This window comes from Cryptomeria japonica, chromosome 8 (assembly GCF_030272615.1).
Source record: "Cryptomeria japonica chromosome 8, Sugi_1.0, whole genome shotgun sequence".
NCBI lineage: Eukaryota > Viridiplantae > Streptophyta > Pinopsida > Cupressales > Cupressaceae > Cryptomeria > Cryptomeria japonica.
In genome coordinates this window covers 384,469,382-384,541,470 of record NC_081412.1, presented here as the reverse complement: position 1 = coordinate 384,541,470, position 72,089 = coordinate 384,469,382, and positions in this window count along the sequence as shown.

Genomic DNA, 72,089 nt, shown 5'->3' with positions numbered 1-72,089 from the left:
CCATTGCGTAGGTTCCTTTTAATCTAACGACGTATGTGAATTTGCAATTCAAAGATGCCTATGAGTTACTGTTCATGAAATGGCAAAAGGCGGAAGTGGGTCCAGCATTTAGGTTTTAACTAAGGTAAAGAACGATCAAGTTATTTTTGATCGGATGGCTTGTGCTATTTCGCAAGACAAAGGTGCACGGGTTTTAGGCTTCGCAAAATGATGAAAAGGAAACTTGATCCACGAGGTAGTAATGATTGAAGGTAAAGGCCGATCAAGTTCCTTTTGATCAGACGGTCAGCACTATTTCACGAGCCTAAGGTGATTGAGAGTTAACCTTCATGAAATAGCAAAGTGACATGGTAGCCACTTGGTTGGTGTCATGGCATAATAGATGGATCAGACTGCAGATGAAGAGGCAACCTGTCAAATGCACATGGTAGTCCTGAAGTGGATCCTATGGAATTTTTTCAGCAAAGAGGTGATTGCCACATCGATTTCCTTTACTGGTCGATTGTTGGCATTTTTGATGTTTATGTTGTGATTGTTATTGATGGACACACACTTGCATTGAGATCCCCTTTATATGTATGAGCTAGAGCTCAACCGGTATCTGTTCCAACCAGTATGTTGCATTCTAGTCTTTAGACTATTAGTGATCTTGCAGAATGTGTTTTCTAGTCTGAAGTGGCATGTCGACCTCAAGCAGTTCGTAGATCTTGAGCGGTACGAGCCACAAAAGTGGCATAACACATTCTTACCAGTCTTCATTTTTGTCAAACTGACAACCGGTATTTTGTATGAACTGGTAATATTCTATGATGAGTTACCAACCGACATTTTGTGATGAGTTACCAATCCACTGATTGTTTGATGGTGCCGACACACTAGCGTTGCTTCTTGTTTCATGTTGCTGAGTATGTCTAGATTCATTGAACCTAGAAAATTGAAATGTAATCCTATTGGACTGACATGAAATCAGACTCCTTTAAAAGGACATCATGTCTAGGGTTTTAGGTTGTTGCAAAAAGGGTTTATGTTGTGAGTAGGGTTTAAGGTGGTTGATGAGTTGTTGTAAGAGTGACCTTATCTGAGAAGATCAAGTTGTAACTAAGTGAGAGATAGAGAAGACTAAATTAATGCTCGAATGCATTAGTTGTGAGCTATACTAGATCTAACCAAGCAATCTATGCTATTAGATAGATCAAACACTTGTTAATTACTCACATCTTTGACAAGTCTATAGCGCTTAACCGGGTAGGCCCAAAAGCCTTTTGTAAAATCCTCTAACAAGGTGGTTCACCTCTGTGAATCTAAAATCCTCTAGCAAGGTAGTCTTTAATTAGACTTATCTCCTAAGAGAGATTGAGATACCTAACAGGATCTGTTCTAGTGAAGAACACTATAATACCTTAACCGGTCTGGTTTCTATTCTACAGATAGTGACTTGTGAGTTCCATCTCATCGTGGTTTTTCCCATTTTGGGTTTCCACATCAAATATCTTGTGTTATGGTTGTATTACTTTTATGGGTGAATGCTTTATTTGCATTTTGGTTTGCATGTGTGATAACCGGTCTATTTGTTAAACTATTTTACCGGTTTATCTTTAGACTATTTAAGTGTTTTAGTGCAGTGATTTTTGGCATACTAATTCACCCTCCCCTCTTAGTATTCATCAATTGGTATCAGAGCCAACCTTTCTATAAGTTTGACCACTTGGAAAGAGATATGGGGGAATACACCTTGAGGGAACTTACTCAATAGCTCACTCAGTCTAAGCAAGCCTATGATGATCTTATGGTCAAATACAAGGCATCTCAAGCAAAAAGGAGAGAACATGTAGAAAAGTTGATGGAGCTATTTGAAAATAGTTCTACAGATGAAGTAGATATGGAAGCCATGATAGTAGAAGTAAATAAGCTGAGTGATTCAAACTCCAATCTGAGAAAGGAGTTGGAAGGACTGACTATTTGGTTTAGTCAAGAGCTTGAAAACTGGAGGAAAGCTGAAGATCTACTAAAGGACAAAGATCATGAGATCTCCAAGTTGAAACAAGAGATTAGTGCACTAACTGCTCTCCTTCATGAGAGTAGAATGGAAAAAGAAGGAGTACAAGATGAACTGAACATAGCCATCTCTGAAAATGCAAGCCTAATGGAGACAAATATTACTATTTCCAAAGAACTCTTTGAGTCAAAGGAAATACTTGCTAAGTTTAGCAAAAGTACTGTTAAGCTAGAGCAAAAGCTTGAGTCAGCTAGACTAGTAAAGAATACCAATGGACTTGGTTTCTCTGGACATGAGGAAGGAGAATCCTTAGGAACAAATGCTGAAGCATCAAAGAAGCAACCAACATTCAAAGGAAAAAGGTAAGCAAAAATTCAAACCTATTTGCTTTAACTGTCTTAAAGGACACACTGCCAATGTATGTAGGAGAAAAGCCTACAATAATTTTCCTTACTTTATTAACAATATACCTAGATCCAATAAGTTCAATGGTCATTGTTATGCATGCAACAAGTTTGGGCATAGAGCATTTGAATGTAGGTCTGTGATGAATAACACTGGAAGATATCCTCAAAGGACCCAAGGAATTGGTCCTAAACCTTTTGTAAACTGGAACCACAACTGGTTTAATGTCTTCAATCATCAGCCAAGAAGCAGTGGCCATCAAGTGGCAACTAGATGGAGAGCAAATTGTATGATCTATCATGGTCATGGTCACATTGCTGCAACATGCAGAAGGAAGAATGTAAACATGAACAATGGACCTTGGAGAGCACCTGGATTGGTTTGCTATCACTGCAACAAACTGGGTCACATTGCAAGATTTTGCAGAAGCAGAAAGAGTATATCTGATGATATACCGGTCACTCCAGAAGGAGAGATTGATGTTAAAATAGTTCAAGCGGACTTGAACAAAACCTGGAGGAAGAAACCAACAATGTTGGAAGAGGAACTAGTTTCTACACTTAGTGTGGAAATATCGGAACCGGCAAACTAAGCTTCAAAAGGCTTAGGGGGAGCAAATGGCGAAATGTTTTCAAACCCCCAGTTTACATCGATAAAAGACCTTAACTAGTATGTGATACCTATCACTTGGAAGAAGACCGAAAATGGTAAAAAGGAAAATTAGGGTTTATGCCCTAATAGAGGAGCATTAATAGTGGTAGGTGAGAGACATGTATAAAAGCATTTTTCAAATCATTTCTCACTATCTATTTTCGAGCGAAGAAAAGGCGATTTGAGCTGAGATTTCAAGAAATTGACAAATCATGAAGGAGTTTCAAATTCAAATTGCAAACGGTCAAGTGGAGAAAACAAAGTGGTGATTCAGCAAACCAATGGAGTGTGGAGTGAAGGAGAATCAAAAAGCCCTAAATTCGCGTTTTAAAGGTATTTTTTGAGTTCTTAAAATATTCTACAATGGCTTCTACATCTCATACCAGTTCTAGTACATCCATTGAGTCTAAAAGTTTCATTCAAAGGAAGTCAAAGTATAATTCCCTATCAGAAGTTCTAGCTAGAGTGATAGTAGAAGAGGGAATTTATGACTATATTGATTGCAAGATAGAAGACCTAGGGTCTCTAGCCATCCACTCTCAACTAGGTCTATTTTGTGGAAAGGACAAGAAAATCAAACCGGAACATAGTATCTTAGAAAAGAAGAAACTCCATAATGTCATATACTTTCTGGAAGACTTTACAGAGGATCATATTAGGATCATTTTAAGTAGAGTCCATGGTGATAAGATGTACTTGGAGAGGACGCATGATATCATGCCATAGGAAATTCATGCAGTCACCAGTTTCTGCAACATAGGGGAAGTGCTAGCCCTAAGAACAGTAAGCAAAATTGAAATGGACAAGCTCACTAGTTCAACAAGTGACTCATGAGACATGACAGTTAATCCTATCAAGGATGATCTAGTGAAGTATGCATGTATGGTGATTGGATACCAGACATTCTCAACCAGTAGGATTAACTCTATATCTACTACAGTGATAAATGTCGCTTACCAGCTGATTAAAGAGGATGCATCATTTGACTTGTGCACCAGTATGCAGAGGCAACTCCTGTCTAATCTGAAGTTGATCAAATAGGATAATGCACTGAGATTCAAGTTTGGACAACTATTGGTTGGGTTGTTCTTCTATTTCCAAGGCTACTTTCCCAAAGTAGGAGATGTCCAGTGGTCTCCTGACCAACCGGTAACCAAGAAGATCAAGGAAAGAATTCAAGCAATCAGAACCAGTTACCCTGATGTGATGAACAAGTATTTTGATGAGTTTAGACAGAAAATGAGTCAAAGGATGAGGATCTTAGGTGATATCATCAAGAAATATGAAGATGACATCTATTTCACCATCCAGGTGGACAAATGCTTAATGGAGGCTATTGAGCCTAGAATGGAAGAAGTGGAGCCAATGGGCTATGAGGTGATGTACGATATGCTGGAAGGGTATGCCTCAACCCTTATTGCCTCACCTCTTGATCCCAAGGCAAAGAGGACCGGAACCTATCTGGAAAGGATTGCACCAGTCAAGGAACCCTTTGTTAAGAAAGGAAAAGAACTGGCAGCAAAAAAGGTAAAGGCAGTACCTACAACATTGGTACCAGCTACTACTGTAACTCCAAGAGTGACCAAGTAGTCAGCTACAAAGAAGAAACCAAAAGTAGCACCAGCAAAAGTCTTTGAAAGAAAAAGGAAGACTAAGTCAAATGAATTGGACTCTAAAGAGACTGAGTCTAAGGAGATGCCAAAGAAGGCCAGATAGATGAAGAAGATGAAGAAGAATGAACCGATAGTGTCTACATTAGTAAATATTGATATCTCCTCATATAAACCTTTGACACATTGTCAAAGAACAATAAAGAACTTTAGGAGAAAATTACTCCATGACTTAGTAGATTATTATGATGATTTTAGTGATGAGGAGAAAGAAGAAGTACTATAGGAGATTATTATTTATTTGTGTAAAAATGATCTGTCGCCATCAGAGATTAAATCTCAGACATTGGATTCATTATATAAGATATTAGATAATAAATGGTGCATTGCCATAGAAAAAGAACAGGAGATTAGGGAGAAAGTCTTTGCACAGTACTTTCCTGACCTCTCAAACTCAGAATTATTTGATGTTTTGGACCAAAATAAAAGATTCTTCTTCACAAGGAAAAGAAGACTCTGGCTGTTAGAGGGAAGAGTTGATGATGTTGAAAAAGACACTCATCAACATATGAATCATGCTATCCATGCTCACAAAGCACATATGGCCAACCTGCAAGCGGAGAAAGAACTGGTTATACCCAAACTGGATGAAGTTTTTGATGAAGAAGGAAACCCGATTGAAGAACCAATCGATACTATTGATGTTGATGCCCTGGCTATAGAAGATATCACTTAGGACATACCTTCTGAGGGAACAGGACAAGTGCAATAGGCCGAATAGGGTAGTGAGCAAGTTGAGGATAGACAAGAAGTGGCTAAGTTACAGGAAGAGAAGAAGAAGAGGGATGAAGATGAGAAAAAGAAAAAAGAGGAAGATAAGAGAAAAGAGGAAGAGGAGAAAAGAAAAGATGAAGAGAAAAAGAAGCAAGAAGATGAGAGGAAAAAGAAAGAAGAAAAGGATAAGGAAGAAAAGAAGAAGAAGGAAGAGGAAAAGAACAAGAAGGAAGAGGAGGATAAAGAAAAGGAAAAGTGGAAGGAAGAAGAAAAGAAGAAGAAGGAAGAGGAAGAGAAAGAAGAGGAGAAGAGGGAGGAAGCTGGGAGGAAAAAGAAAGAAGAGAAAGACAAGGAACAAGAAAAGAAGAAGGAAGCAGAGAAAAAGAAGAAGGAAGAAGAAGACAAGACAGTGGAGAAAAGCAAAGCAAACAAGGCAGCAGAAGCAGTGAAGAGCACATAGATGGAGACTCCGAAGGAAACTAGGAGTCAAGCCAAACCGGCAGATATCTCCAGTCCTATCAACGTCTAGTCTACAAGTGAATCAGAGCTAATGCAGAGAATCAAGGTTGCTCAAGCGCACCTTGAAATCATTTGAAGGAAAAAGGAGCAAGATATAATTCAAGCGGTTGTAGACACCCTTACTGGTTTGATCCCCAGTACCAATCTTCCCAACACTGAATCATCACTAGCATAGCTTAAGCTACTTTTTACTATAGTGGATGATCAGGTGCAGAGCTTGGAAGAAGCAGCTAAGGCAAATGTCAACAAAGAGCACCAAAAGGCTCTTAACATTGCTCTAGCGAAGAAGTTGAATGAACTCCAGTCAGAACTGCTAAAAGACCAAAAGGATATAAGGGATGCTTTGGATGAGAGAAATTTGCTACCAAGCAAAATCTGTCAACCCCATCTATTCTACGATGATGTGCTAGCCTAGAAGCAAAAAATTCAAATGGACTTACAGTCTTACTTAAGCACATTTAAGCCCCCTTATGATTCCTTTGCAACTTATGGGCAAACCATTCACCGATTTCAGATCCAGTCAGCCAAAATGGAGCAAGAGATTAGTACACGGTCTAGAGATTTGTAGGAGCTACAACTGGTTTTACTTCCACATCCGCAAATTCTTCAAAAGTGTTATCTAAACTTGGATGCCTTGATAGTTACACAGGAAATGAGCATAGTTGATGCCATGGAAGAATAGATCTGCCAGATGCAAATAGAGAAAGAAGTGGCCACCTCCCTACTTGAGTCCTGGTCTCTATCAATGAAACAATTTTTGTAGGACTATAAATCAATTTTTGACAAGTATTATTCCTTGTTGTCATAAACTTTTATTATTTTAATATCAAATGGAAATAGGGTTGTTCAACGGTACTTTGTCATTGTTGGCAAAGGGGGAGAAGTACTCTATCTATTCTAGAGAAGTATAGGGAGAAGTATCTAGTTTTAAAATTTTTCTATATGCTTTGATATATGCTATATGCTTTGATATCTCAATGTTTATGCTTTGTATGCAAAATTGCTATACATTGTATTGATTAAGGGATAGTGTATATGCTTAGGGGGAGAAATTTTGTTAATGGCATGTTTTTGTTGTAAAACACTTAGATGTCAAAATTTTATTTTCCTAAGTGTTGCCATCAATGCCAAAGGGGGAGATTGTTGGCATTTTTTATGTTTATGTTGTGATTTTCATTGATGGACACACACTTGCATTGAGATCCCCTTTATATGTATGAGCTAGAGCTCAACCGGTATCTGTTCCAACTGGTATGTTGCATTCTAGTCTTTAGACTATTGGTGATCTTGCAAAATGTGTTTCCCAATCTGAAGCAGCATGTCGACCTCAAGTAGTTCATAGATCTCAAGCGATACGAGAGAGCAAAGTGGCATAACACATTCTTACTAGTCTTCATTTTTGTCAAACTGGCAATCGGTATTTTGTATGAACTGGTAATACTCTGTGATGAGTTACCAATTGACATTTTGTAATGAGTTACCAATCCACTGATTATTTGACAGTGTGGACACACTGGTGGTGCTTCTTGTGTCGTGTTACTGAGTATGTCTAGATTCATTGAACCTAGGAAATTGAAATGTAATCCTATTGGACCAACATGAAATTAGACTCCTTTAAAAGGACATCATGTCTAGGGTTTTAGGTTGTTGCAAAAAGGGTTTATGTTGTGACTAGGGTTAAAGGTGGTTGATGAGTTGTTGTAAGAGTGACCTTGTCTGAGAAGATCAGGTTGTAACTGAGTGAGAGATAGAGAAGACTAAAGTAATGCTGGAATGCATTAGCTATGAGCTATACTGGATCTAACCAAGCAATCTGTGCTATTAGATAGATCAAACACTTGTTGATTACTCACATCTTTGACAAGTCTAACAAGGTGGTTTACCTCTGTGAATCTAAAATCCTCTAGCAAGGTAGCCTTTAATCAGACTTATCTCCTAATAGAGATTGAGATTCCTAACAGGATCTGTTCTGGTGAAGAACACTATAATACCTTAACCGGTCTGGTTTCTATTCTGCAGATAGTGACTTGTGAGTTCCATCTCATCGTGGTTTTTCCCATTTGGGTTTCCACATCAAATATCTTGTGTTATGGTTGTATTACTTTTGTGGGTGAATGCTTTATTTGCATTTTGGTTTGCATGTGTGATAACCGGTCTATTTGTTAAACTATTTTACCGGTTTATCTTTAGACTATTTAAGTGTTTTAGTGCAGTGATTTTTGGCATACTAATTCACCCCCCCTCTTAGTATTCATCATCAATTGCTAGGTTGGATAGTACTGAGTCAAAGGGCCCACCTCCACTAGGTTAGGTTTATTAAAAGGTGGGTATCTCAAGGAGGATCCAACGGTGGGTGCCATTTCACAGACCGAAGATGCAGGGTAATTACCGTTCGCGAAACAGAAAAAATAGTTAGCCTTAAACACTTGGTGCATGGTTAGTGGGGTAAATTGTTAGTCATAGGAAAGGATAAAGACCAATCAAGTTCTTTTTTATTGGATGGCTCACGTGGTTTCACTGGATGAATGTGCACGATGTTTAGCTTTCACAAAATAGCGAAAGAGATATGAGCCCGTCGCCAAATGAAGAGCAGTCAACAAAGTAAAAGCTATGCAAGTTCCACTTGATCTGATGGTTGGTGTGATTTTTCTTGATAAAGATGCATGAATTTTAGGCTTTGTGAAAAGGTGAAACAACAAAGTGATAGAAACACTCAAACATTTTATGATCTGTTGGAGCCAATTTTTTGAATTCATTTGTGAATTCAATTATGAGCTGATGGTCATAGCATGTGGTGTTAATGTCATAGTTAAGAGCCTGATTGCCATATATACACTCACATCAATTGAATGTAGATATCATTTTGATGAGTTGTTCCAAAAAAGCTGGTGCAGAGTAGAGTTCTTCAGGCCAAAAATAGGTTTTCTTGTGTTTTGCTTACCAGTTACTTGAAAAATTGATGAACTGTGGTTTTGTTCTATTAAAGATTTGCTTTGATTAATAATTGAAATACTTGCATATCATTAAGATGGCACCTAGAAGGGATTTCAAAGGGAAGGTTAATTACCAGGAGAGAGCAATTAGTTAATGAATTAGTGCCCAAGGCTCCTTGTCTGAGAATAGGAGAAGGATTGTATGACAAGGGAAATTGGTTGAGAGATCCATAGATAGGGTTGTTTGGTTTAGGTCTATTCAAGGTTGGTTTTGGTATGAGAGACTCCCCTGCCCCAATGAACAATATTTGGGAGTTGGATGTAGGTAAATTGGTGGTCCCTGGAGTTTTTATGGATGTGGATCTCCTAACTTAGATTGCACACAACTATGACCCTCTCAACAAAAGTGTTATGGATGTAAATGTAAAAATCCTCATTGAATTCAACAATGATGAATTCAGAAATGCATTTGGGCTCAGTGAGGTGTCCAATTATTTGGAGCCCAATAATTTTGAATCATTTCCTCAAGTCTACATTGCATAGAGGAATCATCTTAGAAATGGGCCTCTTAAAGAATTTTTTGTCAAAATAAGGGAATTGACCATTTTAGGACCTAATACCATGGAGACTTTCTCCCTAAATTGGTTCACTCTTAGAGCCAAAGGATTATACTAGTCACTCTGCTAGATTTTTGGAGCGGATGCTAAAGTGAACATGCCAACCCATTTTATGTTAATGATAGCACAAATTTTAAATCCCTCTCTGGCAGTAACATTTGACTATGCCCCCTACATCACAGATGCAATCTGTGAAGGCTTGATAGGGATAAAGAATGGTAAGGTGGATAGGCCTTTTGGATGGTACTCCCTTCTCATGCATTTTTTCTATTCAAGGGTGGTGACTACTTTGCCAATGAAATGGATTTAGTGAAAGAAAAGGATGGGGAGAAAATGCTAGTTCAACTATGGAGCATAGTGTTGTCATGGGACAGGGAGGATGCTAGCTACTTAAAGTTTGATAAGTGCTTTGCATCCAAAATCAGAATTCTCTTATGCTTAGAGAATCCAAGGATCCCTAAAGAACTTTATGAGTTTCTTAGGCCTAAGGAGTTCACTGAAGAAATCAAAATTGTCCACAATTGGGGTGACATATACTTGTACCCTCTTTCCATAGTTTTCAGAGTGTACGGCTTCAGAGGCACTCCATTTTTGTTACCTTATCAGGTCCTACTAAAAATAGGAATTGCAAAGGTCCTAAGGTAGATTGGAGGTGTACAAGAGGTGGAGCTATCCAATAGAGGAAAAGGGACCATTTTCCCAATAGTAATAGTAGCACATCAATTTGTAATTACTAAAGGTGGGTGGAAGTGCTTTGAGGAGTTCTTCCAACCATACCGGCTATCCACTACAGTGTCAACGTTTTCTGACCCTGAGGATTTCTTTAATGATATGTTTAGCAAAGGGGTAGTATGCAAAGGTAGACCTCACCAATTCCAATTCCCTATAGACCTCATTAGAAATCAGTTTGATTTGGATGAGTAGGAGTTGAGGAAAGAGAAATGGGTGGCCTATAAGAAGGCTTTTGAATTTGTACACCAATTCGACAACAACTATGACCCTTTATCCAGTTTTCACCCCTTTGAGGAAAAGGCAAAATTCCTAATTCTTTTCTTTGAGGATGTAATTCAAACAATAAAGGAGAAGAGGGAAGCAGTGATTAAAAACAACCCTGAGAAGGCAAGACTAGTTCTAGCTAGGTCTTTATCTACTAAAGCAATCCCTCCTGGTGATTATGTGCTACACAGAAAATCCAAGTACAGTGTGTTGGTGCCAACAACACAGGAGCCTTCTACTTCAAGAGGGAAGAGGAAAATACAAGATGTCATTGACATTAAGGATTCCCCAAAAAGGCAAAGGGTGGGAAAGGAAGTGCAAACTAATGAGCCCCTGTATTCCCCATCTCAATCCCCCATTCATATAGGAGATGAGTAGGCAGTAGCTGAACAATTGTTGCAGTTAGGGAGTCTCGGGGTGATCACCTATACATATGTTGAAGTGGAAGATTGAATGCCTAAGTTGCTAGAAGATGTTGAGATGGACATAACCACCAATGAGTTCAAAGGCAAGGAACTGGATCCTACTATTAAACAAGCTAGTGAGGAATTCCTAGCTGATAGCAACTTTGTTACCTTAGGAGCTTTCATGCAATTTGTGTGGAAGCAGAATATTGATAAGTTCAATGCTAGATGTGAGAAGAGGAAGAATGAGTAGCCCCACAAGGATGTAGTTGTCATGGAGGAAGAAATAAAACAAGAAATGGTCATTGATTTTAAGACCATCACTCCTGAGCAAGGAAGAGAAATGGTAGCAAAGGCTGGTGTTCTCATCCTCCCTAAATGGGATATAGCAGATGCCTTGGTTTTAGAGGCAGTCATGAAATAGACCAAGCCTATGGAAGGGGTAAGCTTCAACAAGGATGATGTTGCCCTAGTCATGTGGTCTTGGAAAAGAGATGAAACTAAAAAGAGAAAGGATACCCCAGAGTCTAGCTACCATGGAGGTATGATAGTAAAGAGGGTACAAAATATTATAGTAGTGGAGGCTACTAGCATAGTATTGGAAACTACAAAATTCAATGTTGTAGTGGCAGAGAAAGAAGAAAAGCAAAGGGAAAATCTCCAAGATAAGTTAGAGATAGTTTTAAAAGCTTATAATGATGCCAAAGGAGAGGTAATAAGCTGAGACAACATTATTGCTAAATTGAAAGGCTAATTGGTAGGACAATACCATCAAGGTGAGTCCTCAACCTTAATGATTGCTTTTTCTCCTACACAACCTCCATCTACTAGCCCTATCATTGAATTCCCACCTTCTCCCGCACATTCTAGTTCCCAAGTAGTTGAGATCATTCACCAGGAGTTGGAAAAGCTAAAACAAGCTCAAACCCTATTTGAAAATAAGTATGAAGAGAGAGTGAGGGCCACAATTTTGAGTTTTGCTGACACCATAGGATCCTCATTAGTGTATAACAACATGAGTAAAGTTTTGGATATATGGAATGAGCTCAATGGAGATAGGGCTATTCTAATGCCCATTTTGGACAAGTGGATGCCTAGGGAGGTGGACTTACGACTTATATGTGTATCTTATGATGAGGCAGGGGCTGACCCTACTATTAAGTCCACCTGTGACATGACAAAGGATCTGGCAAAGCTAGCAGAAGGAATAGATAATGTAGAGAGGAAGATTAATTTGTATAAAAAGGAATATACTGAATAGGAATTTGAATTATTTCTCGGGGTTTTTACCAGTCTAGCTCAAATGAAGAACAAACAAGTATGGCTTAATGATTTAGGGGCCAACCTATCATTAAGGATAAAGGGACTCATTAGCACAAATGATACTTCCCTATTTCTCAGAACAATTGAGGAGATAGAGAAAATAAAATCACACTATGGCTTTCTAAACTCAAAGGTCAATAAAATGAGAAACTCTTGGAAGAGATTGGCCAAGATAAGAGGGAAATTTATTAACTTCTCATGGCCTACTGATCACGTGTATGAAGAGTGGACAAGAAAATATACGGTGTTGGATGCAGAGGTTCAAGAAGAAGCTACATAGTGACAAAGTGCAAAAAGAGGCCGTTAGAAGATGAAAAGGACTTGTAACTTCTTGTTGAAACAACATGATTGTTGTAACAAATGTTTTTTGGAAAAGGTCCGAAGCTTGTATGCATCCATACTATTATAAATGTATACCAGGACTATAGAGATAAGGGATCACAAGAATTTTGTAAAGAAACTCTGCAGAAATTTATCTAGGTCTTTCTAGTTATTATAGAGAATATTTTGAGTTATGTAAGATTTTTCAAAATGAATATCAATATACAGATCAGAAACTTTTGAACCTAAATTTGTGTTGTCCTCTGGTGTGCTTTCAATAATTTTCTGGTTTCATTTGGGTAATCTAGGGTTATTCAATTGAACATGGATTGTAATGTAGTCTTTATAGATATGTTTCTTAGCTTTCCTCTTTAGGAGGGGAATTAAACATGCAAGAAACATCTCTGTTAGTAGGTTATTTTGTTGGAAACCTTGAATTTGATAAACACTATTTAGTTAACAAGGAAGGACTCTTATATATGTCAGGCATGTATGGGGTTAATAGAAGCCAAAGTGATGAGATGCATGGGGATGTTTAATTGTGAAACCCTTACTTAATTTAGATGACTCTATAGCCTGGATAAGGCATTGGTATCAGTTGTAGTTCTCTTTCTACATATCTTGAGGATCAATACTAAAAATGAGCATAAGTTTTCTTTTATTATTTCAGTTTATGTTAAGGTGATAAGATCCACTGGTTTTTGGACATTGGTTTACTATGGATCTTGTTTAAAAGTGTGAAACTATTCCCAAAAGGTATACCTGCCTGAACTTTGGATAAGTTAAAAGTGTAGAAGGTTCTTGAAACCTTGTCATATGTTGCTCTAAGTTTCTTTTTCCTTGATCTCTTCATCAGAAGGTAGAGTTATTATTTTTCTTACATGGGATAAGAGGGGAATCAGAATTTGAGAACAACAAAAGTAGCGACTTTGCTGGGGAGAGTCACAGTGTGTATCATTGTTGACCGACTGGTGCTTGAATTACCTCAGAATGTTGTTTGGATGTCTATGTTGAAAATATTTGCCTTACCTTTGATTTGTGTTGTTCCTCTCTCTCTCTAAAAATCTTCATGATTTTGGTTTTAAAGATCTGCAAATATTCTATTTAAAGCCTGTTTTCATATTTTGCACAGTCTTTGTGGGTGGCAACTCTGATAATCTTAACCAGTCCTTTTTATATAAGTGAAATTTTTAAGAAAACAAGCATAATGCAAGGAGGAAAAAACACCAGGTCTTTCATGAAGAAGCATCCTTGTGAGACGTTGCGGGAGGGATTACCTGAATAGTCATGTAGATGTAAAAAAAGATGTGGTACATGAGCCATCCAATGCTGGTTGGGTGCAGAAAAGCACCAATACAGGTAAGAAATCTAAGAGACCTATCTATTTAAAATCAAATTCTTCTTCCTATGAATCTGAGCATGATGTTTTAGGTTTCCATTCTAGTTTATTTGGGAATGTAGAAGATGTCCATTTTTCAAATCAAGGGATATCCCATGTAAGTTTCTCTAGGAAAGACATAAGTAGTTCAAACATAGTAAGAGATTTTGTACCTAGGACAATTGAGGGAAACATCAATTTGATTGATATTGACCAATTCAATATATCAGACTCTAAAGAAATATTCCCTAATGAAGATAAAGTATCCCAAGAAATAGAGGACCTGAATAGAACAGTCCATCATTTGATTTCCTTAAGAGTACAAAAGGAAGCAGATAAAGAGAGGGAAATAAAGGCCAAATTGATGGAGAGAGACAAGCTCCTAAGATAAATTGTTGACCTTGAGTTACTTGCCTAAGAAAAGGCCAAGAGTGAGGATGAAGGTCCTATGATTAGGGAAATTTTAGTTCCCAAGACCAAACCAGCATACAAGTCAGTAATGCAACCAAGTAGGGAAGTTCTTAGTGACCCACAACCTATTAGAAATGATGTTGACAAAGGAAAGCAGAAATGCATGGAAGGTGGGTCTGGATCTAAGACTACAGTGGAGATCTCTCACATGCTATTAGCACATGAAAGAGAGATGGAAAGAATAAGGAAAGAGAAGGAAGATTTGCAAATGGAGTTAGAAAAGGTTGAATTAGAAGTAGCTAATCAAGAAGTTAAAAGAAATATTAGCTATCTGAAAGTACCTCCTATCATATTTCCCTCAGTAAATCAAAATAAATCTGCTCCTTAGCAAGCTTCATTCCCTCCTATTAAAATTCAGCCAACTCTGCCTATTAGCACTACCATAGCCAATAAAGCCCCTATTACTAACCAAATTAATCAGATCTCTATGAATCAAAGCCCCAATGTCAGAATGAACATGGGAAATAACCATGCTGCCAACCAATTCCAAAGAAGACCTATTAACCTAGAACTTTATAGGCAGCTCTTTTTTGATGGAATCCCGGGATACCCCAATCATGTTCCTACCAAATTGAGGGATAGACTTCACAAATTTGCTAGGAATAATGCAATCAGTGCAGAAGAACACTTGAAGTCTTTTGGTGACCTAATAAATGATTATGAAATTGTAAATGAAGATGTCATCATGAAATTATTTGTACTGTCCTTAGTAGATGATGCAAGGGACTAGTATAGAGGTCTTCCTATGAATAGCAATGAGTCTTGGGAAGATTTTTAAAATTATTTTCAGGAACAGTATGGTGACAAGACAAATGTGAGCTTCATGCTCAATGAGTTCAACAATATCAGAAAGTCTGACAATGAAATTGTCACAGATTTTAATGCCAGATTTCAGAAAGCAATGCATAGATTATATCAGGTAATGAGGTTAGATGACAACATGTGCCTAAATACTTATTACAATGTCTTTGATTCTAAAATGGCCTATATTCTAAGGGATAAAAATATACATAGCCTGAGAGAAGCATTTAGAATTTCCATCAATGTAGAGAGCAATAGAAAAGCATACGGGAAACTAGGGAGAAGAATTGATGGTAGGCTGTGGCAAGAATCAAAACAACAACCTAATAAAGTTGCTAAAGAAGAAGACAAAATAGAAAAATTAGTGATTGCCATGAAGGATTTAACCGCCATGGTAAGTAAAAATGATAAACCTCATTATAACTAGCAAGACGAACCTCCTAGGTTGCATGGCATGCCTTACAACACTACTTGGAAGGATGGTAAGCCTCAAAATGAGAAGCCAAAAAATACTCAAAGCCAAGAGACCCTAATCCTTTAAAAGGAAAAATATTAATAACATAGAGAATACTCCTTGGTATATAGCTTGTGATGGGCCACATTCTCCTCATCAATGTGTTGTAGCTCAATCCCTTGAGGAATCCATGAGACAAGAAGCTGAGCATGATATAACTATGTTTGAAACTATCATAGAGAGTGATGATGAGTCTTTGCAAAGTGAATTTAGTGAATGTGATGAGCTAAATACTAAGAGGTCTTACCAAGGACAACTAACACTTGATTGGCATCCCACTTTGAATGTGGTAACAATTGAAGATGAAAAAGTTCATCTCAGGAGGCCTAGTGATGAAGAAGTAAAAAATCTCACTAAAGCTGCCATAGCCAAAGCCAAGCATAATTACAATTTGAGGAGTACCAAGAGGGATAGTGATCAAGGTGAACCTGGTTCCATGTTTATAAAAGAAGTATCCCAGAAGAAAGCAACAAATAGTGCTACCCTGCCTCAAGTTGGTCAAGAAAATAAAAATCAAGTAAAAGAAATACCCAAGGGTACAGATGATAAAGCTGCTGGTGATATACAAGGAATTGCTGCAAATAAAAAGGCAAGTCAGCCTAAAATAGAGAAAGCTAAAGCTAGTACTAAGTTGATTAATAATTCCACATTTGATATGACTCAAGCTCTCACCCAGATGAAGGTTACTATCCCATTGATAGAATTATTGAAAATAAAGGAACATGGAGAGGTTGCTCTATCTTTGTTTTCTAGAATACCTGACAGTAACACATCTTTACCTTCCGATTCAATTAAGGATGAAAAGGATCATGAGCTGCAAACCCTAGAAGTATATGTTGGAACAACTATTACACAAGAACCCTCACAGGTTGATCCTTTATATGTTACTTTATTAGTAAATAACCGTTTAATTAAAAATTGTATGATAGATTCTGGTGCAGCTGCAAATGTAATGCCCTATGGTGTTATGAAAGAATTAGGATTATCAGTGAGTACAGTGTATGGGAAATTTTATGCTATGGATAATAGAGAAGTGTCGGTAATAGGTACAATGAAAGATGTGGGAGTAAAGATAGCAGCATTCCCTGAAGCAACATACAAGATGGATGTCATTGTAACTGACACTAAACCTCACTATGGCATGTTGTTGTCTAGGAAGTCGGCTGCAACAATGGGTGGAAATGTTCAGCTGGATCTATCATATGCCACTATCCTAGTTAATGGGAACCAAGTCAAATTTTATAGAGAACCATGTGCCCCTAAGGTGATTGAGAAAGTAAACCCTAGTATGCTGAATTGTACGATTGATGTGGATCTAAACAATTTTAGAATACAACCAATTTTACCTCAATTGAAGAATATTGACTCTATTGTGACTGAATTGGAATCTCAATAGCAGGGTTTGTGGCAAATGTATTTTCATGGAGCCTGCTCTAAAGAAGGATCTAGGGCAGGAGTTCTCTTTGTATCCCCATTAGGTATAACTTTCAAGTATTCCTTCTTGTTAGCCTTTTAGTGTACAAATAATACTACTGAATATGAAGCCTTGCTATTGGGGCTTGAAGTTGCAAAAAGGCATGGGATTTAGTTGCTAAAAGTGTTGGGAGACTCAGAATTGGTTGTTTCTAAAGTTAGAGCTAAGTATGCATCTAAGAATGATAGATTGAAAAGATACAAGCATGCAGTATGGGATGTCATTGAGCATTTTAGTGCATTCTCTATAAATTGCATAGAAAGGTCTAAAAATATCATGGCAGACTTCTTAGCAAGTGTTTCATTAAAGAATGATGATGCAACACTAACTAATATATCTACAATTGAAGTGAAATCTAGGCCTGCCATTCCTAACAATGTATATAATTGGCAAGTTTTTTCTGATGATGAAGATATTCTCAGGTTAATATAGTGCATTGATGACTATGATGGGCAAAAAATTGATTGCAATGCCTTAATGGAAGTGGTTAAAAATAGAGAAACTGTGTTTGGAAATGACTTAGTTTAGTTAGACACTAATGAAATACCTAAAGGGTTGGTAGAGCTGGAAGGTATGTTTAGTTACAGTGACTGTCATCTACACCAGCAATCAACCACTAAGTTAGAGGAACTAGAGGAAGTAAACTTAGGGACAAAATCATCCCCTAAGTTGGTATATATTGGAAAAAAATTTGCCTCCTCATGTCAGAATAAATCTTATTAATTTATTAAAGAAATATAAACATGTCTTTGCTTGGTCTTATAAGTATCTAAAGGCGTATAGATAGGATCTTTTTCAGCATGAAGTCCCTCTACTTCCAGATGTTAAGCCTTTCAGACAAAAACAAAGACCTATTAACCCCCTGTTAGAATCTAAAATGTAGCAAGAACTGACCAAGTTAAGGGAAGGGGGAATTATTAAGCCCATAAGACATTCATCATGGGTCTCAAATTTGGTCACGGTCAGAAAGAAGAATGGGGACATAAGACTCTGTGTTGACTTTAGAAACCTAAATGTTGCTTCCTTGAAAGATAATTACTCTTCTCCTAACATGGAAGCTATCTTGCAAAGAGTGACTAGTTGTGAACTATTGTCTATGATGGATGGGTTTTTAGGGTATAACTAGGTGTTAGTATAAGAATTAGAACAATTCAAAACTGCTTTCACCACCCCTTGGGGAACTTATGTGTATGTCAGAATGCCTTTGGGTTTGAAGAATGGTGGAGCTACATTTTAGAGGGAAATGGATGTAGCTTTCAAATAATTCATCAATATTATCATGGTAGTGTATCAAGATGACTTGACATGGTTTTCCAAAAGGGTGGATGACCACTGTGGACACTTAGAGCAGGTTTTCAATAAACCTCTGGAATTTAGAGTATCCTTAAATCCTAAGAAGTGTCATTTTGTTGTTACTGAAGGGAAGCTGCTAGGGCATATTGTCTCTAAAGAAGGAGTAAGAATAGACCCTAAAAGAATTGAGGAAATAAACAATGTGCCTGAACCAAAGAATGTTAAATGTATCCAATCTTTTTTGGGCAAAGTTAATTTTGTTAGAAGATTTATTGCAAATTTTGCAGAGATAGTCAAGCCCATTGTTAAACTACTTAAAAAGGATACAAATTATGGTGGGTTCAAGAAGCATCAAAGGCTTTTGCTGAGATAAAAAAGGCTATCTAGGAGGCACCAGTGTTGAAGTCCCCTAACTACAGTAAGCCTTTCTCTTTGTTTTCTTTTGCTTCATATCACACAGTGGCTGCAGTCCTTTTAAAAATGGATAATGAAGGATATGAACATCCCATAGCTTTTTATAGCAAATCTTTACAGGCCGCAGAATTAAAATATGTAATCATGGAGAAGCAAGCATATGCTTTGGTCAAGGCTATCAAAGCTTTCAAGCCATATCTTGTAAATGCATAAGTAGTTTCCTATGTCCCACATGCTACTGTCAAATATATATTATCCCAGTCTGAGGTCACAGGTAAGAGATGCAGATGGATAAACAGAATCTAGGAGTTTGATTTGGAAATAAAGATCACTAAATTGGTGAGAGGTTTAGGGCTTGCTAAGCTTATGGCTGAGTCAAACCTTCTTGATGTTGAAATAAATAATGTTGAAGTTGAAAATGTCCTGGTCACCAATATTGAAACTTAGCCCTTGTACTCAGAGGTAGTACATTTTTTAAGGGATGCAACATTTTTAGAAGGAATGACACATAACCAGAGAAGAACTTTGAAGTTGAAATCACAAAAATATGTCCTCATTTGGGCTGATCTATTTTGGAGGAATAGAGATGGGGCATTGCTAATGTGTTTGGATGAATCCCAGGCTAAGAGAATGTTAGCTGAAATGCATGATGGAGTGTGTGGAGGTCATTACTCTGTTAAGACAATTGCTGGTAAGATAGTCTGGGCTAGATATTATTGGCCTACTTTGTTTAAAGATGCCCATGAATATGTCAGGAGATGTGACCCATGCCATATTTTTTCATCAAAGTTGAAGTATGAGGGAGCTTTACCCCTCAAACCAGTCATAGTGGAAACCTCTTTTGTCTAATGGGGTATTGATTTTATTGGAGAAATTGTTGAGAAATCAGGAAGAGGTCATAGGTGGATTATAGTAGCTACTAATTATTTTACCAAATGGATTGAAGCTATACCCACCAGGAGAGCCATAAGTAAGGTTGTTGTTGACTTTCTGATGGATAATGTTATAACCGGATTCAGAGTCCCTATAAAACTAGTAATTGATAATGCCATGAGCTTCAGGTTAGAAGAGTTTGTTGAATTTTGCACCAGTCATGGAATAGTTATGTCTTACTCTTCACCTTATCATCCTCAAGGTAATGGGAAAGCTGAATCCAGTAACAAGGGCCTCTTGAATATTATCAAGAAAATCTTGGAAGAGAACAAAAGGTCTTGGGACCAAAAGTTAAAATTGGCTTTATGGGTTGACAGGGTTACTATCAAAAGGGCTATTGGGGTTTCCCCTTTTGAATTAGTTTATGGCACACAATCTAGGGTGCCAGTAAATAATCTTCTTCTGGTATATAAGTTCTTGTGAGCTGAAGACATGGAGTTATCTAAACCTATGGAAGACCGGATGATTCAGATAGTGGAAGTAGAAGAAATTAGAACTCTAGCCCACAAGAGGAATCTAAAAATCCAATTGCAGTCAAAATACCTATTTGAGAAGAGAACCTCATTGAGAAAGTTCCAAATAGGTGATGTAATTCTTCAATGGAATGTGAAATGATAGGATAAGGGAAAGCACAAGAAATTTGAGTCACTATGGATTGGCCCCTCTGTGATTTGTGATCTCAATGGAAAGGACTCATATTTTTTGAAGAATATAAATGATGAAGTATAGGAATTTCTAGTGCATGGAAAATTCCTAAAACATTACTTCTCTTGGTGTCCATGCATAGTAGGTCCCTGTTTGTATATATTTTGGGTTGCTTTTGTTGTTGTTTTTAGGCTTTTTTTTTTGGTATGTTTCTCTAGAGAGTTTCTGAATTCTTGTGTTGATCTTGTGATCATCCATCCCCAGTCAGATCCCCTGTTATCATTATTTAAAAAATGGATATTCTTGTTCCATAATTGGCTAAAAGTCTAAAAAAATTGAGTCTGATTGTGGCCTTGTTGCTTGTGTGTTCTTGGTCCAGAAGAGGGTTTAAGGTTTTTATTTCTAACCCTTCATGTTTTTGAAATACCCTTATGTTCTATTTATGCATTACTTTTACCACTTATGCAAAAGCATCGCTTGACCATGAAAATACCCCCCCCCCTTTGTATTTCTCCCTAGGCAAGTCTAACATCATTTTATTTTCTATAAGTCTTTCCTAAAGTTCTTAATTTTTAATTGGGCTCCCCAACCATCGCACAAGTTCCTTTTAATCTAATGACGCACGTGAATTCACAATTCAAAGATGCCTATGAGTTACCGTTCATGAAATGGTGAAAGGCGGTAGTGGGTCTGATATTCAGGTTTTAACTAAGGTAAAGACCGATCAAGTTCTTTTTGATCAGATGGCTCACACTATTTCACAAGACAAAGGTGATAGTTCTAATACTTAATGTAAGTATAGATCCAATAGCCAGCAAGATGAGAGGGGGGGTGAGTCATACAAACTTAATCTTCCATAAAAACATCAGATTCAACCTCAGTAACATATACTTTAGTAATATAACCAAAAGTGCTAAACATGCAAACTCAAAAGCATATAAACATCATAAACCTCATAACACTAGATTTAACGTGGAAACCCAAATAGGGAAAAACCACTGTGGGATTTCAAACCCACTAAGAAATATACTCTTCTAGAGTATGCTCGGTTAAAAGTAAATCCTATTAAAGATTATAAACCACATTGCAAGATGTGACTCGGTTAAGGGATTTCCCTCATATTTGTTAGGATCTTCACTTGTTAGAAGTGACCTTGTTAAAATATTTCAAACACTCAATGCGAATGTCACCTTGCTAGAGGGTTTTACAAATAAGACTATTAAGTCCACTCGGTTAAGAGATTTTCTGTCACTTTCACAAAATAATAGTAATAAAAATCTATCTGCAACTTCATATCTAAAATGCTAAAGTAGATTCTTATTTGCTCAATACAATCTAGACATAGAACTAATCTTGTCCATCTATTGGGCTTCTATACTCTGTTATTCAAACAGGTCTTCAAGCTTCTGAGCACGGTAATCACTATGTAGCATCCCTGTGCATACGTTTGCCCACATGCCTTGTTTATCATTAGTTCCCTATTTATAAATAATTAGCTAACCACTTAATCTCCTTAATCACATTTCCCATGATCAATCATAGCCATCAGATCTTCAAACTTTGACCAGGTTGAATGTATCCTTCGATCTAAAAATGTTTTACCCTGCCTAGGAACTTGCATACATTTCTTGGAACTTGTGCTAGGGTATTGTGGTTTAATCTGAGCTATAGATCTTCATGCTGATTTTCCTTTGCCATAGATTCATTAACAAACTTCATGCATGATATACCAATCATTTAATCAGTTCCAGCTCATCAGCTTCATTCATTAAATAATACATGTAACCATTTAATGTATTCTGTTACAGCTCGGTTACAACTTGGTAACAACTCGATAAATACTAAACTTCACTCGGTAGACATTCTGCCTTCATTAACTGATAGAGATAACCTTAGGGTTTACTGACTAGGTTCCTTAGGGTTTACCGACTAGGATCTTTGCTCAGTAACATAGTATAGTATTAACCTTACAATTTACAACATATGTATGATGTTAAAACAATCTAAACATCATGATCTCATCATTGTCTGACTCGGTAATAGTTGCCCATTGAATACCTTATTCATCCCCTTATTCATCATATTCTTTTTGTGTCTTTTACCGACATCTTTATACTCTTTAAATTATACTTCTCAAGATATGGCAACATCATACTGAATTAGAAAATCAATTTCTTGACATCAATGACAAAATAATAATACTAAGACAGTAAACATCCTTAATCAGTTATATCCATAATCATCAACAACCTTCTCAATATCCTTATTGAAATGCCAACAATCTCCCTATAATGCCCCGCTAGGAAACCCCTAAGGGTTTAAGTTAAAAACACTCAATTAGAGTGTGAATATTTTTTTTTTTTTAAATAATAATTAATAGCGTTACTGAAAAGTTACAACATTAAGGTAGTTTGAAGTTATCTCAAAGTTATCTCTAACTAGATAACACAGCAAAAGGCTAAAATGATCCTAAGGAGTTTCCTAACATGATTACATAACCTTACACCTAACTCAACTTGCGTCATTAGATCCATTAAACTAGATATCTTAATTACGAGATAATGCATAGATCTTGATTATATATGTGTTCAATGGTTTGACACCTTATAACTTTAGGAAGCGTTCACTTACTCTGGGTGGTTAGGAGGCCATTGAGAGGTTATTTATTCATTGCACTTTAATTCATAATTACATTAAGAGGCCTCCAAAAAGGTTCATGCATTTAATATAATGAAGTTCATTCATTTGGTTTTAAGGTATCCACCCGCAATTGATATCTTTCTTAAATATTAAAAGTATGGTTAATCAGACGAGATTCATTCATTAAGGATTAACTACAATTAATAGAGTGAGGTCCCTTCATTTGATTTCATGCATAGCCAACTAATGAGTTGAAGTTCTTATATGAAAGATAAAATGTGAGTAGCCATAGATTTCATTTGAAGTTTCGATAATGCAAATAAATGGACTAATTTCATTAAGGTGGATATGCATTAGGACACACGAGAGCATCCTTTAAATTAAAATATCGTTAGCTAGATGGCATTCATCATTTCAAGATTAGAATAATTAAGATCATAATGACATTCTTCTATTACGATTAAAATACAATTATCTTATTGCATATCACCTTTTTTTGTTAAATGAACTTAATATGAGAGAGATACTTTTACTAAGATTTAATGTATAAACAACTAATCAATTATTTCCCATTTTAGTTCAATTTTAGCAATCATAAGGGATTCTTTTTTTATAAGGGTTATAATATGGATATCTAGTTGAGTCCACACAATTATCAAATTAATCTGGTGAGGGTTATTGATTGTAATTACAACATAAATAACTAAATATATTCATCCATTATAGTGGAAGATAATTAACATGGCATTGCTCGTTTAAGAAGATAAAAGTAATTACCTATGTGTTGATCATCCTTTAGAATCCAACTTAGAAATTATAACGTTAATTCTATATTTGTTTTCCCATACTCATTTGTTCAATTTGCATGCTTAATAACAAGCTAATCCAATGATGTAACCTAGCAAGATTCATTCCACTATTACTACATTTGATTAACCTTATCAAAATACTTTTTTTTTTTTTCACAACTTTAATTACAACATTTTAAATACTTTGCCATCATCATAATTTACAATGTTTTATGAACCTAAATAACTACATTTATCTAGATGAATAATGTTATGCACTTAGATTTTGAATTCATTAAATTTCCACCATACACTTATGCAAGAATACAACCATCCATGATAATTTAAAACATAAAACAAAGTAAGCTAAAAACATCACATAACACAAATATGATCTCGGAGTTCACCCCTAAAGGGCTACATATCCGGGTCTGCTCAACTGCAAGACCCCTTTGGTATTATATCGTTAGGAATACATAATTTATAAGTCTTTACATCTTTGCCTCTTAGGCGAACTCAACCAATAAACAATAGACACCTCATTCGGAGTTTACATAATGATCCCTTCTAGAGTGGCTCCAACTGAAACACTTCAAAGCAAAAACAACAAGGATTTCTTAACTGGTGGTACCCTAAATGAAGACTTGACCAACATGGGTCAGACAAAGCAATCAGATGACAGGGACCCAACCTACCTATCAAGGTTGTGCTATTATAACAGACGCATCAAATTACCAAACTAATAAGCCATGCTCAAGCGTTAATGGTTAAATACTACATTTTCTGAAGTTGACTCAAAAATTTGAACAGATTATTCAATCCTTAGTCACACACAGATGACAAGTTGGTTTTACAAAAACAATCTAGCCCCTTCTCTGACTGCACAAAAAAAATTACCTTTTTACTATATAGGAACAAAATAAATTAAGAGTAAATAAAGAAATGAGGAAACCATTTCCGAGCTAAATGAAGCTTCTACTGCATACATAAAAACAAATTAAGGACTACACCACCATCCAATTTACTAATTAGCACATTAACGAAAGTCCCAACATCTCCCTACATAAAAGAATTTAAGCCTAAATGTACATTTCAACATTTGTAGAGATAATGAAAATCATTTCCATATTATATTTCAAAAAGAAAAGTCCATATAGGTCATCAAAGTATATATACTAATTAGATGTTACCTATATTAACATATATTTTAACATATCTATTTATCCCCCTTTTTTTTTTACATTTAAAATAGAAAATGATTACTTATTAGAATGTACATCTCAACTCAAATTTTAATATAAAATATTGCTTATAATATATTTATATTAATAAGCATCTTTTTTTTTTTATTGTATAACATAAAACAAACTAACACCAATTTTTAACGTACCTAAAAAACTAATTAATAATTAATAAACAACAACAAAAACAAAAAAAACAAATTTAAAAATTGGTGGGCGGCCAAACCCTAGCCGTGCCCTAACCGATAGGAACTGCGGCCACCATGACGGGCGTAGCCCGGGGGTTACTGCGTCCGCCATGGGGGACGCAGTCCCTACGGCTCCCCCACACAGTGGTGCCGGAAGGGGCTATGGCCTCCAATGGAGACGCAGTCCCCTTCGGCCCCCACTGTGTGTGGGTGCTGATAGTGAACTGCGAGCGGCGCGCGGGGAGGGGCAAGTTGAGCTTCGGCTCCCCCCCCGAAACCCCTAAATTTATATTATTTGTTTTTTGTTTAATTAATTTTTTTTTTAAATTCATTTGCACAGTCCGAGATAATCCCCTTTTTTTTTGCATAAAAATTTAACCAGAATGAAATCCTTCATTGTTGCATCATTCATTTTTTTGTGTTTCACAGGTCTATTCGTTTCCAGATTTACCCAAAAATTCCATTATGGAACAAACATCTCCACATCAGGTTTTAAGCCACCAAATCTATTAAGAACAAGAATTTGTTTCAAGAACAACCAAACTTGTAAAGAAAAAAACTGAATCTATCCTTCAAACCAAACATCCATGGAGAATATCTCTTTTTTTTTTTAAACCCAACAAGAAATAAAAAGGTAGATTCGAATCCTACCTCATAATGCATTCCGAGCAAGAATCTTGATAAAGAGCTCCCCCAATCTGCTGCTCTAAGACTCCATTTTTTTTCCAACAGATCCCCCAAAAGAGAGAACCCCCAAAATGTTTCCAAAGCTAGGTTAAAAATGAGAAACCCTAATTTTGCCCTAATTTTCAATTTCAAATTTAGGCATTTATTTTTAAAATAAAATAAATGAAAATCAAAATGGAACCCACTATTCAATCCTTCTTATTCATTTTTCTTTTAAAATTAAAAAGCTTCCATTTCTTATTTAACTCTAATTTTAAATTTCTTCATATCACTTTAGCCAACACTTTATATTTTGATTAATTTAATTTTCTAAAAACCAAACTTTTATACTATATCCACTTTACAAGTAAAAAGGAAATAATTTCTTTTAAATAATAATAATTTACCCCTTTTTCTTCCAAAATGCAAAAATGAGTAATTTATTTCTATCTCCCAAATGAATTTAAATTTTTCCTTTCCAAAACGCATAACTCATTAAATTCATTATTATCGAATTTAACTATTAAATTGACTTGTTATAACATAGTAAAGCGACCTTTTTAAATAAATGACTAATCTAATGCAAGAGTCTTATTTATTCTAATTTCTCAACTACAAATGCGTAAATGATCACACTAACCCCAGTTAAATACCTTAAGCTTGCTACAATAATAATTTAAAGCAATCTCTTAAATTAATGATTAATCATATAAAGGAAGCTACCCATTTAAATTTCTAAATTACTAATGTGCACATCTACTTATAAATTTGAATTTAATACCTAGAACAACAAACTCCACTTACCTCGTGCAAGGCACGCAAAACGAGGGAGTCCACCAAATCACATGACATGAAATCCAATGAAAAGTGAGAGCCCCATGAACCACACATGCGATGCTCACCTGACTATGGCTAAGGCAAGACGAGAGTTATATGACCACCAAAATCGAATTCTAAAGATGAAGGAGGCATACTCAACCTTGCAAATCCCAAAGGAGATGAACCTTGCCTTAGGCGGTGTTGTAACTGCAATCTCCTGCACTCATGAATCACGCAAGCATACATATATATATATACATATTCAATGAAGGCATTAGCTCGAGATTTATCACAAGAGTTAGGAAACAATTACATATACACAAGAATCGATGCAAAGGCACAATAATAAGTATGCACAAATATTTATATTATCTAAACTACACATTGCATCATGGTTAACCTACCATTCAAGAATGCCACATAGGAAGTCAATCAAGGTCACACGGGTTTTACAAGTCTGACTAGAGTATGGGAATTACACTCCCATTGTCTGTTATAATGCCAAATACCAACAATCTCCCCCTTTGGCATTGATGGGAAAACCAATTGATTTGACCTTAAAAAGATTTGGATTGTTGTGATAATGAAATGTTGAAATGCTCTCTTGTTGTCAATAGACTTCTCCTATTTTCTTCAGTCTTCTCCCTCCTTTTTTTTAATTAGCAATTTCAGTCTTTCAGTCAATCTTCTCCCCCTTTGACAACAATGCCAAAAAGTAAAGAACTAAAACATAATTTCTTCCTTTATGAAGTGATTTCCTATTGTTATGTGTCAACTTAGTCTCGGTCAGAGCATTTATGTCTTCAATTCTTATTCCCTATATTATTTCTTGTACACCTTTAGAAAACATCCTAAAGTGTGTAAATCAACATCAACTCCTAAAAAGATATCTTGTAGATTCATCGAATTGATGCTTTCACCGAACTCGGTCAGTGAGTAGAAGATAGGGGTAGGACCCCTAACTTACTTCTGAGATATTCAAAAGTGTCCCTTGGTAGTGGTTTGGTAAAGATATCTACTATTTGTTCCTTTGTGCTAACATATTCCAACACCAATTTCTTCTCTTGAGCTTCTTCTCTAAGATAATGATATTTGATAGAGATGTGCTTTGTCTTAGAGTGCATAACAGGATTCTTTGAAATATTAATGGCACTAGTATTGTCACATAATATAGTTACTAGCTCAGTAACTTTCTCATTTATACCTTCCAATAGTTGTTTGATCCATACAATGTTGGTACAATTCAATGCTGCAGTAACGTATTTAGCTTCTGTTGTTGACTGTGAAACACATCCTTGTTTCTTGCTAAGACAACTCACTAGTCTTTCTCCTAAAAAGAAAGTTCCTCCACTTGTGATTTTCCTGTCATCAATGGTGTCTGCCCAATCAGTATCAGTATAAACTTTTAAATCAAAATCATTTCCTTTCTGATATACTAAGCCATAATCCTCTATGCCTTTCAAGTATCTAAAAATTCTTTTGATTGCTGTCATGTGTGTTTCCTTAGGATCTGCAGAGAATCTTGCAACTATACCTATTGCATGTGCTATGTCTGGTCTGCTATGAACAACATATTGTAGCTTTCCAATCATGGATCGGTAAAGTGTCTCATCAACAGATGCAGATTCATCATTCTTTGACAGTTTACAGTTGGTAGTCATAGGAGTACTTACTGGTTTTGAATCCTCCATTCCAAATTTCTTCAAGATTTCCTTTATGTACTTGGATTGAGTAATGAAAATCTCATTTTTCATTTGCAGTATCTGTAAACCTATAAAATACTTTATCTCACCAATTAATGACATCTCAAATTCTTTGCTCATTTCAATTCCAAAGTTCTTGCATAAAGAGTCATTTCCACAAGATATAATATCATCAACAAATATGGCTGAGATCAATATTGCATTTTCATCATTCTTCATGTACATATTGCTATTCTCACTTGTCCTTATAAAACCAATCTTAATCAAATAAGAGTGCAATCTTTCATACCATGCTCTAGGTGCTTGTTTCAGACCATATAATGCTTTGTTCAATTTACATACCTGATCTTTATTATTGTCTTCAACAAATCCTTCAGGTTGTTCAATAAAAACTTCTTCTTCTAATATTCCATTCAGAAATGCAGATTTGACATCCATTTGATATACCTTGAAGTTTTTGAAAGCAACATATGCCAACAATGTTCTTACTCCTTCAAGTCTAGCCACAGGTGCAAAAGTTTCACCATAATCAATTCCTTCTTCTTCAGCATAACCTTTGCAAACTAGTCTTGCTTTATTTTGAATGACCTCACATTTTTCATTTAGCTTGTTTCTGAAAATCCACTTTGTACCGATTACATTTTTGTCCTTTAGTCTTGGGACTAGTGTCCATGTGTCATTCTTCTTGATTTGATCAATCTCTTCTGTCATAGCATTTATCCAATCTTCACTGTTAAATGCCTCTTTCACTATTCTCAGTTAAAATTCAGATATCAGACATGTGTTCTATCTCAGTTTGTTCATTACTGGATCATCCTTATCTCCTATAATCTAACTTGGTGCATGATGTCTTCTAACATACTTGGCTAATATAGGCTCGGTAGGCTCTGTATGATCTTCTTCATCACTCGGTAACTAGATATTCTCTTCATTTTCCTCAACAGTTTTCTCAGTAGGACTTGTCAGTTGAACAAAGACAAATTCATCATAATCTTCTGGTTCTTTGGAATTTCCTTCATCATTTCTTTCTGCAAATTCATCAATCTTCACATTTGCACTTTTTACTATTTTGTTAGATGATTTGATCAGACATTTAAATGCTTTGCTTTTAGAAGAATAACCTAGAAATGTTCCTTCTTCACTTTTCTGATCAAACTTGCCATTTTTATCATCTTTGTGTACATAACATCTACTTCCAAAGATTTTAAAATAACTTACATTAGGTTTCTTATCATACTAGATTTCATATGGTGTCTTCAAAGTACCTTTCTTCAGTTGTACTCAGTTCAGGGTGTAAACTGCTGTGCTTATTGCTTCTCTCCAAAATGTTTGTGGCACTTTCTTTTCAATCATTATGGTTCTAGCACAATCCACAATAGATCTATTTCTTCTCTTAGCTATTCCATTCTATTGTGGAGTTCTCGGTGTAGAGACTTGTCTTTTAATACCATGATCATTACAGAATAAGTTGAACTCATCAGATGTGAACTCTCCTCCTTTATCTGATCTAAGACATTTCAGTTGTCTTCCTGTTTCATTTTCAAATCTTGCCTTGTACCATTTAAACATTTGAAAAGCTTCTGATTTTTCTTTTAAAAACATAACTGACATCATCCTTGAATAGTCATCCGCAAATAATATGAAATATTTATCACCATAATGACTTTGAAATTTCATAGGACCACAAAGATCAGTGTGCACAAGATCTAAAATTCCCTTAGAAGTGTAAGACTTACTTGTAAAGCTTGATCTTGTCATCTTACCCATTTGTCATCCTCGACACATAGCATTCTCAAGTTTTTCAAGACTCGGTAGACCTCTTACATGGTGCTTCTTACTTATTTTGATCAGATTATCAAAATTTACATGACAAAACCTTTTATGCCATAACTAGGTATCATCTATATTTGCATATAGACACTTGTTCCTAGTTGAGTCAAGGTGAAATGTGTTACCTTTTTTTTGTGTCCTGGTAGCAGCTAACTTTCCATTCTTGTCATGAACTTTGACAACTCCTTTCTAAAATTCTATTCAGTAACCTATATTGTTTAGCTGTGCTACACTCAACAAATTGTATTTCAAACCTTCAACCCAATAAACATCATTGCATCTTGCATTGTCAAGAAGTGTTATAGATCCTTTACCTTTCACCGGACATGGTGCATCATTACCAAATCTAACATAGCCTCCATCATAATCTTCTAACATAACAAACTTGTGTTTATCACCTGTCATATGATGTGAGCATCCACTATCTATGATCCAAGAATCATTAGTGTTTATGTGAGATATTAGGGCTTTTTCCTCATACCTTTCTTCATCTGATCCATCTTTGATAGTCACATAAACTACTTCCTCTGTATCAATTTCATCTGATTTATCATCATTGGATTCCTCATTAGCTATTAAGCATGTCTTTCTATCTCTTCTTCTGAAGTCTCTGTATCCTCTATAATAATTGTCTTTTTGTCTGTCATCTTGGTAATCTCTCTTTTCAGTAGAATCTTTGTCAGGATAGTTAGAAGCCATATGTCCTATTTTATCACAATTGAAACATTTCAAAGGTATTTTTCCTTTATACTTACCTTTGCCTCTCGGTAACCTTTTGGCTAATAGTGCTTCAAACTCTTCCTGCTTTCTGATTTCCTCATACAGTTTGTCTACTTCTTCCATGTTCTTACAAAATATTTCACTTGCTCCACTATGATCTCCTTTAGAGTACTTGTACTTTCTTTCATTGTAATCATTAGATTCATCAAGATGAAAAGAACTAAATGTAGATTCAACTTTATTTACCGAAGATCCACTGTTATCAAAGTTACTTAACTCAAATGCATGTAGCTTACCAATAGTCATCTAAAGAAAATGGCATATTAGGTACAGACCTCAATCCATTGATTGTAGAGACTCAAATTGCATAAACCGGTAGAAGGGTTCTTAACAACTTACTTGTTATATCCTTTTCTTCAATAGTTCCACCTGCTCCTTTGATTTGATTGACAATCTCCTTTAGTTTTGTACTGTACTGAGTTATGTTCTCACCTTCATTCATCCTCATAGATTCAAGTTGTCCTCTTAGACTATCTACTTTTTCTCTTTGAACATGTTCATCTCCTCCATATATTGATATGAGCTTATCCCACATAGCCTTTACGTCATTGCAGCCTTCTAGATCATTAAACTCTGAGTTAGTCAATGCAGATGTTATTTCAATCATTTCTTGGATATGTTCTTACTTTGCCTTTATCTCTTCCATTGTCAATGGATAGGTGCTCGGTGTGATGAAATCATTCTCCAAATAATATATAGTATATTCTCCAACTCCTGATAGGTGCAACTTCATCCTTTTCTACCATGTAGAGAAACTTGACTTGTTCAGATTTGGTGCATCCCTCCTATACATCTTTGGATCTTTGACTCAAGTACCTTTAAACTTTTCTTTCGGAGTCCAAAGCTTTGATACCAATTGATATTTTTGATACTTAATGTAAGTACAGATCCAATAGCCAACAAGATGAGAGGCGGGGGGGGGGGGGGAGGTGAATCATACAAACTTAATCTTCCATAAAAACATCAGATTCAACCTCGGTAACATATACTTAAATAATATAACCAAAACTGCTAAACATGCAAACTCAAAAGCATATAAACATCATAAACCTCATAACACCAGATTTAACGTGGAAACCCAAATAGGGAAAAAACACTGTGGGATTTCGGACCCACTAAGAAATATACTCTTCTAGAGTATGCTCGGTTAAAAGCAAATCTTGTTAAAGATTACAAACCACATTGCTAGATGTGACCCGGTTAAGGGATTTCCCTCAGATCTGTTAGGATCTTCACCTTATTAGAAGTGACCTTGTTAAAGGATTTCAAACACTCAATCTGAATGTCACCTTGCTAGAGGGTTTTACAAATAAGACTGTTAAGTCCACTTGGTTAAGAGATTTTCTATCACTTTCACAAAATAACAGTAATAAAAATCTATCTGCAACTTCACATCTAAAATGTTAAAGTAGATTCTTATTTTCTCAATACAATCTAGACATAGAACTAATCTTGTCCATCTGCTAGGCTTCTATACTTTGTTATTCAAATAGGTCTTCAAGCTTCTGTGCTTGGTAATCACTATGTAGCATCCCTGTGCATATATTTGCCCGCATGCCTTGTTTATCAATAGTTCCCTATTTATAAACAATTAGCTAACCGCTTAATCTCCTTGATCATATTTCCCATGATCAATCATAGCCATCAAATCTTCAAACTTTGACCAGGTTCAATGTATCCTTCGATCTGAAAACATTTTACCCCACCTAGGAACTTGCATACATTTCTTGGAACTTGTGCTAGGGTATTGCGGTTCAATCTGAGCTGTAGATCTTCATGCCAATTTTCCTTTGCCATAGATTCATTAACAAACTTCATGCACGACATACCAATCATTTAATCAGTTCTAGCTCATCAGCTTCCTTCATTAAATAATGCATGTAACCATTTAATGTATTATGTTACAGCTTGGTTACAACTCAGTAAATACTAAACTTCACTCGGTAGGCATTTTGCCTTCATTAACCGATAGCGATAACCTTAGGATTTACCGACTAGGTTCCTTAGGGTTTACCAACTAGTTTCTTTACTTGGTAACATAGTATAGTATTAACCTTACAATTTACAACATATGTATGATGTTAAAACAATCTAAACATCATGATCTCATCATTTTCTAACTCGGTAATAGTTGCCCATTGAATACCTTATTCATCCCCTTATTCATAATATTCTTTCTATCTTTTACCAACATCTTTATACACTTTAAATCATACTTCTCAAGATATGTCAACATCATACTGAATTAGAAAATCAATTTCTTGACATCAATGACAAAATAATAATATCAAGATAGTAAACATCCTTAATCAGTTATATCCATAATCATCAACAACCTTCTCAATATCCTTATTGAAATGCCAAAAATATCCCATTGTCTGTTATAATGCCAAATGCCAACAAAAGGTGCACGGGTTTTAGGCTTCGTGAAATGGTGAAAAGGAAACTTGATCCACAAGTAGTAATGATTGAAGGTAAAGGCCGATCAAGTCCCTTTTGATCAGATGGTCGACACTATTTTACAACCCTAAGGTGACCGAGATTTAACCTTCATGAAATAGCGAAGTGACATGGCAGCCACTTGGTTAGTGTCATGGCATAACAGATGGATCAAACTACAGATGAAGAGGTGACCTGTCAGATGCACGTGGCAGTCCTGAAGTGGATCCTGTGGAATTTTTTTGGCAAATAGATGATTGCTACGTTGGTTTCCTTTACTGGTCAATTGCCAGGTTGGATAGTGTTGAGTCAAAGGGCCCACCTCCATTGGGTTAGGTTTGTTAAAAGGAGGGTATCTCAAGGAGGATCCGATGGTGGGTGCCATTTCATAGACTGAAGATGCAGGGTAATTACCGTTTACAAAACAATGAAAACCGTTAGCCTTAAATGCTTGGTGCATGGTTAGTGGGGTAAACCACTAGTCACAAGAAAGGATAAATACCAATCAAGTTCTTTTTGATCGGACGACTCACATGGTTTTGCTGGATGAATGTGCATGATGTTTAGCTTTCACAAAATAGTGAAAGAGATATGAGCCCATCACCAAATGAAGAGCAGTCAACAAAGTAGAAGCCATGCAAGTTCCTCTTGATCTAATGGTTGGCATGATTTTGCTTCATAAAGATGCATAGATTTTACACTTCGCGAAATGGTGAAACAATAAAATGATAGAAACACTTAGATATTTTATGATCCATTGGAGCCAATTTTTTGAATTCATTTGTGAATTCAATTCTGAGGTGATGGCCGAAGCATGCGGTGTTAATGTCATAGTTAAGAGCCCGATTGCCATATATACACTCACATCAATTGAATGTAGATATCATTTCGATGAGTTGTTGCAGAAAATTTGGTGTAGAGTAGAGTTCTTCAAGCCAAACACAGTTTTTCTTATGTTTTGCTTGCCAGTTACTTGAAAAATTGATGAACTGTGGTTTTGTTCTATTAAAGAATTGCTTTGATTAGTAATGGAAATACTTACATATCATTAAGATGGCACCTAGAAGGGATATCACAATAAAGGTTAATTACCAGGAGAGAGCAATTTGTGATGACTTCCTAGAGCAATTGTCTATGTCCACAAATGTAGCAGCTAAATTTAAGGAATTAGTGCCCAAGGCTCCTCATCTAAGAATAGGAGAAGGATTGTATGAAAAGGGCAATTGGCTGAGAGATCCATAGATAGGGTTGTCTAGTTTAGGTCTATTCAAGGTTGGTTTTGGTATGAGACACTCCCTTGCCCCAATGAATAGTATTTGGGAGTTGGATGTAGGTAAATTGGTGGTCCCTAGAGTTTTTATGGATGTGGATCTCCTAACTCAGACTGCACACAACTATGACCCTCTCACCAAAAGTGTTAAGGATGTAAATGGAAAAACCCTCATTGAAGTCAATGATGATGAATATAGAAATGCAGTTGGTCTCAGTGAGGTGTCCAATTATTTGAGCCCATTAATTTTGAATCATTTGCTCAAGTCTATAGTGCATAGAGGAATCATCTTAGAAATGGGCCTCTTAAAAAAAAAAATTTCAAAATAGGGGGATTGACTATTGTAGGACCTAATACCATGGAGCCTTTCTCCCTAAATTGGTTCACTCCTAGAGCCAAAGGATTATACTGGTCACTCTGCCAGATTTTTGAAGAGGATGCTGAAGTGAACATGCCAACCCATTACATGTTAATGATAGCACAAATTTTAAATCCCTCTCTAGAAGTAACATTTGACTATGCCCCCTACATCACAAATGCAATCCATGAAGGCTTGATAGGGATAAAGAATGGTAAGGTGGATAGGCCTTTTAGATGGTACTCCCTTCTCATGCATCTTTTTCTATTCAAGGGTGGTGACTACTTTGCTAATGAAATGGATTTAGTGAAAGAAAAGGATGGGGAGAAAATGCCAGTTCAACTATGGAGCATAGTGTTGTCATGGGACAAGGAGGATGCTGGCTACTTAAAGTTTGATAAGTGCTTCACATCCAAAATCAAAATTCTCTAATGCTCAGACAATCCAAGGATCCCTAAAGCTCTTTTGGAGTTTCTTAGGCCTAAGGAGTTCACTGAAGAAATCAAAATTGTCCACAATTGGGGTGACATATACTTGTACCCTATTTCCATAGTTTTTAGAGTGTACGGTTTCAGAGGCACTCCATTTTTGTTACCTTATTAGGTCCCAATAAAAATAGGAATTGTAGAGGTCCTCAGAGAGATTGGAGGTGTACAAGAGGTGGAGCTATCCAATAGAGGAAAAGGGACCATTTTCCCAATAGTAATAGTAGTACATCAATTTGTAATTACTAAAGGTGGGTGGAAGTGCTTTGAGGAGTTCTTCCAACCATACCGGCTATCCACTACAATGTCAAGGTTTTCTGACCCTGAGGATTTCTTTAATGGTATGTTTAGGAAAAGGGCAGTATGTAAAGGTAGACCTAACCAATTCCAATTCCCTGAAGACCTCATTAGAAATGAATTTGATTTGGATGAGCAGGAGTTGAGGAAAGAGAAATGGGTGGCCTACAAGAAGGCTCTTGATTTTGTACAGCAATTCGACAACAGCTATGACCCTTTATCTAGTTTTCACCCCTTTGAGGAAAAGGCAAAATTCCTAACTCTTTTCTTTGAGGATGTAATGCAAACAGTAAAGGAGAAGAGGGAAGCAGTGATTACAAACAACCCTAAGAAGGCAAGACTAGTTCTAGCTAGGTCTGCATCTACTAAAGCAATCCCTCCTGGTGATTATGTGCTACATAGAAAATCCAAGTACAATGTGTTGGTGCCAACAACAGGGGCACCTTCTACTTTAAGAGGGAAGAGAAAAATATAAGATGTCATTAACATTCAAGATTCCCCAAAAAAGGCAAAGGGTGGGAAAGGAAGTACAAACTAATGAGCCCCTGTATTCCCCATCTCAATCCCCCATTCATAGAGGAGATGAGCAGGCAGTAGCTAAACAATTGTTGCAGTTAGGGAGTCTTAGGGAAATCACCTATACATATAATGAATTAGAAGATGGAATGCCTAAGGAGCCAGAAGATGCTGAGATGGACATAACCACCAATGAGTTCAAAGGCCAAGAACTTGATCCTGCTATTACACAAGCCAGTGAGGAATTCCTGGCTGATAGCAACTTTGTTACCTCAGGAGATTTCATGCAATTTGTGTGGAAGTAGAATATTGATAAGTTCAATGCTAGATGTGAGAAGAGGAAGAATGAGAAGCCCCACAAGGATGCAAGTGTGGTGGAGGAAGAAATAAAACAAGAAATGGTCACTGAATTTAAGACCATCACTCTTGAGCAAGGAAGGGAAATGGTAGCAAAGGTTGGTGTTCTCATCCTCCCTGAATGGGATATAGCAGATGCCTTGGTTTTAAAGGTAGTCAGGAAAGAGACCAAGCCTATGGAAGGAGTAACCTTCAGCAAGGATGATGCTTCCTTGGTCATGTGGTCTTTGAAAAGAGATGAAAATAAAAAGAGAAAGGATACCGTAGAGTGTAGCTACCTTGGAGGTATGATAGTAAAGAGGGTACAAAATACCGGAATAGTGGAGGCTACTAGTATAGTCTTGGAAATTACAAAATTCAGTGTTCCAGTGGTAGAGAAAGAAGCAAAGGAAAGGGTAGATCTCCAAGCTAAGTTAGAGATAGTTTTAAAAGCTTATAATGATGCCAAAGGAGAGGTAATAAGTCGAGACAACATTATTTCTAAATTGAAAGGCCAATTGGTAGGACAATGCCATCAAGTTGAGTCCTCAACCTTAATGATTGCTTCTTCTCATTCATAGCCTCCATCTACTAGCCCTATCATTGAATTCCCATGTTCTCCCACACCTTTTCGTACCCAAGTAGTTGAGATCACTGAACAGGAGCTAGAAAAGCTAAAACAGGATCAAACACTGTTTGTAAATAAGTATGAAGAGAGAGTGAGGGCTACAATTTTGAGTTTTGCTGACACCATAGGATCCTCATTAGTGTATAAAAACATGAGTAAATTTTTGGATATGTGGAGTGAGCTCAATGGAGATAGGGCTCTTCTAATGCCCATTTTGGATAAGTGGATGCCTAGGGAGGTGTACATAGGACTTATATGTGTATCTTATGATGAGGCAGCGACTGACCCCACTATTAAGTCCACGTGTGACATGGCAAAGGATCTAACAAAGCTAGCAGAAGGAATAGATAATGCAGAGTGGAAGATCAATTTGTATAAAAAGGAATACACTAAACATGAATTTGAATTATTTCTCGGGGGTTTTGCCAGTCCAACTCAATTCAATGACAAACATGTATGGCTTAATGAGTCAGGGGCCAACCTATCATTAAGGATAAAGGGAATCATTAGCATAGATGATCTTCCCTATTTGTCAGAACAATTGAGGAGATAGAGAATATAAAATAACACTATGGCTTTCTAAACTCTGAGGTCAATAAAATGAGAAACTCTTGGAAGAGATTGGCCATGATAAGAGGGAAAGTTATTAACTTCTCATGGCCTTCTGATGATGTGTACAAAGAGTGGACAAGAAAATATGTGTTGCTGGATGCAGAGGTTCAAGAAGACGTTGCAGAGTGACAAAGTGCAAAAAGAGGCCGTTAGAAGATGAAAAGGACTTGTAACTTCTTGTTGAAACAACAAGATTGTTGTAACAAATGTTTTTTGGAAAAGGTCCAAAGCTTGTATGCATCCATACTATTATAAATGTATACTAGGACTATAGAGATAAGGGATCACAAGAATTTTGTAAAGAAACTCTGCAGAAATTTATCTGGGTCTTTCTAGTTATTACAAAGAATATTTTGAGTTATGTAAGATTTTTCAAAATGAATATCAATATACAGATCAGAAACTTTTGAACCTAAATTTGTGTTGTCTCCTAGTGTGCTTACAATAATTTGTTGGTTTCATATGGGTAATCTAGGGTTATTCAATTGAACATGGATTGTAATGCAGTGTTTATAGATATGTTTCTTAGTTTTCCTCTTTAGGAGGGGAATTAAATATGCAAGAAACATCTCTATTAGTAGGTTATTTTGTTGGAGACCTTGAATTTGATAAACACTATTTAGTTAACAAGGAAGGACTCTTATATATATGTCAGGCATGTATGGGGTTAATAGAAGCCAAAGTGATGAGATGCATGGGGATGTTTAATTGTGAAACCCTTACTTAATTTAGATGACGTTGTAGCCTGGATAAGGCATTGGTATCAGTTGTAGTTCTCTTTCTACATCTCTTGAGGATCAATATTGAAAATGAGCATAAGTTTTCTTTTATTATTTCAGTTTATGTTAAGGCGATAAGATCCACTGGTTTTTGGACACCGGTTTACTATGGATCTCGTTTAAAAGTGTGAAACTATTCCCAGAAGGTATACCCGCCTGAACTTTGGATAAGTTCAAAGTGTAGAAGGTTCTTGAAACCTTGTCATATGTTTCTCTAAGGTTCATTTTCCTTGATCTCTTCATCAGAAGGCAAAGTTATCATTTTTTTTACCTGGGATGATAGGGGAATCAAAATTTGAGAACAAGTGTCTTGTTCATTCTTTCTACAACTCCATTTTGTACAATGGAGAATACAAAGTTGTCTTCTATCTATTAATGCTATAGTCTTTACATAATCTATCAAAATCACTTGAGAAAAATTCACTACCATTGTCAGTCCTCAAACATTTAATTTTCTTTCCAATCTACAATTCAACTATTGCTTAAAATTCTTTAAAATGGTTGAAAAATTTAGATTTACTCTTTAGAAAGTATACCCATGTCCTTATACTAAAATCATCAATAAATGAAACATAATATGTGGATTTTTCAATGGAAGTAACTTCTATAGGACCAAACACATTAGAATGAATAAGATCCAAAACACCACAAGATTTATGAGAACTCGAGTAAAACTAAAAATTGTTTTATTTTCCATAAATGCAATTCTCATAGAAATTAAAGTCAAGATTACAATCATTCAAACCTTCAACAAGGTTTTTATTTTTCAAGGTTATGAGACCATATTCTTCAATGTGGCCAAGCCTTTGGTGCCATAACATAGTCTTCTCTATAGGTAAATTTTCTTCAGATGAAATACCACCCTTAGGTACCCAAAAACCATGTCCACCCACTAAAGGTGAAACCATCAAATCTTCCAATGAAGTATCCATAGATTTACTTTTTATAGAAGTGTTATTACACTCAATAATGTATGCCTCTAGCTTATAGAAAGTGTTGAACCTGACACCTATAGAAAATACCATAGCACCCTTAATCATCTTACATCTTACATCAGAAAACACTACTTGCACACAAATATCTATTAGTTTTCTCACAAATAATGGTGAACCCACAATAGTAGGTTACACTTTTATGCCAACTTTGAAAAAAAAACAAAAAAACAAAACAAAACAAAACTTTAGATTCAGACACTTATTAATGCTAAACTGTAAGGAATTTATAGATGATATGAACTAGTGATTTGTGTAATTTTATATGTAGATTCTAAAAATATTTTTTTGATGATTTTTGGAATCAGTTTGCTTCCATTTTTCTATCTCCCTCAAAAACTAGTTTTTTCAAAAAAAACATTTTTAAAGAGTGATACTCACTCTATATAGCATAACTTTTTTTCTATAATAGATATGCATGTGATTCTTTCGAATTTGGTTTTGTAACATCCATATCTAGTGTTTTAGATTAGTTTTGTAACATTATCTTCAATATTTCATATTTTATTAAGATTTGAAGTTGAGTTAAATGTAATTTTGGCATATGTCCATTTGATATTACATAACTTGTTGTATATGTAACAAAATACTTTTTTTTTGTTGCAAAGAGGACTTCAATACCTACTGTGTAAATATTTTTTAGAATTTTGTTTCACTTTTTTACCATTTTTCCATAAGAGTTGAACTCAAAAGTTGATGTTTGGTGTGAAACCTATGTTCAGTTAACCTAAAAAAAAATCTTAATTAACTCAATATATATTAAAATAATAATAATTGGAAAGCTCACTTTGAGTACTACTATAATGCATTTGGGTTTTTTAAAATTCATCCATTTGAGCCCCCAATTTGAGCTTCAAAGGACAAAAACTTGCTAAAACTAGGAGAGTTTGAGGGGGACATCTCTAGCAAGTCGGTTTGATAAAACATATTTTCTATCGAAAAGGGTTCTATCGAACCCCCTTTTCTAATAATTTTATATTCGATCGAATCATTTTTTTGGTCCGATCGAACATGGCATTCAATCGAAAGTGGTAAAAATTATGTTTTGGACAAACGAGTGAAATTTATTTGTCTAAAAAAGTGTAACCTACTATTGTGGGTTCACTCATAATAAATTTTATTTGAATCCACGGATATGAAACACACCGCTAATCCTTTTTATTCTACCATCAAGAAACTTGATCCTAACTTTACCATGACCAATAATATCTAAATGTGAATCATCATCCAAGTAGACCTTACGTATATTAAATTCTTAACATTTATAAAACCAATCTCTATTGGAAGTCATATGAAAATATGCACCTAAGTTAATTAACCATGCATGATTACCTGCATGAGTAACTAAAACTACAATGAATGCATCACCATCTTCCTTCTCAGACTTAGAATCAGAATCAAACTTCTTTTATTCTTTATAACCCTTAAAATCCTCAAAATTAAATCTAAACCTTTCATCACACCCTTGAAAAATAAAAGACATTAATATCTTCAATACTAGTTAAGATCTTGGGACAAAAAAATTCTGACATGCTTATCTAGCCAATCTAAAGCTTTGGGATAATTTTGTACCATTTTATGATAAATTGAAACTTACTATAAATGGTAGCCTAATTTAAGTGCAAGGTTGAGATACCATTTCCCAACAATTATAAGGTATATATATATTCTTCAATTTTCACAAATACCATGCACGCGGGATCAGTGAGCACACCTCGTGAAAGCATGCTTTTTATCCTCACAATGATTTATAGTGGGCCATAAAGTGCTTCAATAGTATCACTAGTATCAAAGGTAATACATATGTCCTTAGTAGGTTTAGTTTTATCAATAAGATTCACTATATTATTAGACTCAAGGCCAAGATCATTGGGAGAAAAGGCATGATGCTCAGACTCGAACACATTAGTAGAATGGTAAGGTAAAGGATTGGTAAATATTTGGAGATTTGGATTTAGAGGGGCTACAAATTTATTTCCTTTTGTCATTCACACCAACAACAAATATGGTATTGTTATCAATTATGTCTCAGATCTTACTCTTTAAGGAATAACACATTTTAGTGACATGACCAGGTTGATAATGATATTGACAAAAGGCTTTGGCATCATAATGCATTGGAAAAGATTTGGTTGTGTCAATTGGCTTAATGGGAGGAAGTTTCAACAGATTCTTATTAACCATTGTGTCATAATCCTATGCAAATATTTAGAAAGAGGAGTAACTTATTTTCTAAAGTACTTGGATAAAGGAGGCACACATGTTGTCATGGCTGCTACCTAGGTATTGTTATTTTCATTGAACTTTATGAATCCTCTACTTGGTTTAAAATTCACAAAAGGTTGTTGAGCACTTTCATTCTTATCAACCAGAGCCATTGAAGAAGAGGATTCAAATTGACTCACTTGAAGATGATAGTTATGAAGTACTATTCACAACTGCGTAAAGGATGTAAACTCAAAAAAGAGAAGCTTATCCCAAATGTATTTTTAGAAATTAGAAATGAAAATTCATTAAACATCTTGATCAAGCATAGGATAAGAAATTTGAGAATACAAATGATTATATCTACCAATAAAATTAGTCACTTTATCTTTAACACCTTGCTTACAATGCATTAAATCATTCAAAGTTATTTGAGGACCAGTATTATTGTGAAATTGTTGAATGGAAGCATTATCCAATTATTGAAATGATGTAATATAATGAGGTAAAGAAAAGTACCATTGCAAATCTTTATCTCTAAATGTTCTAGTAAACAATTTAGCCAAAAGACTTTGATCATAGGCAAAATCACTACACAATGTTTGAAATGTTTTCACATGAGTCATAGTATCACCTTTTCCATTATAAAGATCCAATTGAGGGACCTCTACATGTTTAAGGGGGACCAAAAAAACAACATCATTAGATAATGGGCTCACTACATCAAATGTGGTAACATTATACTTTGATTGGTTCATAGAAACTATTTGTTGTTGCAAGGATGAAAGGGTTTAAGCTAGGCTATTAATGGTTTCTTTTGTGGATAGGTTGAAATTATACATATTTGATTGGGATGGAGGAGTAACATTGTTAAATGAAGGAGGAGGTTGAGAATAAGAAGGTGGGACATTGTGATAGGTAGGTATGGGAGATATTTGGGTAACAAATGGAAGACATGTGGAATGAGAGATAAAATAGTTTTAATTAGCAATATTTCCCCCTAGACTAATAGGTATAGGAATAAAATTTTGTGTTGAAGTAGCCATGGTGTTGGATGTGAAAGTAGGCACACTAGGTGTAGGCATCTAAAAATGGTTTATGCTTGTGACCTGTCATACTTTAACATGTTTGCGTGACCTTATTTTAGGGTTTTCACATCTTATTAATATGTCTTTTATATTTCAAATTCGATCTTCATCATTTGTCTATATTGTGTCTTTCTTTATCATTTCTTCCTTATTCGATTCCATTCTCTCGCTTCAATTGGGTCTTGTCAATATCATTTTCAAATTGCAACCATTGGTCGTGATCACCCTTATCATTTCAATTGGACATCATCAACCCTACTTGATGTCTAATTAGGGTTTTGTCCTAAATATTCAAAATTTTCAATCATTTTAAATCAATTATAAATCATCTCTGAGCAATTATCAATCAATTGGGATCATTTTTAGATCTCTTGTCAATTGTCAATTGTTAGTTTCTCTGTCAATTATGATCTATTTGTCATTGGTCTTTTGTCATTTTCCTTTCATCAAAACAACCTTTTATCAATCTTTGATCAATTTTTCATCGATCTCAATCAGTCATCAATCTTTGTCACTTTTGGATCAATTAGTAAGTGAACCTTTTGTTTAGGATGAAAATGGAATCAAGTAACTAGGACCTAATTCCACTCTCATACACACATTGGAATGTAAAAGATACTAAGGGGATGATTCACTTTGACTACTTGTAAGAGAGAGAGAGAGAGAGAGAGAGAGAGAGAGTCAAGGAATATATTTAGGGTTTCTATTACTTTGTTGTTATGAAGAGTAGACGTGAAAAATGTAATGAAATGATCAACTATGTTAAGATAGATGAGAAAGAATGAATATGTAAACTAAAATATTAAAAATTGCAAATCTAAAACTAAGACACTGAGTACGAAGTAGAAGAGGGAATTCAAATGTGTACCTATCACCATAATTTGAGGTTGACTGAGCAAGACCAGGACACCATGCCTTGGCCTCTAATATTGCATAGAGTTATTCTTCTAGAAATCAGGTCTTGAAACCCTACACTGCTAAACTACCATAAAAGGTTAGAAAACATAGAGGATGAGGGTGCCACACCTTAGTCTTGGACTAGGGCACCATGCCCTGGTCTCAAAAAACTGAAATCTTCTTCTAATACCAAGTTTACACCTATGTGTTCTATTGGTCCTCAAGATTGTGCCTTTCTCAGATCTCTATACGTGCACTTGCAACTTGTAAAATGGTGTCTAGGTGGCTATATAGGGTTTTTCCTTAGTCAAACCCCTTGTTTTGGTGATTTCCACATCCACAAATAGTCGGCAATGTATTGAAAATGTGTGTGCAAGAATCTTGTGTGTGTGTAAGACCCTAAAATGAACAAGAAAGTGTTAAAATTATAGACCACTGAGAAGGGGGGTGAATTAGTGATCTACTAAAAATCAAACCCTCAAACTTATTCTTTATCCACCGGTTAACAATGTATAACATAAAAGAACATAAACATGCAATAAAGAATACACAAATCCACAACATCAGAATTTTCACATGGAAACCCAAAAAGGGAAAAACCATGTTGGGGTTGGAACCCACAATATTCATATACTATGGCTAGGAGTACATAAATATTAGAATAGATGGGGAATGCACCTACATTTAGGATCACTACTTAGTTACAATTGCTTGAAAGGCTACAACCTTAAAGTAAGTCTCATTGACTTGCAATTTAATTATAAAGAGACAATACAATGAAATGAACTCTCAATTAGCATATGACTATGCAAGAATGAGTTCTAGTTAAGCATTGAATCTCTGATTGTCTTTGCTCTGCTAAATACTCTTTTTCTGTCTTAGTTGACTACTGGCTGGTCTGAAAGAAAAGTGTGCATGTGAAAGTGCACCCAATTGCACCAAAAAGGATCACCATACTCCTAACTCACCAAAAATCAATCGCCAGATTGATCTTATATATCTGGTCTTAACATAGAAGCAATCTCCTTCAAGTTGCCTTCAAGAAGTGTAATGTGTATCTACAAGTCAGCTTCAATCTTTAACAAAAAAATCACACACTTCCTAAGGGTCATCCCAATCACAGAGATCACAAAAACCATCACCAAAAACACCAAAATCATCGAAAATTATTTTGAACAAAAACATAACTGAAATACCCTATTTTACCAGTTAACAACCTACTTGTTAGCTCTAGCTTATAGATAGGATGAATAACAGCCACCAGATCGAATCACTAAGAAGATTTGCCATCAATGATAACCCTTGAAAAATATGAAACTACTAGAAGTCATTTAAAATCACCAGATGAGTGTCAATTGCTGATCAGGATTAAATTGGGAAAATATTGAAATCTAATTTTCAAAATTTTCTATGTTTTAGTAAATTGCAATTTTGAGGGTCTTCGGTGCATTTTTGGACAAATGTTGGTGAAACATGAAGAGACATCTTCGATGTTTCTGAAATTTGGTTCTAGATTATTTGAATACCTTTCCAACGCATCAAACGGTTTGTAATTCGGAGCTAGGATGAGAAAGTTATGCCTTCTCAAAGTGGACTAAAATTTTATATTTAGTTTTTTGATAATTTTGATAGTTTTAGTAGTTTAATTGTAATAAACATTATGGTGACTCTTCGTTTCAATTCTAAGGGATTTGTGTGACCCTTGGGATACATTCGACTTGTATAAACTCCAATTTTGAATAGAATGGAGACAGTTTTTGGTTTGTAATCTTCTTGTTGTCAATTTTTGTGTTGAAATCTACAATACCGCAGGTATCACACCAGGTATTGTAATCTGGTTTTCATAAATCAGATCAATTGCCAACAATCTCCCCCTTTGGCATTGATGGAAACACCTGTGAAAAATGGCTAAGTGCTGAAACTTGTATACCAGATGAAAGAATAAAAGAATTCTAAGGCTCCTCCTTAGATTAACAATCCAAAAATCTACATCACCAAATAGTACACTCTATACACAATTAGTCTATACATTTTTCACCTCATCTCTCCCCCTTTGACAATAATGCCAAGGATGGGGTGTTGCCCAAAATTGATATACAGATGACATATATTTTACAAATAGTTGAAGAGGTCAACATAAGTAGTCTTCAGGTTATCATCCCACCCACACTTCAGGTTATCCAAGATTGTGATAAATGCATTAAATACAGTGCACTAATTTCTAATTTTCTCAAATCTGATAGTATAGGTTGGGCCATTTCCTTCATACAATCTACCTTATTACTTAAAAAGGTATCTAACCAAATGACAATTAGGTTCCAAAGTTCACCCAATTTCCTCAAAAATTTCTCCTTATACTCTTGAAGGCTTGAGATTTGATCATTTAAGTCTACATTCTATCCTTCAATACTTCTGGTTAATGTTACATTAGGGTCAAAATATTGGGAAATGCTAACAAGCTTTTCATGGCTGGCTCCTATTTATTTATTAATATCAATAGTAAACTTAGGCATAATAAGGAAATATTTATACAATTTATGAGCTTCTGACAATGTGTCAGAAATAGTCTGCAATCTTTTATTCAGTGTTACCCTAGATCATCTTCAATCATTTTCAAGAATGTTTGTTTTCTAACTTCCTTAAACTTGTCCAAAACTTTATGAGTAGCCACCTTCTCCAAAGAATCAAAATTGGTATTTACACTATTAATCAATTGTAATAATTTACCTGAGGGGCTATTATTTGAATATAATGGTACATTGGAAGCCACCTTCTACAAAAAATCTATAGACATCAAAATTAGATTTTTGTCTTTATTTTCTGATTTCACTAGATCTTGACTAGCTTGAGCTTGCACTGCAGTAGCTCGCATAAGCTTCTCAGGAGGAGACATCTTCCCAAGATCAACAAAGCTATCAAGATTGATTAGAATCTAAGGAGGGATCCTTGTAACTAGAGGAGTGGAAATTGTTAGATCAGCTATGCCTTTACCTTTGTCCACCTTAGTTACCTCAGCTTCTCCTGATACAAAATCATTCTTATCTCGCTTGTCCCCAATATAAGTCTGTTGAATCATAGGGGTTGTAGTGCTATCTATCACTGAAGGATTGTCACTGATCTCAACATCAATTGTGGTATTAACTTGGTCTTTTAGTTTATCTTCAGACTCAGTCTCAACCTTCTAACTTTATTAATCACCTTGCTTATGTTCTAGCTGAGATGGTCTAAATACATCTTTGTACAGACAGTCATTCTAAATAATATTTTTCCATATTTCCTCACCTCTTCTACATTCCAAATCCTTAATCTATTGATTCTAATCTTACTTCTAAATTCCTTTTTATTTGCCTCTTTAATTAACCTAATAACCTCACTATGAGTAATACAGGTACTTCTATTTACTAGCTCTCTCTCCTTCATTTTTCTGTCAATTTTACTTGCATTCATTCTTCTAGAATCTATTAAACTGTGCAAGTCCTTTGGAATGGACTTTTCTAATTTAATTAATGTCTTACTAAAGTTATGTAAGTATAATAATACTACTTCCTCAAATTTCCTTTTCTCACCATCATCAAAATGCTCAAAATTTGTTTCAAGATTCTCCAAATTTCCATCCACTAATATTTCATCTATCAATTGATCTGCTAATAGTGGAGGAATGATTGTGTACTTACCTTGTATATTGCTAGACTCAAGGTATTTTTTGAGTTGTCTTTTGACCTATCTACCTCTTTGGCATCTTCTGATAGGAGTAGGATCTAGCTTCGTCCTTTTACTTTGTTTTGCTTCATTAGATTGAGGCTTTCTCACCAATCTAAAAAACTCTCCCTTTTTCTTAGCTCTTCTTCAGATTTAGTTTCTGAGGCCACTAGGGATACTATTGATAGGACCTAAAATTATATTTTACAAAATTTGGTCATTCTGGTTTTATTTTGCCATTTGTCAATTTATCAGGGTTTTAGGGGTTATGTCTTTTCTTGATTAAATCTTGGTATTAGAGAAAGTATTCAATCCTTTTAATATCATGTTGTTACCTTTTTCTCACTTAAGGCTGTGGGTGCCACTTTCATTGCTGGGGCCATTTCATTTCCTAAGTTTTAAGTAGTGGTTAACTGGTTTATTAAATATGATTTTCCTAAGTCATGCACATAGAATTTCCCTATGATTGATCTCCTTTTAAATGTTTGTGCCCACACTTGTATTTTCTTAAGTCCAAAAGTCCTAAATAGTTTGGCAATTTGCTAAAGACAGATTTGATCCAGCGGTTCTCGCTTCCTATGATCAAAGATGCTAGGATTTTAAGGATTGCAGTATCACGAGATTGTGTAGCATGTTATCAACAAAAAATGGCAAGGTTGGTAGTGTAACTAGTCGAAGCATTGTGTTACCAGTTCCTAGGTGGTAAAGGTTGGTCTACTAATAGTCCCATCAATTTTCACGTGCTTAAAATGAACGGAGATGTTTTATCTTGAGGAAAAAGGTGCTCAACTTTTAAATCTTGGATGAGTTAACATGAAGTGTGCAAAGTGGCAAAGTTTGAATAGATTTGATGGCTCTTGTGTTCCCATGATGGAAGATGCAAGGAGGTTATGGACTACGACACCGCAAGATGATGCCATGTGTCTCAGATTGGCTAGGAAAGCTTATGATGGGGCCATTGACAGAGTCTGGTCAAAAGTTGATGTGGTGCTGGTTAGTCACAATTTTATGGGTTCGTTGATATAGATGGAAAGTCAAGTGTTGAGTCAACAAGAGATGATCGTTGGATTTGCCAACTTGAAAGATGATCAATACCTAGGCTTCAAACATTTAATGAAAATTTATGAGACATTGTTTCGCTCATGTGGATATTAATGGCAGACGAGACATTTGCATTCTTTTCCAGGCAATAATTAAAAGACTCTTGAAAGGTTTTTCTTCATTCACAAAAGATTTCATAACAATCCTAAAGGTTTTCCTACTACTGAAGGAGGCTTAAACAACTCTTGACGACATGGAATTGTCATCTCTCATGAAAATCAAAGCAGTAAGTTTATCTGAGCTCTCCACAGAAACAAATTGATATTGTAAATTGTGCGTGAAGTTGTAAGAAGAAAATTCAATTTGTTCTAGGGTTAAGGTGCTAGATAGAGAGTAGTAAAATTTGTTTGAATTACTCTGGCAATTTAAAATCTTGTACTAGCCCTCATTTTTCCTTCCCAAATTTAGAATTATAGTATAAAGCCCTAGTTGCAAAAGATGGCTCCCTCACAAAAACATTCTGGTCAAGTAGATTATATGAAAAGAAAGCTTTATGATGATTTCTTGGACAAGTTAAAACCATCTACAAATGATAAGCAAAAAAGGAAGAAATTTGTGGATGGAAAACCCCTAGGGGAAGGGTTAACTGACAAAGAATTCTGATTGGTGAATGCTAAGATATGGATGACTGGATTAGAAATGTTTAAATTATGATATGACAAATAAAAATAAATTCCCCACCATCCAATCCTTGGTAGTATGATTTGGGCAAGTTGTTAGTACCAGGTTTTTTCATGGATGTCGATTTACTCAAGGCTATTGCAAACAGATATGACCCAATTTCAAGGGTTATTAGGGGAAATGATGGAGAAATTCTATAAACTATCAGAAGGGAGGTGTTTCAAGAGATCTTTGACCTATATGAATCATCCCTGAGTCTAGTGCCAATAGATTTAAATGAACAAAAGGTAGAGTATTACAAGATGAAGGAATTCATCAGAAAGAATTTCCTTCCAATGCATCTAGCCAAAGTAGGGAATACAACATACCATATCGGCCCTAGCTCAGAGGAGCCATTCCCAGTCAGTTCTTTTTCTCCATATTTTCAAGCTATTTTTTCTCTATGTTAAATATTGAGTTTTAATCCCATTACAGTGATGCCACTTGATTTTATGTACATGGCTATGTAGATACAACATCCAAACTTTATAGTAGTTTTTTATTTTTCCCCCTACCTCAAGGAAAAGATTCATGAGGGATTACTAGACATTAAAAATCAAGTTGTTGGTGTTAAATTCTCCTAGTATTCTTTACTCATACATATCTTCCTTTCTAGTAATGCAAATTATTTTGAGGGTACCATGAACCTCAGAAGGACAATTGATAATTAGGAGATTCCAATATAGCTCTGGAGCACATATATGTCTTGGGATAAACAAGAGGCTAGCTATATAAGGTTTGATAATAATTTTGCTTCTAGGTTAAGGCAAAAGTTGATAGTAAATCCACCAAGGATTCCTAAGGAATTGCATGATTTTGTGAGACCCAAGGAGAGGGTACCTCTTGCCAGGATTGAATATAATTGGGGGGATTTAATCCCTTACTCTATAAGTATTCTTATCAAAATCTATGGTTTCTCTGGAAAGCCACATGTACTGCCCTTCAATATTCCTCTAAGAATGGGCTTTGCTGAGGTGATGTGGCAAATAGGATGCATTCAGGATAAGGATTTTAAAGGAAAGGGAAAAGGAACAATTTTCTCGGATTACACTATTATCCCTTACTTTGTAATTATAAAGGGAGGATATGAGCACTTCAACAAATTCTTTTCTCCATACCATTTGGGGGTAATTATAGCTAGAAATAGTGATCCTGAGGGTTTTTACAAAGATTTTAAAACAATAATAAAAGGAACTCAGTTGCCCCATGTGCATAATTTTCCTAAGGACTTAATTAGCAATAAATCTGACTCCATGAATCAGGAATGGAGAAAAGAGAAGTGGATAATCTTTAGAAAATTATGGGCTACTATCCAAAAGATGGATCTAAAATATGACCCATTAAAGGATTTTTCCCTATTCTATGCCAAGATTTATTTTGTTATGAAAAATTTCGAGGAGTTGAAGAATATTTTAAAGCAGAAGATTTCCAAACTTTAAGAATTTCATGGCCAGCAACAATGAAGCTCACAACCTCCTTTATCCTAGAGAGCATGTGGCACGGTAGCAGGGAGGCCTATTCAAGAATCTTCTCACAAAAGAGAAAGAGAAGAAACAAGTGATGAAGAGGATATCAACAATGATAGTGGAAGATTGATAAGGAGAAAGGGTAAGAAGATGATGAGTTCAGATCCTTTCCCCAAGATACAAACTAAGGCTCTTCAAGGAGTTAGGATCATTGATCTTGAAGATTCTGATAGAAATCCTTCACCATCAGCTATATCTTTTTCACTAGTAAGGAAGGGTGAGGAACAAATGGAGGAAGATGTTAGAATCAATGACATTCCCAAAGACACTAGGGGGGGGGGGTTAATTAGTGTCTTACTAGTTAACTAAAAATTTAAACTTATTTATAAATTCGCAACCCATATCAATGTATTGGTAAACAAGAAATAATGCAGTAAAGAGAAATAACAAAGACAACATAAATACACACTATAACACATATATTTTTGGTGAGGAAAACCTGGTGTGGGAAAAACCTTGGTGGGATTTGTGACCCACATTATTTACTCACTAGCCAATATGAATAAATATTACTTACAATAAGGGCCTACACATGTAGGAAGGCCAACAACCTAGAGCGCACTGCTTAGTAGAAGAGACACTAACTACAAAATGGATAATTAAATCCAATACAATGTATTGCTCAAAATAGCATCTCTAATGCCTGGTTCGGTACTAGTTTAAGCTCAGTCAAATACCTCAAACAAAAATCTCATTGTCTTACATATACCAACAATAATTATCCTATCATATGTCACACCTTACATCAAAATGATCTATAAGATCTCATACATATATGTATTTTATAATATACCAAGTTGGATTACAAAAAATTATATTTACAATACAATTCATATAAGCAAAACTTTTCTCATGTCAGCTTGAGTGCCCATATAATTCATTTTTGGTGTAATCTGGATGTCGATGATCGTGTCTTTCGGTGTCGATGCCTATCGGTGTATGATGTCTATGATGCTGGTGCATGTGAAGAAAACTGTTACTAGTTGGTTCCCATTAATAACAACATCAACCATTTCTCATAAGAGTGTAGAATGCCAACATAAGACATATTTATTGCAACAGGTGCAGAAATGCAGACTGGTATTCCTACATTGCCTCCTAATCTAGAGTTGGATCTTACTCCCTTGGATATTCAGGGTAAAGCCTTCAAAGATGAAAGAAAGGAGGCATGTGATAAATTCATTGAGGACGATGCTTTTGTAAGGAGCCCAACCTTTCTATAGTTAGTATGGAAGACAAAGGTTCAAAAATACAAAGGAAGAATTACTGAGAAGAAGGCCCAAAGGCTAGACAGATCAGATCAAGAAATCCAAGAGGAAGTAAAGAGTGAAATGAAGGAAGAGTTTAAGGAAATCATTGTCGATGAGGGAAGGAAAATTGTAAGCCAGGTTAAAGTCTTGATATTGCCAGAATGGGACATAGAAGATGCAGTGGCATTTGACACAATTAGGAAATCAAAGGAAGAAGAAGAAAGGTTAGCATTAAGAGGAATAAATTTTTAGATGATTATGCAACCTTGGCAATATGGGTACTAGAGGAAGGACCTAGGAAGCCTAACATCAGTTATTTAAATCCCAACTTGAGGGGAAACCTAATTATAAAGAGAGCATCCAACACATCAACTATAGAGGCTACAAAGTTAAATTTTGATGTTGCTAAGCCAACACATGAGAGTGCAAAAAAGGAAGATTCAGAGTAGGCTACGCTAATAAAGAAGTTTGACAAGCTTTTTAATGATTATAATGCATCTCATAAAATGTGTTTGGAGTTGCGAACAAGAGTTCAACTCCTTGAGCAAGGACAAATAAAGGTTTCCTATCATGCACTTATAGGGTTGTCTAAGTCATCAACATCTAGGTCGCCACCTATGGTGTAGGGAGGAGAAGCAGCTCAACTAAATACAAGAACTAATATCCTTGGCATGGTATTAGTCCCCTATGATGATGATGATGATGAGCTTGATACTACAAGATTAACTAAACCAAATGACTCAGCTTTTAGAGAATATTATTGAATTAGAAAGTAAACTGAAAGAACTAGAAAAACAATCATCCAAGCAATAGAAGGATATAGTTAGCTCAGTGCTAACTCATTTAAATGAGAAAGTTGAAAGCAAGTTAAACAATATCCATGCCTTATATTCTTTACTTTTTTATGCTATTCAAAATTTTAATGATGATAAAGAAGTGGAAATTCCCATGTTCACAAAATGGTTGTAAAGAGGAAATGAGCTCAGAATGATGTCCATGGCTTCTAAATTTCATGCTGAGAGACCACATGCACTCCAACCAACATATTTGTTGGTTAAATCAATGCAGGAAGCCCAAATTTTGCTAGAAAATATAGAAAGAAAGGCAAGGGAATTGATTAAGAGTTTTAGTGAATTAGAACAAACTCTTTTATAAAAAATTGAAGATAAAGAAGGGGAAGTCAAGCCTTTACAATTTTGGAAGGAGGAGGTAGAAAAAGTTATCAATACCCAGGTAGAAATGATTTCTAAAGGGATAAATATGGATATGTTGGAGGATAGCATGGATAAAATAATTGTTACTAGATTATTTTTTGAAACTTTTGAAAGAGAGGAAAACCAAGTATGTCATGCCCAAACTTTAGGGCAAAAACGAAACAACAAATTTTTTTTTGACAACTTAAACTCATTAAAAAATCTACATTAAATTGAAATCAAATAAGTTTTGTCTTAACTAAGGTGTAAATAGAATCATTTACTAAATTTGAAATAATTAACTCAATCAATATAGCGACAATAATTAGTGAAGACTAATTATTCCGGAAGAGGGTCATCACAACTTAATTAATTAATTTTCTGCTAATTAAAGTCGCGAGATATTTAAATATCTTGATTGCATTTAAAATATTCGAGGATAATTAAAATAATGATAATGTTATTTTAAATTAAAATTAATTAATTGAGTGCACGCAAATTCACCTTTTAAATATAACCAATAAGGTTAACTAATTCAATAATGATAATTGTCAAATAAATATAATTTATATTAAAGTCAATTTTAAATCCCCTAAACCTCCAAATTTTGACTATTAAATTCTTGGCCAATACTGACTACATAGGCTAGATTTCACATAAAACAATTAATAATGTTCATTAATAATTTCCCCCAAATTAAATTTAACCTAATGTCCATATTTAATTAAATATGAACAAAAACTATATAATAACCCTAATTATTAAAATTAGACCAATAACTGTGAATTAATATATCTATATAAAATTAACCCCCATTTTAAATTTTACCTTGATAAAAAAAGGACTATATTAAAATAAATTAATCTTCACCTTAGTCAAATAAGGAGTTATAATTAAATTCCACAAATGACTATGATTAAATGGGAGGGAAATTCTTTTTCAAATTTTAAAAAGAATTCTCCCTCTCTAATTAATATTTTTAAACCTCAAGACCTAAATAGGGTTGAGTTATTCCTCTACTAAATTTAATTTTAAAAACAACTCTAATAATTTATTTTTCTAATCTAAATGCTAACCCTAACCTGAATATGGGCTAGGGTTGCATATCTTATTTCCCTCTTTAATCTTATATGCTAACCCTAACCTGAATATGGGTTAGGGTTGCATAGTTTACTCTTCATGCTCATTGATCTCTTTTTTTTTGTTGTTTGGTGTATGTGTGTGTTTTGTGTGTTTAGGGTTTTGCAGGAGGTGGCAGTGGCGGCCAAAGGGAAATGGTGGTGGATAGGGTGACAGAGAATCTGCAAGAAGAAGGGGTGGCGACAACCACTGTGGTGGCCACCTGGTCGCCCCTGTGGGTCGCAATGTCCTTGCGAGTCTTGGCCCATAGTGGCGACCAAAGCTACCTCTGCAGGTCGCGGCCCGCAGTGGTGCTACGGGCGGGCCCGAGCCGCCCTATGTGTACGCAGGGGTAGAGGGGAGGGTTTTTTCCCTCATACTATGCTTTCAATTTTTTTTTTTAATTTTAAATTTCTTTTTTTATTATTTATAAAATATGTTTAGATATATATATATGTATATATATAAATATATATATATATATATTTATATATATATATATATATAAATATATATATATCTTAGAATTACATGCATGATTCTGGAAAAAAAATAACCCGAGTACTAAAGCAAGATTTCTTTCTTAAATTTCCAGTTTACCCATATATTAATCAAATGCAACTATTTTAATTCAAAGTGCAACATGCAAACATTTATATATCTATATGTTAGGTCCCAAAGACAACTGAGAGGGGGGGGTGAACTAGTTGTCAAATAAATTCAAACCAAAAACAACTTAACCAACCTTAATGATTAATACCGGTAAACCAAACTTTATGTCGGTAGGCAATTTATCAGTTAATTGCAGTATTGGTAAAGATTAATGCATGAAACAGAAAGACAATAACATCCACAACATATAACACCAATATTTGTATGTGGAAACCCTATAAGGGGAAAAACCACGGTGGGAAACCTTACCCACAATCAGATGATACTATTGCAGATAGTATGTGTATACAAATGGGGTCTGCACATGCAGAAAGGCCAAGCACCTAGAGCTCACTGCTCAAACACAAATAGGAGTCACACTAACTACAATTGGATGGTTAAATCTAATAATGATGTACTACTTAAAATAACATCTTCATATGGTGGATTCAGTACCGGTGTAGTTCTGATATGCCTTCACAAAAACCTTGCTTCACCTTCAAATGATGTTTGTGTGTATAGCTCTTCTTATTCTCACATATACCTTCTTACAATTCCTTTTCCCAATCGCATACCGATCTTACAAATAAGATCTTACATATATACCATAACCTAAGACCAATTTTAGTAGGTCGGCTATAAAAGATATTATAATAAAACAATTACAAGTAAATCAATAACCGATGCAATATCTGATTCAATATGTTGGCTTAATGCATTTACAACATCGATAAATCATCCCCAAAGCGTGTCGTGCTGATCTGGAATATATCCTGTCGGTGTACCAGATATTGATGAGTGTGCATAAAGTCACTTGCTTGTCAGTGAACATTGCCAATCCTCCAAAGTGCCAGAGTTGATGAGTGTTAATAGGTGTTGACATCAATGACAAAACCTTATCAACATATCCAAAATACCAACAACCTCCCCCTTTGGCATTGATGGCAACACAAGATGGAAAAACCATCAAAGTGCCAAAATAGAAATGCCAAATACCAAAAACCAACAATCTCCCAAAAGAGATCATAACCAGAAATCAAAATTCAAATACAAAGAGTAATCAATCTCTCTCAAAGTAACAATCTCTCCCCCTGAGAGTAACATGTGTTTTCCTTGTGTTTTTCCATATCAATCTCTTCCCCTTTGACATCAAATGCCAAAGCCAATACAAAAGCCAGGTTCAAATACAAAATATCAACCAATTCAATATACAAACTACTCCCCCTAAGAAGTAGTTCTCCTCATCAAAGCCAGAGTAAAAGATTTCTCTGTTAATTCTGCTAGTTGATGACAAACATCAACTATCTAAGTCTCTACCACTGGGGGTATGACCCCAAGCTGATCTCTAAGATATTCAAAAGTTTCCTTAGGCAAAGGCTTAGTGAAAATATCTGCAATCTTCTCTTTAGTATTCACATAAACTAGTTTTACTTCTTTTGCTTCAACATTCTCTTTCAAAAAATTTAGTTTGATAGAAACATGTTTAGTTTTAGAATGTAATACCGGATTCTTAGATATATCAATTTCTGCGGTGTTATCACATAGATAGTTATAGGTTCCTTGTATTTTACCTTTATGTCTTTCAACATTTTCTTAAGCCATAATACCTGTGTACAGTTAGTTGCTATTGCAACATATTCTGATTTTGCTATTGATAAAGATGTGCAACTTTGTTTCTTACTCAACCAAGAAATTAATCTACTTCCAAGAAAAAATGCTTCGTCGATGGTGCTTTTTTTGTCATCAACATCTCCTACCCAATTTGCATCTATGTATGCATATAATTCAAAGTTTTCGTCTCTAGGATACCATAAGCCAAGATTTTTAGTGCCTTGTAAGTACCGTAAAATCCTTTTTACTGCTGATTCATGATTTTCTCTAGGATTACTCTGAAATCTTGAAATAATACATATTGCATTCACAATATCAGGTCTTGTTTGTGTCAAATATAGTAAACCTCCTATCATAGATTTGTACCTAGTTGGATTAATAGGTATAGATTCATCCCTTAGTGATAATTTGTCATTTGTAGTCATAGGTGTGCTTACCAGTTTAGAGTTCTCCATCCCAAATTTTTTTAGTAACTCCTTCAAGTACTTGGATTGACTCAAGATTATACCTTTATTAGTTTGTGAAATATGCAATCCTAAAATGAATTTTATCTCTCCAATCATAGACATTTCAAATTCTTGTTGTATTTCAATAGAAAAGTCTTTACATAATCCATCTTCTCCTCCAAAGATTATATCATCAACAAAAACATCTATAACCATTATGTCATCATTAGTCACTTTATAGTATAAGTTGCTATCAGCATTACCTTTAGAAAAACCAATCATCAAAAGATATTTATCCAATCTAGCATACCAAGCTCTTGGAGCTTGCTTCAACCCATACAAAGCTTTCCTTAACTTGCAAACCATATCTTTGTTATCTGTCAAAGAAAATCCATCAGGTTGCTCAATGTAAACTTCTTCTTCAAGATCTCCATTCAAAAATGCACATTTAATATCCATTTGATATACTTTGTAGTTCTTGTGTTCTGCAAAAGCCAAGAATAATCTGACTGCCTCAATTCTAGCTATCGATGCAAAGGTTTCATTATAATCAATTCCTTCTTTTTGAGAATATCCCTTACACACTAATCTTGCTTTATTTTTTATTACCTTAACATCTTCATTAAGTTTGTTTCTGAATACCCATTTTGTTCCAATAACAATTGTCTTTAGGCTGGGAACTAATGTCCATGTGTTATTCTTCTCAATTTGTTCTAGTTCCTCTTCCATAGCTTTAATCCAGTGTTTATCTTCACATGCCTCATTAATTGATGATGGTTCAATTTGAGAAATAAGACATACCTCTTCATTTGCCAGTCTTCTTCTTGTCATAACTCCTTGATACTTGTTCTAAATTATCTGATTTTTTAGAGTGATTTAATCTTACATACCACGGTGTCTTCATTTGCTGATGTTCCTCAATTATAGTGTAATTTTTAGATGATACCGATTTAACTAGATCTTCATTTTGTACCAGTGGATTCAATGTAGGTTCATTTGTCAGTATCTCTATTGCTGGTTTAGAGTCTATATACCTTGAAGTTCCTCTAAATTGTTCATCAATCTTCACATTTGTACTCTCAACAATTCTTTGTATTCTCTTTTTCAAACATCTATATGCTTTGGTCTTAGATGAATAACCAAGAAATATTCCTTCATCACTTCTAGGATCAAATTTTCCAATATACTCATCTCTCCTAATATAGCATTTACTTCCAAATATTTTCAAATAATTAAGAGTAGGAGTAATGCCAAACTAGAGTTCACAAGGGGTCTTACCGGTTTCACCTTTTATGTGAACTTTGTTCAATGTATAGACCATTGTGCTTACTACCTCTCTCCAATATGTGGTAGATTTGCTTCTGATAACATACTTCTAGCTACATCCAAGATAGTTTTGTTTTTCCTTTCTACAACTCCATTTTGTTGTGGTGTCCAAGGTGCTGATAACTATCTTTTGATTCCATTCACTTCACAGAATGTATTAAATTCCTTAGATGTGAATTCACCTCCTTGAGCCAATCTCAGACATTTGATTTTCTTGTCGGTTTCATTTTCTACCATCACCTTGAATAGTTTGAACTTCCCAAGTGCTTCTGATTTTTCTCTGAGAAAAGTGACCCAACACATTCTAGAATAGTCATCAATGATTAGCATGAAATATCTGTCACCTTGTAAGCTTTTAGCTCTAGCTGGACCACATAAATCATTGAATTAAGTCAAGAGCATTATTGGATTTTTCTGGAATACTTTTAAAAGATGCTCTAACTTGTTTTCCAAATTGACATTCCTTACATACCAGATTGTGAGGTTTGACAATCTTAGGTAAGTCTCTAACTGCCTTAGTAGTACTGATTTTCATAATACAATCAAAATTTACATGACAAAGTCTCTTATGTCATAGCCAACTTTCATCAATATGTGCAATCAATCATATCTTTTCACTATTATTCAAATGAAAGATATTACCTCTAGTTTGATTACCGGTTGTAATTTCCAAACCAGTTTTGTTCATAATTTTGCATTTTCCATTGTTGAATTGTAACTGAAATCCTTTTTCAACTAATTGACCAACACTCAAAAGATTATGCTTTAAACCTTCAACATAGTAAACATTGTTAGTATTATGCTTACCATCAAGAGATATAGTACCCTTTCCTTTGATCAAACAAGCTTTATCATCTCCAAATCTTACCAAACCTCCAATATACTCCTGAAAGTTCAAGAATTTACTTTTACCACTAGCTATATGATGTGAACATCCTGAGTCAATGATCCATTCATCCTTAACTTCAACTTTAGTTGCCAGGGCTTGCTCTATCGGTTGAATAGTAGGTGTCGGTTGATCTTCTGTTATAGCAACAAAGACCGATCCATTGTCTATCGGATCCTCATCAGAATCATCAGTGACTCATTCATCAACAAGATAACAAGATTTATCTTTATTCTTCTTAAATCTGTATCTTTGATATTTAAGGTTCAGCTTGTATGTTCTTCTAGCTTCTTCTCTTAATCTAGTATGTCTATCAGGTCATCTTGAAGCCATATGACAAATCTTATTGTAGTTAAAACATTTAAAGGGTGCTTTATCTTCATACTTGCTTCCAACTGGACCTTTAGGCATTTTGCTTGCAAATAGTTCTTCAAATTCTTCAAGTTCTTCATTTTCTCTCCTACTTTCCTCAAGTTCTCTTGCATAAAAGGCTTTCCAATTAAATTTTTCAAATGATGGTGCAGATGATGTTGATGTCTTAAAAGCTAAATCTATCTTTATAGTAGTAACAGTACTAAATTCCTCAATTTCAAAAGCTGAGGGTTTTCCAATCAATGTGTCCCTAGTTACCGATATATTAGGCATAGTTCTTAACTCATTTATAGCAGTAACTTTCATTTTATATGCTGGTGGAAATCCTTTTAAAACTTTTGAAACAATTTCATCTTCACTTAAGGTTCCTCCACAACATTTAATACCCAAAATAATTTCATTTGCTCTTTCCATAAAAGAAATAATCCTTCCATCTTCTTCCATTTTCAGATTTTCATACCTAACCTGGAAGCTTTCAAGTTTTGCAATTTTGACTGTGGAATCTCCTTCATTCAATGTTTCCAAATGATCCCAAATATCTTTAGCAGTAGATCTATCTGATAATCCCATGATTTGCTGCTCTGATAATGCGCTCAAAAGTGCTTCCCTTGTTTTGCAATCATTTTCCTCATCTTTTCCTAAGGTAGGTGGATTAGGCTAACTTTGAGTAGGAGTAATATAGCCATTCTTTGTAACATCCCAGATGTCCTTTCCAATGCAAGTTAGATGTGTCTCCATTCTGATCTTCCATATGCCATAGCTGGTTCCATCAAGTTTAGGATTGTCCTTCCTGAAATAGTTAGTAGATATTGGATCTCCTCAAGCTGTTAAACTTCTGCAAAAAGAGGACTAAGCTTTGATACTAATTGTTAGGTCCTAGAGACAACTGAGAGGGGGGGTGAATCAATTGTCAAATAAATTCAAACCAAAAACAACTTAACCAACCTTAATGCTTAATACCAGTAAACCAAACTTTATGTCAGTAGATAGTTTATCAGTTAATTGTAGTACCGGTAAAGATTAATGCATGAAATAGAAAGACAATAACATCCACAACACATAACACCAATATTTGTATGTGGAAACCCTGTAAGGGGAAAAACCATAGTGGGAAACCTTACCCACAATCAGATGATACTACTACAGATAGTATGTGTATACAAATAGGGTCTACACATGTAGAAAGGCCAAGCGCCTAGAGCTCACTGTTCAAACACAAATAGGAGTCACACTGACTACAGTTAGATGGTTAAATCCAATAATGATGTACTGCTCAAAACAACATCTTCATATGTTGGATTTAGTACCGGTGTAGTTGATATGCCTTCACAAAAACCCTGCTTGACCTTCAAATGATGTTTGTGTGTATAGCTCTACTTATTCTCGCATATACCTTCTTACAATTCCTTTTCCCAATCACATACCGATCTTACAAATAAGATCTTACATATATAACATAACCTAAGACCAATTCTAGTAGGTTGGCTCTAAAAGATATTACAATAAAACAATTACAAGTAAATCAATAACCGATGCAATATCTGATTCAACATGTCAGCTTAATGCATTTACAACATTGATAATTCATCTCCAAAGCGTGTCATGCTGATAAGCCTGTCAGTGCTTATTCTGGACTTATTTTCTGATAACAACAAATATGCAAATACGAATATACCAATGAACAAATCTCCAAGACAAAGTGTCCAAATGATGTCTTCAACATAACCAAGTGTTTTCCATGTTATTCCAAGTGCTGGTGAACAATATATTCTACCAGTGTACCAGATACCGGTGAGTGTGCATAAAGTCACTTGCTTTCCAATGAACATTGCCAATCCTCCATAGTGCCAGAGTTGATAAGTGTTAATAGGTGTTGACATCAATGACAAAACCATATCAACATATCCAAAATACCAACATTATATACATACATACATGCATACATATATATATATATATATATATATATATATGACTTTCTTTGGTAAAAATATGAACTTCAAATAGTTTTAGCAAACTGTTTTATTTCAAGAACAGAGTAGGAGTTAATCCTTTTATTTTATTTTCACTAAGGGCATATTAAAATTTATTTTCAGATTTTATAGAATGTAAAATATGATAGTTTTATTTATCTACAGAATGAGTAATTTTACTTATTTTACAGAATGAACAGAAATGACAGCATTAAAATTATTTTCCCTACTACATTGCATTTCCTGATTTATAACTTAAGCAAAAATGACTAATTTTTATAGTTGCAAACTAATCTTCCTAGTTTAATGGCTTTCTACTTAACATGCATTTACAGAATATGTAAATAGTAGCAGAATAATCTTATAGACATCTACAACTAATATTACCTAAAAAATCCATGATTAACAACAACAAGATAAAAAGTATTACTATTTTAAAACAGAATAAAACACCTCATTCCTTTTTGTATTAATTTTTAAAAACAGAATTAAAACATCTTTTTAAAAAAAAAACTCATACAAAACAGAATTAATCAAATGCACTCATTTTATTTAAATGATCAATACATCAAATACAATACAACTTATTACAAGGTAAACTTAGTCAATAATATAGTTTCTTTTTTTTCTTTTGCAATATAAATACAATAGAAGACTCTTTCTTTCCTTTGCAACTTAAAATACAATATTGTATTCTTTTTTTTTCTGCAACTAAAATAAAATCAGCAAGACCATATCAAAGCTTTCCCTTCCAAGTCTTTTCCCAAAGCAACCCGCAATAAAAATCTTCTAGGTTGTGACCATGAAGGCTCACCTCCCAACCTAGGCTTAGTAGAAGCCACCCTCGAGCTTGGAGAACCAAGATCTAGATGGGTTACACTCAAACAATACACAAACAAGCATGAAAAACTCACAACAAACACATTCCCATCCCAAGGCTAAACATCATCACATAATATGATTTTTACATGGGTGGAAGTGAACTAAGTACCTTGAGGAGAAATTGCAAAATAGTAGATCACAAGCCATCTCATGGCAACCATGAACACATCATAAGTCCAACTTGACCCAACATCCTTATGACCCTCAAGGCATACATGCCATAATATCTCCTCTTATGACCCTCAAATGCATAAACAAACCCTTGAGATCACTCTCTTAAACAGAGCCTCTCACTCTAAGGCTGTCAAACAAACTTCCACCCCCAAGGCCACTCTACCCTCCTAAGGGTGAGATGGCCTTGGATACTCCCAAAACATAAATAAAATGCATAACCAAAACAAGTGAAAGCTCACATATATTTCTTCACAAATTAAACACAAAGGAAGAAAACAAACTACATTCAAGCAATCTTTCAAAGCAAAATTGTAAAATACAAGGAAAAAGATTGAACCGACCTTGAATCTGCCAAGGGTTTACAAGGGATAGTTTGGAGAAGAGCAGCCCAAATCCACACTTCTTTCCTTCAACACTTAGCCAAAAATTCTATCCTAAACTTGCTTCCAAAATTTCAAGAACTAGGTCTCAATCCAAACTTCCTAGGTCTTGATTAACTTCCTAGGTCTCAATCCCTTGCCTAAGAAGGCTTCTCTCACTCTTTCCAACCTCTTGGATAGAGTGAGAACTCACATTGGTTGGTCTTCCCAAAGCCTTACACACTCCCTAACCAAGGCACCTCAAAAAGGGAAATGGAATGGGGAAAAGGAATGATACATACCAAGAAGGTTATCTAACCAAGGAAGGCTCTCCTAAAGATGAAATTTGGCCAACTTGGGAAACTCACTTTTTGGGCAGGTTAAACAAGTCCTAGGGAGTGGACACATGGCCAAATTTGGCCTTCATCCATAGGTACACCATATGGCCCACTAAAAATGCTCCTAAACTGACTCTAGGAGTTGGTTAACCCTTTGAAAGTCCACCCAAAGTTTACCTACGGGTCAACTCTGATTTGACCCTCCTAATGGCTCATTATCCTAGGTTCACTTGGGACCATCAAGGATAATAGAAAAAAAAATATTTGTAAAATAAATTCCTAAAAAAGAGGTATGACAATGCCAACTCAACATACAACACGTGTCAAGTGACACTACAAAAATAATTCCACATTACAAATACACACATGGCAATTGTCCCTATTGAAATTTATAAATTAAACCAATTACCAAATTGAACAATCATGCAAGCATAACATTTACAAATTAAAATACATTTACAAACGAGGGGTTGTCTCTCCAAATAGACAACCCCTAGCTTCACAATTGCACATAGACCTAGGCTTGATTCTCCATAATGTTTCCATGTTCACATGGATAATTTTCTTATGCATCTCAATTGCACATTAGTAATTCCCAAATAGCCTCATATAATATTAAACACATAAATAAGAATATAAATCAATCACTCTACATACAATTGATATCATACAAATCAATTTACCATATATCAAAGCAATCCACATAAGCAATTATCATAATCCTCATAAATTTCATCCATCCATAAGATATGCATCATATTTCTAGCATCATAATAAAGTCCCACAAATCAAATAAATGACATACACCATCTCAATGTTATCCTATCCTAGAATCATATAAAATTCTATATCCATAATGCATAGAAATGAAGCATCAATATATCAATGTTATCCAATCCCGAGATCATATAAAATTCTATATCCATAATGCATAGAAATAAAGCATTCATAATAGTTCCAACAAGAAAATCACTGAAATGCTAGGATGGGTTGGAGTAGGGCCTCACAAAGTAGTTGTTAAGTATATTCCATATAGGGCAAAACCTAATGAAGTCATGAATTTCAATTGGCCATCTGATGAAGACTATAGTGCGTGGAGTAGCATGTATCTGAATGATGAATAAAAGTTGTAAACAACTTGTATAACTATTTTTTTCTTTAGTGGTGGATATTTTTGAACTTGTATAACAAAATGAGGGTAACTTTTATCATGAGTTTTGAAGAAGGTAGCTACATATTTTGATCTTGCGTAAGCAAGTTCGAGGATGATTGTTTTGTATAATAGAATGAAGTTGTGTATAGTCATTCTGAGATGATAGGTGTCTTGTCTTGTCTGGTCTGAAGCTTGTTGGCTCCCTTGTTTTTTATAAAAGGGAATTCAAGGCTATGAGACGGGGTTCAAAATTTTTGTCCCTTGAGTGTTTTGAATTTTTTTTCCAAATAACAAAGTCTAGGTGAAACAAAAGGGCTGTAAAAGGTTATTTTATAGAGCAAAAAATAGAAAGAGTCTTGTGTCTATAATTTTTGCAAGCTCTTGAAGGAGTTATGTATGGATTGTATTCTTACAGAGATGGCAAAATTAATAAATATATGATTCAAACCCACTTCTCTCTAGTGTATTGTTCTATCATGTTTTGAATGCATATTATCAAGTATTTTATCATTCGGTGCACTATTGCGGTGTATGCAATTTTTTATTCATGCTTTGGTCTAAGAGGTGAATTAAATGCTTGAATAAAATTGCAGAGTGATAGGGATATTTACAAGGATTTTGATAAGTAGTTCTGGGTAAGGATTAAAACTACAATGTATTGCAAGGCAATATTATCTCAGTTTATATATTGTTAGATAAATTCTATCAAAAGCATAGCTTAATGCATTATGAATTCATATACCCAATGGAATAAGGCACTATTCATAGTTAACTAAATGCCTAGATATTTATTTACTATTTGGAATCACCATTGGTTTGCGATAACTTGTTGGATATTAGAATATTTTTATTTTACACGAATGTTGTCATGTGTATTAATCATCTCATGCTCCAAGCTGGATGAGAATCACTAAGGAATTTTCCATTCCTAAGCATTTTCCATTCCTAAGCATTCTCCCTTATTATTGAGTCTCTATATGAGATTATCTGCTTTGTTTCATGCATGATTTGTGAGTATGGTGTAAAATCACAAAAAAGCATGGGGATCACCCTCCCTAGTTTTGCAGAGCCTAAAGTGCAGAAGATCTCACATCCGTGTTATTGTTGGGCCAAGTCTAAAGAATATGAAACAGCTGGAAGTGTCTTTCCATAGATATTTTTAGGAGAAAACAACTTGGTCTCTACCTTTGAGTCAGTATAAACCCATTTTTGGGCACCAACAAAAAATGGCGACTCTGTTGGGGAAATGAATGATAAAGAGTCTTTGGTTAAAGAGTTTTTATTTAAAATATACTAGAAGTTTTCATAATATCTTGATGATTTGACGGTTGAGCCTGCAGTTCTATATTTTTGGTTCATGATTTTCTGTGAAAAAAGTGTTCTACATTTTTGTGAGAAAGATATCAAGCAGTATATTATTTGATATCCCAAAGTAATTTGGGTGGCGACTCTGAGGGTTTTATGATAGTGCATATATTTTTAAATAATTCTAACCAATATTTGAAGGACTCTACTACAATGAGTAAAACAAAGAACACTAGAGTTACATGAGGTTGCATCCTTAAGAAAATTTGAAAGAGCTTCAAGGAGCTCTGTAAAGACAAGGAACAAGAAGAAATGTAGATACAAGCACCGCTCCCTCATCATGGAAGCCCAAGCATAGGAATGCAAGTAAGTCATAGTTAAATCCTATTCCTAAGCTTCATGCATCATCTTCTAAAATTTCAGAATTAGATAGTTTAGGGATTTTCAATTATTTATTTGATACACCTATACAAGAAGAAATGCGACCACAAAGAAAAGAATGCACTCAAGTTCAATATTCAAAGAAGACAAGAGGTCGAAGTAGAAGTAGAAGTCATCAAAGTGAGAATTCTATTGGTGTACCTCCTCCTCCAAGTCTCATAACATTTTTTTCTCATGGTTATGAATTAGTACGAGACAAAATGATGTGAACTTGATTGATTTAGATGACACTTCTGGATCTGAAATAACTTTAATCCAGAAGAAGTTTTTGGAGATATAGATACATTGAGAAGATAACTCCAAGAATAGATAGATCTTAGAAGTAAGAGAGAAAAGGAAAAGGAATCTAAAGTTATTAGAGCTGTGATAGAGAGATATGGTCTGATAAGACAGTTAGCAACACTCAAAGCCTTAGCTCAAGAAAATGATAAGCCTAGTGTTGAGGGCCCTATTTTAAGAGAGATTTTAGATAAGAAATCTGAAAATGTCATAAGGGAAAAGGCTAAGAGTAATATGGACAACCAAAAGTTAGTGGATCTTAGTCAGCCAAGTATTTAGGTTCCTAAATTAGACTTGGATAAGGGAAAACATAAATTGTCTGGTGTTAAGATAGATGATAGAAAATCTTTGACTATCCCAAATCTATCTGAAGTTATCCTAAATTGACATTGAGCTAGAAATGGCCAGGATAGAAAATGAAACCCTTGCAAAAGAGTTGAAGAGAGTTGAAATGGAAACCTCAAATACAGAGATGAAAAGGAAAATTGATTTACTTAAGTTGTCAACATTGAATAGTGCTTCATTCATTGCTGGCCCATCCAAAACTCAGGCTATTTCTGGTATAACACCAAGTGTCCTTATGAGTGTTCCATTTCAAAATGTCCAAGATACGTAGAACACTAGAATTCCACTTATTGGATAGAAAAGTCATGTGACTACTCAACATAATAGTCAACCGCAATGACTTAAAGATTTTAACATAGCTACAGGGGTTAACACTAAAATAGATGCTATTGTAGTTAATAACACAAAAAATGTTGTAGGATGAGTTGCAGTAGGGCAATTTCAAAGAAGACCTATCCACCTAGAGAGTTATGGGAAATTACATTTTGATGGGATCCTAGGATATCCCAATGTTATCTCAAATGACTTAAGGGATAAATTTAGTAAATTTGCAAGTAATAATGCCATAACTAGCGAAGAACACCTAAGGGCATTCATTGATAAGTTGAATGATTATGAGGTGGAGCATGAAGATGTGGTTATGAAATTATTTGTAGACTCTAACAGAGGATGCCAGGGATTGGTATAGAGGATTTCCAACTACAAGTATTAGTTCCTGGGAAGAATTTGAGAGATCTTTTAAGGAACAGTATGGTGATAAAACAAATTCCAGTTTCATGTTAAACGATTTCAATAACATTAAGAAGTCATTGAATGAGGATGTGTCTATTTTCAATATTGGATTTCAGAAAGCTATGCATAAGTTATTTCAAGTATTAAGGTTGGATGACAATGTTTGTCTGACCACATATGAATGCATTTGATGCAAAAATGACATATATCCTTAGAGACAAGGATCCTCAAACTCTGAGAGATGTATTTAGAATAGCTATAAATGTGGAAGAAAATAGAAGAGCTTCAGGTAAGCTCAGAAGAAGAGAGGATCCTATATTTTCTAAAAATGCCAAAGATAAGATCGAAAAGTATTTAGGTACAAAACCTAAAGAGGAAGAAAGATGGGACAAGGTACTTAATACCTTGAAGGACTTTAAATTTACTGTGGCAAAAAATGACAAGAGTTCTATACTAGAAAAGTCACAATTCAATAAATTTAATATACCACTAAGATTGCAAGATTATCCTTACAATAGAAATTGGAAGGATGGAAAGCCTTTCAAGCAGCAAAAGGCTAAACAAGAACAACAAACCCCCGACCCATTACTGAAAAATAAAGTGAACATGGTGGATGATATTCCCAGGTGTGTTTCTTATCAATCACCCCATTCACTTGAATATTGTGTCATAGCACAATTTATTTCTGCTAAGGATGAGACACATGAAGAAGAGGAAGAAACCTTTGAAGGTGACAATGTTGACAGTCTTATGATTTCTTCCTATCTTGGAGAAGTAGAATATTCTTCTGATATTGAGACTCGAGACTTTGATATAGATAATCAAAGGAAAATAAATGAAACATATCATTAGCATATTTTTTATGATGAGGAATTATCTGGTGATGACCAAATGTGCAATGTTGAACAAGGTAAGTGTTTTGTGTCCTTGAGAAGACCCTCAAATGAAGAGATTTCTAAAATAACAGCTGATATGGTAGCTCAGGTAAAAAGAAACTATCAATTGAGAAATAGGGTTGTGGGTGAAGGCCAAGGCAAGCCTTTAGGTCTATTTGTCAAAGAATTGAAAAATAAAGGAAAAGAGGTCAAGAAGGATAAATCAGTCAAAGAGACAATCAAAATTAAGGAGGTCAAGAAAAAGGAGTGGACTAAGAAATCAGAGGTTGTGAAGCCTGTTGAAAAGACTTCTCCACTTAAGATGAAAGCAAAGATGGCTGAAAAGTCTACTTTGTTCGTTGAAGGAGACTTACAAAAAACACAAATATTGAAGGAAACATACCAAAGAAATATGAGGAGCAATTGGGTATGTCACTTGAATTACCAAATTACACACCTATGGATATGCTTCAGTTGCTTTCTCATATTACAATTGAGGTTCCTTTGCAAGAGATGTTAAGAATTGAAGAGCATAGGGAGAAAGCCATGGCTTGGGTCAAGGGTATTTCCCATTCTATTGAAATTGAAAATAAGAATGTATCTTATAATATAAAGGAATGAATGATTAAAAATGATACAAAGGATAAAGAGATAGAGGGAATGGTTTCTCAAATTCCCAAAATTTATCTTGAAGATATGATAGATGAGAACCCTGACAATGTAGATCCTTTCTTTTTAAGTGTTATTATAAATGGAGGAGTCTTGAATTATTATATGATTGATTTTGGGGCCTCAAATAATGTCATGCCAGTAAGGATAATGTAGTCCATGGGTTTGAAGATAGATACTACTAATGGAAGATATTGTGCTATGGATTCAAGAGAAGTGCCTGTGGTAGGAACTATAAAGGCACTACCTTATAAACTTGTTTCTTTCCTTGAGAAAGAATTAATTATGAGTGTCCTACTTGTGGATATTTTACCGCATCATGGGATGTTATTATCAAGAAAATGGAGTGTATCTATGGGTGGAAGTTTGCAATGTGACCTATCTTATGCTACCTTTTGCATTGATGGTAAAAATGTAAAGGTTAAAAGAGAATCCAGGGTACCATATATGATGGTACATATAGTACAATCTGATGAAGATATGACTTGTTTTGTAGACAAAGGGATAAATGCATCCAGAGTTGAAGATTCTCCACAAAAGAAAAAGGAACAACCTGCATTACTAGATGAAGAAGTAGAAAAATCATCAAGAGATGATGATTTGTGGACCATGTTTTTCGATGGAGCCAATTCTAAAGAGAGCTCAAGAGTAGGTGTGTTATTCATATCACCCCATGGAGAAACTTTCAAGTTTTCTTTTACTCTAGACTTTGCATGTACACATAATGTAGCAGAGTATGAAGCATTATTTCATGGTTTGAAGCTATCTGAAAAACTTGGGATAAAGAATCTCAAGGTGGTTGGAGACTTTGAGTTAGTCATATACCAAATTAGTTCTAAATATGCATCAAAAATAAAAGACTGAAATAGTATAGGAATGTTGTGTGAGACCAAATTGAGAACTTTGATGCATTTGGTATTGAATGGAAAGAGAGAAGTCATAAAAAAATGGTTGATCTCCTGGAAAATATAGCTCTGAGGCTAGAGGACATCAATTTTGCTTGAATCTCAATGATGGATGGATTTTTCAGGTTATAACCAAGTGATGGTTAAAGAGTCAGAATGATACAAAACAACATTACTACACTTTGGGGAACCTATGTTTATATAAGAATGCCTTTTGGCTTAACGAATGCAAGAGCAACATTTCAAAGAGCTATGGATGTTGCATTTTCTGATATCATAAATGTATTCTTGGTAGTATATCAGAATGATCTAACATCTTATTCTAAGAAGGAAAGTGATCACTGTGGACACCTTGAAAAAAATTGATATAGCTATTGAGTATGGGATATCCCTAAACCCAAAAAAATGTGCTTTTGGGGTAACTGAAGGTAAGTTGTTGGGTCACATTATTTCAAAAGATGGTGTTAGAATTGATCTAGAGAGGGTGACAGTGATAGACAAAGTCCCTCAACCTAGAGCAGTGAAAGGTATCCAATCTTTCTTTGGGCAGATAAATTTTTTAAAAAGGTTCGTCACTAATTTTGCTGAAATTAGTAGACCTATATCCAAAATGTTAAAGAAAGGTGGAAAAATAGAATGGAACAAGGAGCCAGTCAAGGCATTCAAGGAGATTAAACAACTATTAAAAATGCACCTGTTCTTAAAACACTTGATTATGGAAAACCTATGCAGATATTTTCATTTGCATCTTTTCATACTATTGTTGTTGTATTGTTGCAAAATAATTTAGAAGGTTTTGAACAACCTATATCATTTTCTAGTAAGTCTTTTCAAGTTGCAGAATTGAAGTATGATTTAAATGAAAAGAAATCTTATGCACTAGTGAAGGTTGTTAAAGCTTTTAGGAGTTACTTGATGGGAACAATAGTGGTTGCATATGTGCCTAGTGCTACAATTTAAGATATTTTCACACAACAGGAAGTGCCTGGAAGAAGATGTCGATAGATAAACAGGATCCAAGAATTCAATATTGATATCCAGATACTAAGTTAGTGAGAGGATTAGGATTGGCAAAGTTAATGGCAAAGAGTAATTTGGATGCCAATTAAATAAATATTATGGAAGAAGAGCATAGGTCTTGTATCTATGATATGGATGGTTGCAAATGGTATGATGATATCATATATTATTTGCAGAGGATGAAATATCCAGAAGACATAGTTGATAATTAAAATAAGGACATTAAAATTACATGCTATTAAATATGCCATTGTAAATGGGAAACTCTGGTGGAGGAACATTGATGGTGTCATGTTAAAATGTGTAGACTAGGATAAAGCTTAGAAGTTGTTGTCTGAATTGCATAGTGGAGTTTCACATAAAGTATTAAGAGTTGGGTTCTAGTGGCCAACAATTTTCAAAGATGCACATCAACTAGTCAAGAAGTGTGGCCCATGCCAAATATTTTTAGGAAAATTAAAATTTTCAAGAAATTTGCCATTAAGACCTATAAATGTGCAATCTCCATTTCAACAGTGGGGTATAGATTTTATTGGAGAAATGACATGCAAATCTAGTAGTGGCATTTCTTGGATTTTAGTGGATACTGACTATTTCACTAAGTGGGTTGAAGCCGTACCCACTAAAAAAGAAACAAGTAAGGTGGTAATTGATTTCCTTATAGACAATATATTGACTAGATTTGGATGTCCAGAGAGGATAGTCTCTGATAATGCAATGAGTTTTAGATCAGAAGAATATGAAGACTTCTGTAATAAATATGGTATCCA